The sequence below is a fragment of the Pleuronectes platessa genome, chromosome 10, assembly GCF_947347685.1.
Source record: "Pleuronectes platessa chromosome 10, fPlePla1.1, whole genome shotgun sequence".
Classification (NCBI taxonomy): domain Eukaryota; kingdom Metazoa; phylum Chordata; class Actinopteri; order Pleuronectiformes; family Pleuronectidae; genus Pleuronectes; species Pleuronectes platessa.
The window spans coordinates 2848559-2919333 of NC_070635.1; the positions used below are offsets into that span (position 1 = coordinate 2848559).

General features: G+C 43.0%; 4 protein-coding genes and 1 long non-coding RNA gene across 8 annotated transcripts in view; all 5 read right to left on the minus strand.

The window, feature by feature from the left end:
• Positions 1-15903: 15903 nt before the first annotated feature.
• nr1d2a (nuclear receptor subfamily 1, group D, member 2a) lies at positions 15904-43419 on the minus strand. 2 transcript variants are annotated; one of them, XM_053432693.1, is made up of 8 exons: positions 27448-27646; positions 24165-24319; positions 23486-23627; positions 19860-20026; positions 18412-18588; positions 17670-17874; positions 17430-17588; positions 15904-17306 (listed from the first exon to the last, which is right to left on the minus strand). In XM_053432693.1, exons 1-8 carry the CDS (start codon positions 27644-27646, stop codon positions 17182-17184), a joined length of 1329 nt encoding a protein of 442 aa, XP_053288668.1. In that variant the 3' UTR covers positions 15904-17181. The 2 variants fall into 2 exon arrangements, with proteins under 2 accessions (XP_053288668.1, XP_053288667.1); XM_053432692.1 differs by lacking the exons at positions 15904-17306; positions 17430-17588; positions 17670-17874; ... (3 more) ...; positions 24165-24319; positions 27448-27646 and adding exons at positions 37333-38516; positions 38633-38843; positions 39136-39321; ... (3 more) ...; positions 40695-40931; positions 43021-43419.
• Positions 32048-35168, minus strand: LOC128449492 (macrophage mannose receptor 1). Its single transcript, XM_053432694.1, has 5 exons — positions 35119-35168; positions 34139-34510; positions 33222-33575; positions 33030-33118; positions 32048-32950 (listed from the first exon to the last, which is right to left on the minus strand). Exons 1-5 carry the CDS (start codon positions 35153-35155, stop codon positions 32885-32887), a joined length of 918 nt encoding a protein of 305 aa, XP_053288669.1. The 5' UTR covers positions 35156-35168; the 3' UTR covers positions 32048-32884.
• Positions 43420-43710: 291 nt separating the features above from the next.
• Positions 43711-46412, minus strand: LOC128449449 (uncharacterized). Of its 3 annotated transcripts, none has more exons than XR_008339879.1 (3): positions 45704-46412; positions 45399-45586; positions 43711-45006 (listed from the first exon to the last, which is right to left on the minus strand). It is a non-coding gene; the product is annotated as an uncharacterized LOC128449449 (long non-coding RNA). The 3 variants fall into 3 exon arrangements; XR_008339880.1 differs by having other exon boundaries at positions 43711-44718; positions 44801-45586; XR_008339878.1 differs by having other exon boundaries at positions 43711-45586.
• A 931-nt stretch (positions 46413-47343) lies between these two features.
• Positions 47344-56746, minus strand: LOC128449450 (ubiquitin-conjugating enzyme E2 E1). The gene is made up of 6 exons (XM_053432625.1): positions 56595-56746; positions 54182-54365; positions 53522-53572; positions 49716-49848; positions 48471-48618; positions 47344-47615 (listed from the first exon to the last, which is right to left on the minus strand). Exons 2-6 carry the CDS (start codon positions 54334-54336, stop codon positions 47518-47520), a joined length of 585 nt encoding a protein of 194 aa, XP_053288600.1. The 5' UTR covers positions 54337-54365; positions 56595-56746; the 3' UTR covers positions 47344-47517.
• A 3215-nt stretch (positions 56747-59961) lies between these two features.
• ube2e2 (ubiquitin-conjugating enzyme E2E 2) overlaps positions 59962-70775 on the minus strand; it is a 24367-nt gene continuing 13553 nt past the window's right edge. Inside the window, exons 4-6 of the mRNA XM_053432626.1 lie at positions 67320-67452; positions 62810-62957; positions 59962-60797 (exon numbers count right to left, since the gene is read on the minus strand). Of these exons, the coding sequence (XP_053288601.1) occupies positions 60700-60797; positions 62810-62957; positions 67320-67452 (379 nt within the window). The 3' untranslated portion in view covers positions 59962-60699. The remainder of the gene's footprint in view (positions 60798-62809; positions 62958-67319; positions 67453-70775) is intronic.

Sequence of the window (70775 nt, forward strand, 5' to 3'; positions counted from 1 at the left end):
GTTTCTGAATGAAGGTCTGACAGTGATATCCGTTATTATTTCACCTTTCTGAAAGATGTCCAAACAGATATAACTTCAACCCTCGCTGATTTGATATTTTTTCTTCGGTTTTGACTGAAAGCAGTGACGCCCAGTTCCTGTGCTACACACGACCTAGTTCTACATACGTAAGTGAAAAAGCTCACATTATCTTTTTCTGCTTGATCTTGTGGTCAGATCAAGCCGAAAATTGAGTTTACTTTATCCATGCATGTAAAAAATGTGTCTTCTAAATAATGGCCAGTTGTTTCTGGGACAATAATCAAGACACAAACCAACATTTCTTTTCTCACATTGTTTATTGACATCTCCTTCCTCACTTTTCTGCCTTTTCTCCTCAGTAAGGATTATGCTGCAGCAAGAACAAGAGCGAGACCAGGTATGTGTTCAGGCTAAGGCCAAAACCTAGCCCTTTCTTTCAATATCTTGACTATATGAGGAGACGTCACAAATAAAACAACAGAAGTTCAGACAAACGTTTTAAAAGTTTGAAAGTTATAAACAATTATCTGTCCTGTGTTTGTTCTTGGGTCCTAACACAGTGTCAGCAGGGATCTGCGTCTCCCAGAAGAAGCTTCAACAGATTGTGGATCCCAGCCAGAGGCTCCTCGGGCAGCTGGTCTCTGTCTCTGTTCCACTATGGAAGCGATCCATTCAACCTCAAGGTGGAGCTAAGCAAGGTTTGTACTGTCAACTTCTAATTGCCTGAAATATCCAGGTGCCCCTACGTAAATTCAGTACCGTGGTCACTGAAGAGTTGAAAATAATGAATTTCCTGTAATCGTTTTCTCACTCGCAGGTTGGCACTGCTTGAATCCAGGCTTCACTGTCTCTTCTGGGTCCATAAATAGGTTTTGGTTCATAGTGAAATGTCCCAAAAAAGGTGTCGCAGATATCAACGTCCCCCACGAGATGGATTGAAAACAAATCAGTCCCGTTTCCAAACAAACAGCTCGTTCAGGACTTATTCATCCATTTCTAATTCTTGAAGTATTTTCTGAGCTGGTGAGTGGATGTTTGTATTTTCTTTATATTTTCACTCGTTCAAATGAATGGGGAAAATGCTCAATCTCCTTCATACTTTGACGCTTTATTCAGACGTTGCACAGCGGCTTCTTCAGCTCAGTTTGCCAGGTCTTGTTATTGAGGAACACCAGCCATGCCTCATGATGTGATATGATATGTTGATAGGTTGGAGTAGGGGTTGGGTTTTTAGGGCAGGGTTTAGGTTGAGGTTTAGCGAAGGGATAAGGGTTGGGGAGGGGTACAAATTAGTGATGTCCTCTCTGGGTTCGTCTGAGACTGACTGAATGGTGGGCGGGGCTTTCCTTTTGCAGAGCTGAGCAGCTCTTGGTTGTTCTGGAGGTGGGAGGTATACGCTGCTAATGGAAATTAGAATTAAATTCTTTATGCTTCCTCCCAAGATCTGTGTGTTGCCTCTGCAACTCAGAAATCATGTGTTGCTGCTCATTCAGCCTGAGCTCAACAGACTTTCGGAGATGAAAGTTTGTCTGCACTTTTTTCTGCTTCGTCAAAACTTCCTCGAGCCTAACAGGGTACTTATCGCATGTGGCCCATTCTATTTTAGGAGCAGAGGAAGATTGATAGGCTCTCCCCCGTTCGATTTCAAGAGCAGAGGAAGGTTTGAAGGCTCTCTCCCGTTCTCTTTCAAGAGCAGAGAAAGGTTTAAAGGCTCTCTCCTGTTCTGTTTCAAGAGCAGAGGAAGGTTTAAAGGCTCTCTCCCGTTCTCTTTCAAGAGAAGAGGAAGATTGATAGGCTCTCTCCGGTTCTCTTGGAAAAGCAGAGGAAGATTGATTGGCCCTCTCCCGTTCTCTTTCAAGAGAAGTGGAAGGTTTAAAGGCTCTCTCCTGTTCTCTTTCAAGAGCAGAGGAAGGTTTAAAGGCTCTCTCCCGATCTCTTTCAAGAGAAGAGGAAGCTTGATAGGCTCTCTCCTTTTCTCTTGCAAGAGCAGAGGAACATTGATTGGCTCTCTCCCGTTCTCTTTCAATAGCAGATACATTTTCCTTGGCTCTCTCCCGTTCTCTTTTGAGAGCAGAGAACGTTTCCTTGGCTCTCTCCCGTTCGATTTTAAGAGCAGAGAACATTTCATTGGCTCTCTCCCGTTCTCTTTCAAGAGCAGATGCAATCTCAATGGTTCTCTCCTCCAAGATTGACCTTTGTACTGTTTCCTTTTGCAGGGCATCTTCAAGTTGGGCCATGTCGTTCATCTTACTCTCTGTGGCTTTTGATGCTTTCTTTTGGTACTCGTTTTGTTTTATTTCTCTCAATAAACGGGTTTTGTACTTCCAGAGTTTCTCTTCAAGCATGTTGCAAGTGTCTTGGTCCTTCTTGAGCTGGTTTAGAGAAAGCTCTCTCTTGAGTTGGACATCTTGGAGTTCAACTTGTAGGCTCTTTTTATCCAAAGCCAGTTGTTGATTTGTACACGTCAGAAGCATCAGCTCTTCTTTGTCCTTGTGCTGCTGGGAGAGGGCAACTTCCAAATCGTTCTGGAGTTTATTATATTTGCCTTGCTCCTGTTCGAATTTTAAGATCCACTGGTTATCTTGAGCACGCTGTCTCTTGTGGTCATCCTTAGGTTCACCTTGGAGCCTCTTTAGCTCCAAAGCCAGTTTCTGATTTTTAGACGTCAGAAGCAGCAGCTCTTCTTTGTCTTTGTGCTGCTTGGAGAGGGCAACTTCCAAATCCTTTTGGAGTTTATCGTTTTTGCCTTGCTCCTGTTTGAATTTCGCAGTCAACTGGTTATATCGAGCACGCTGTCTCTTGTGGTCATCCTTAGGTTCACCTTGTGGCCTCTTTTGCTCCAAAGCCAGTTGCTGATTCTTACAAGTCAGATGGATCAGCTCTTCTTTGTCCCTCTGCTGTTGGGAGAGGGCAGCCTCATAATCCCTCTGGAGTTTGTAGTTTTTTGCCTGCTCCTCTTTGAGGCCAGAGGCCCACTGGTCAACTCTCTCTTGTAGCATGGAAATAGTATTGCTCTTGGCTTCGGACATGTTTTTAAGAGTTACGATACTGATGTGAAGGGATTGGGTTTCATTGTCTCGTTCAAGAAATTTCCGTTTCATCATCGAAAGATCCTCATATGCCTGTTTGAGTTCCTTAATTGTTTTCTGTCCTTGAAAGATTACCTCACAGTTCCCCTTCAACTCACATTTGAATTTCTTGACCAGCTCATCTTTCTCTTTGAGATCAGCCGTCATTTTGCTTATATGCTTTTGAAGCTTTGCATATCTGTGCTCCTGGTCTTTCTCTGATTGCCTAAGATGAGCTGTTTGATCTTTTTCAACCTGCTCCTTCTTCGAAAATTTTGAAAGGGCGTCGTTCTCTTTTCGCTTTCTCCTCTGGGCTTCTTTCCTTTTCGTTTCCGCTCTTGTTATTCTCAACTTCTCTTCAAGAGCAGCTTTGGCAGCTTTGTCCTTTTGGAGGTCTCTGTGCAGACCATCATAAGAACTTGATTCTTCAAACTGTGAAACATAGAACAATTATTGATTTGTTGTTCATTCATTTATCTACCTATTGACATGTTGTTTTATACTTATGTAGCCAAACAAAATTAATTATTCATTTATAATAATTAATGAATTGTAAAAAATTCAGTCAATTACTGAAAGGGAGTCAATAATAGTTAAAATATTAGATATTACACAAGATGTAATTATTATTACAAATATTTTGTGTATAGGTTGTGAACCTACATACGCACTTACCTCCTCATAATTGGAGCTGTCGAGCTTCTCCTCAATTACTTCCTGGATCTTCTGATCTGTCTCATCCACATCCTCCTCTTCTGTCTCCTCCTCCATCACCTCTTTGATCTTCTCCTCTGTCTCAGCCACAATCGACTCTTCTGTCTCCTCCTCCATTACCTCCTTGATCTTCTCCTCTGTCTCATCCACAATCTCCTCTTCTGTCTCCTCCTCCATCACCTCCTTGATCTTCTCCTCTGACTCATCCACAATCGACTCTTCTGTCTCCTCCTCAACCTCTTCAGCATAAATTGTTTTTGGCATCTTCTTTGAGACCCGCTGACAGCTGATCTTCTCCTTTCTCTCATCCACAATCGACTCTTCTGTTTCCTCCTCAATCTCCTCCTCAACCTCTTCAGCATAAATAGTTTTTGGCATCTTCTTTGAGACACGCTGAAAGCTGATGTTCTCCTCTGTCTCATCCTCTATCTCCTCCTGCATCCCATCCTTTATCCCCTCCTCTATCTCCTGGAGGTTGAAGCACTCAATCTCCTCCTCAACCTCACTCAGAGAGTCCAGATCCTCAATCATAAAAACGTTGCTCGTCTCCATCACTGTCAATTTCTCCGTCTTTTAAAAGACAAAAACTTGACTTGATTGAATTCGCTCTGATAAAACTTTGTATCCATCAACCGTGTGTATGGTTACTACTCTTCTTCTGTTCTTTGTTCGATGTTCCTTCAAAGACAAAGATTCAAGGACTGTTCTATTAAAGGCACAATGTGATGTCATCACTCTCAGATGTTTCTCTTTGAACCCTGCACACATACAAAATGTGGCTCTTGATCAGGGTTGCAAAATTCCGGGAATATTCAAGTTGGAAACTTTCCATGGGAATTAAGGGGAATATACGGGAATAAACTGGAAATTTGTTGGGTAATTTATACTAACTGTATTTACCTTGTCATATACAGACATAAATATAAACATTTTGTTTTGTCATAGGCTGATTTGAGCCCTGAGGAAACTTTGGGCACTTGACTATATGCTTCTGGATCTTTGTGTCATTCTTAACATAGGTCTTTGCACAGTATTTGCAAATGTACACAGCCTTTCCTTCTACATTGGCTGGGGTGAAATGTCTCCACACAATTCAACGTGCAGCGTGTGCTGCATTCCCTACATCTTTAAAATAGAGTTTTGAATGATGTTTTTATTGCTCATCGTTTAGTTTGCGTATAATTTTTTTTTCAAAATTCCCGAGCTCAATATTCTCACGTAAAGTTTCTGGAAAGTTTCCGGAAATTTACCGTAAAGTTTCCACCCCTTTGCAACCCTACTCTTGATCAAAGAAGAAGTCCAGTAGATGGCGGTAATACACCGTAGATTGGTTGCTAACTGCCTGCCAACCAAAGGGAATAAGAACAACAAAACTTGGCTCATTTTTCAGATACAGTTCTGCTCTTTTCTCTGGTGCTTACAGTTTGGCCTATTACCCTGACTGACTCACAGGAGTCTGACTTCCCCTCACAAGAGTTGAGAACATGTAGAAAATGATGAACTCCTATATGTATGGAAGCATCATCCTCAAGTCTTGTAGAGGAGTTTAAAGGTCCCAAGACAAGACTGGAGACCCTCTCAGAGTCCTGAGACACATCTATACAGGCTGTTTGACCATCACTGGCAACAGGAAGGTAATAAAATACTAAATAAGCAACACAAAAGGTAAAAGCTGTCGACCGACCCCCTGGGGGGGGCGGCCGGCAGCGGGGGCCTGTCGCTCCTGCAACGGAGGAGGAGCAGCGGGGGCCCCAGCGCTCGCAGTAGCATCAGGACCGGGCGGAGCCGGGTCACTCCGCTTCGGACAGGATCTCACCGTGTGTCCCTCCTCTCCGCACCCGAAACACTTCATCACCGATGAAGTGGCGAAAATCAGGTACTCGTAATCATCTACTTTGACATGGAAGCGGAGGTTGAGCTCCTCGTTCCGGTTCCGGAGAGAGGTGTCAGTGCGTGAGTGAATGTGATGGAAGATGTGTTCATATTAGTTATGAAATTAAGTAAAAATAAAGATTAAAAAACTGGTAAATTAAAACTTCAGATCTTAGTGAACTGAATATATATATATATTTTAAAAGCAGTTACACATTTTGGGGACTAGGTTTTTCTTTCTCGTCAAAAGCTCCAACTAAACCACCGGCTTTCAGTAGAATTACAAACAGACTTAGCATAAGGTATGGTTTTGTGTAAATTCACAGATGTTTATGTTTTGTGTGTTAGTCCAGAGGTGGTGAAGAATGAGCCTTACAGAGAGAAAGCTGATATCTGTTATTAGTGATGTGTCGGTCGTGAACGATTCGTTCGTTTTGAACGAATCGTTACAAGGACTCGGGAGTAACGAGTCCTCTCAAAGAGAGATTCGTTCATTTTCTCGTGGCCACGCATCGGGACTGTTGCATAGGCTGATGCAGGTCACGTGAAAAAGGATCCAAAGACTCGTATCCGGCAGATGAACGAATCACTGATCCGAAGACTCTGTTGGCAGAAGAACGAAACACTGATCTGAAGACACGGTCGGGAGGTGAACGATTCGTTCATCTGCCGGGTACGAGTCTTTGGATCATTTTCTACGTGACCTCCATAGGCTCAGAAGAGGAAACAGTTACCTCATCCCCTTTCGCGTGACCGCTGTTAAGAAGCAGCAATGACTGACAGCTTTTGTGTGGCAGATCATATATTTTTTAAGAAAACCTCCTCTATTAAATACAGTAAAACATGACAGTTTGTATGGTTTTAAATTGTCATTTATTGTCACACTGGCATTTAATTATCACGGGAAATAATTACACTGCACTAAACTGTAAGTGTAAATGTAAAGTGAAAATAACAAAACCAGTCAATATGACTTGTTAATAGGGCTGAACGATTAAGATTTAATATGCGATTCTTTTATTTTATCCTCTCTTTCCCCCCCCCCAAAAAAATAATGAATGATTTAAATATGACCAACACAATATTAGATACTGTACAATATTCTTTCCCACATTTTTATCTGAATGCGGTGTTGTTATAGTCAGTGGATCATGAGCAGTTTAAGCTGTGTGTCCGCGGATGCGGCGGGCCAGCTGGATGTGCTGGCAGTGTGCGAATCAGCAGCTCCATAGATTCCCGTTCATGTCCGGGTGGACGTGCAGCGGTATGGAGGTGCCGGGCGATTTTCCCGTGCGCAGCCCGCACCGCGGTCACCGGCGAGATGAGCTCGCTCTGTGTGAAGACTCTGTGGGCAGATGAACCCGATCATTGATCCAAACACACGGTCGGGAGTTGAACAATTCGTTCATCTGCCGGGTACGAGTCTTTGGATCGTTTGCACCCCCCCGCACCCCCCCCCTTGAAACGAACGAATGACTCAAAAAGAGATTCGTTCATTTTACTGAACGAGATTCAAAGAACCAACACGGTAAAAAGATCCGAACTTCCCATCACTATCTGTTATCCTCTGCCAGACGGACACTTTAAGTCCTCCGTTCTACAGCAGTAACATGCTGTCGCTGGCCAACAAGGCAAAACACACACACAAACACACACACACACACAACACACACACACACTCTGTCAGGGCTGGCAGAATGGCAGGCGTGAAACCAAAAGCAAACGACAATGAGGCAGAGTGGGAATAAGCAAAGTTCGTGGTTTATCGCAGTATTATTCAATAAATAAACAAGAGAGCTGATGTAAAAAAAACTCAGTCTTCTAAAAAGTGTGGAAAGGACAGCTCATTGTTCGTGACGGTGCAGAGAATGTCATTAAAACATCAAATTCTTTTAAAAGACTCGCGATCAGATACCATTGTGTAAAAACTGAACTATAGTCGGAGTCTGGCCCGGAGGTTTACCAGCCACACCTGCCCGTCTCTGTTCTCTACCCTGTTTTTTCGACTAATGTAAATGGCCATCATTGCCTCGCCTGAGAGGTGGTTCAGGAGCTGCCACTTATCTCTATTTGTTTTGTTGTAGGCAGCCCCCATGATAAAAACCTTCTCAGTAAAAGTGACGTTAAAATCACTAAAAACCGCAGTTAAAAGAGCGAAGAAACTAATGCTTAGTAAAAACGTGATAAATAGTTTCACGCAGGTCGCAAAATGGACACTTGTTAAAAAGTGGTGGGATTAAAGGCCTCTTTATGCTTCTCAGAGTCCGCTGCGGAAGGACGAACGGACGGAGCGGACGGACACTTTTTGATTTATAGTTCTACGAGCTTTTTTGTTCCGAAAACAATTCACCGCCAGAACAGTAGTTGGCGCCACGGAAGTCGAGCTTAGAGAAGCCTACCTCATGAGGTATATAGAAGAAGTCCACGCTGGTTTATTTACGTCCTTCCGGCTCCTCACACACAGTGAACGATGACAACAGAAAAAGGCTGTTGATGACGCGACAGTTTTGCTGAAATAAAGTGACACCCAGCGGGTCATAATGCTTATGTTATCGTGTCTTAGCGCAGCGGTTCCCCGGTCTTTTTTCCAAACTGCGTTGCTAATTCAACAGCTGCAACAGCTTGAAGCTACACGGAGGCAGCTAGCTTCCCCCCCAGCTTCCACACACAGTCAGCACGGACACCCGATACTAGCTACTACCAAGTGTTTGCTTCTAACCTGACGGTGTTTGAGAAACAGTGTCATGACAGCTGTGGGATTAAAGTCAGCGGGTTTTTGCGCTGTTCCCACTGCAGTTAGCATGGTGGCTAGCCCGCTATCCCCGTTATCAAAGTTCGTAGGCCCTCAGGAGGTCTTTTTCACATATGGAGAGCCTCTGGGTCAAGAGCTCCAGAATCTTCTGGGCCATCCGGGTAGACTGCAGCCCCAGCAGGGAGCCCATGCCTGGGTGTTGTTGAGTGCCGGCCCCACTGCATCCACCAGCTGCTGCAAGGTCACTGTTCCAGACCGGGTCAGTGCCACCATTAGGCCGGGTGTTGATGTGCTGCTGACGTCCAGTCTGGCTCCATTTATGAGTGGTTCTCTCAACAACCAGCACAGAGAGTCTGCTTTTTGGGACTTTTTTTTGTTAAAAAGGCCCCAAGATTTAAAAACACCTTGATAAAAAGGAGGCAACCCACTTAGTTTTAAGAATTTAGAATCTGTTAAAAACAGAGCATCATCCAACCCCAGGTTATTGGCACGCCTAAGGATGCTGCTGGCCACATCTCTCCACACCCGATCTGCTGGACCTGTGAGGTAATTTTGAATGAATTGGAGTCTAAAAGTGGCAGTCCGGCTGGCTTAGTGGACGAGGCCCTGTCCCTCCTCCTCCCTGGCTAAAAACAGCACCCCCTGTGGCACCCAGTGTAGTCCTCCAGTGTAATGTGGAAAGCAAGCCAGGGGGGGTTCCACACACATTAGGCGGTGCCACAGTTGGGATGCCACAAGGTTATTTAAGACCAGTACTCTCCCTCTAAGAGACATTTTTGGGAGCAGCCATTTCCATTTTAAAAGCCTGTTTTCAATTGTTTCTGTGACGTTCTCCCAGTTCTTCTTACGTATATCATAAAACCAGGATAAAACACACCTTGAATGCTAGACCTTATTCTGTGGAGGAGAGGTTCCGGGGAGAGTGCGTAGAGCATCCCTGACAGAGCACAGCCCTGCCTGACACCTCTACACACCCTGAAAGGAGCACTCAGACTGCCGTTGAACTTTAAAACACTCTCAACGTCACTGTACAGCACCTTCATCTTAGCTATGAAGCCGGCGCTGAACCACAGGTGTTCAACGCGGTCAAAAGCTTTTTCTTGGTCTGGAGACATCCAAAAGGTCTCGAATGAGGTGGACATTGTCCACATGGACCTGCCGGGCACGAAGTAGGTCTGGTCCCTGTGTATGACCTGCTCCATAGCCTCACTACGGTGAGTTCTCTGGAGTAATCAGAGTAATTTATTATTCAGCCAATGTTCACATTGAAAACATGGTATTATTTCACGATTAGGACGTTTTGATCCTTCACTTATTTGATTGTTGGATTTGTTTCTGAATGAAGGTCTGACAGTGATATCCGTTATTATTTCACCTTTCTGAAAGATGTCCAAACAGATATAACTTCAACCCTTGGCTATCAATGATACGCAACTCTGTTCCCCGCTGATTTGATATTTTTTCTTCGGTTTTGACTGAAAGCAGTGACGCCCAGTTCCTGTGCTACACCCGACCTAGTTCTACATACGTAAGTGAAAAAGCTCACATTATCTTTTTCTGCTTGATCTTGTGGTCAGATCAAGCCGAAAATTGAGTTTACTTTATCCATGCATGTAAAAAATGTGTCTTCTAAATAATGGCCAGTTGTTTCTGGGACAATAATCAAGACACAAACCAAGATTTCTTTTCTCACATTGTTTATTCACATCTCCTTCCTCACTTTTCTGCCTTTTCTCCTCAGTAAGGATTATGCTGCAGCAAGAACAAGAGCGAGACCAGGTATGTGTTCAGGCTAAGGCCAAAACCTAGCCCTTTCTTTCAATATCTTGACTATATGAGGAGACGTCACAAATAAAACAACAGAAGTTCAGACAAACGTTTTAAAAGTTTGAAAGTTATAAACAATTATCTGTCCTGTGTTTGTTCTTGGGTCCTAACCCAGTGTCAGCAGGGATCTGCGTCTCCCAGAAGAAGCTTCAACAGATTGTGGATCCCAGCCAGAGGCTCCTCGGGCAGCTGGTCTCTGTCTCTGTTCCACTATGGAAGCGATCCATTCAACCTCAAGGTGGAGCTAAGCAAGGTTTGTACTGTCAACTTCTAATTGCCTGAAATATCCAGGTGCCCCTACGTAAATTCAGTACCGTGGTCACTGAAGAGTTGAAAATAATGAATTTCCTGTAATCGTTTTCTCACTCGCAGGTTGGCACTGCTTGAATCCAGGCTTCACTGTCTCTTCTGGGTCCATAAATAGGTTTTGGTTCATAGTGAAATGTCCCAAAAAAGGTGTCGCAGATATCAACGTCCCCCACGAGATGGATTGAAAACAAATCAGTCCCGTTTCCAAACAAACAGCTCGTTCAGGACTTATTCATCCATTTCTAATTCTTGAAGTATTTTCTGAGCTGGTGAGTGGATGTTTGTATTTTCTTTATATTTTCACTCGTTCAAATGAATGGGGAAAATGCTCAATCTCCTTCATACTTTGACGCTTTATTCAGACGTTGCACAGCGGCTTCTTCAGCTCAGTTTGCCAGGTCTTGTTATTGAGGAACACCAGCCATGCCTCATGATGTGATATGATATGTTGATGGGTTGGAGTAGGGGTTGGGTTTTTAGGGCAGGGTTTAGGTTGAGGTTTAGCGAAGGGATAAGGGTTGGGGAGGGGTACAAATTAGTGATGTCCTCTCTGGGTTCGTCTGAGACCGACTGAATGGTGGGCGGGGCTTTCCTTTTGCAGAGCTGAGCAGCTCTTGGTTGTTCTGGAGGTGGGAGGTATACGCTGCTAATGGAAATTAGAATTAAATTCTTTATGCTTCCTCCCAAGATCTGTGTGTTGCCTCTGCAACTCAGAAATCATGTGTTGCTGCTCATTCAGCCTGAGCTCAACAGACTTTCGGAGATGAAAGTTTGTCTGCACTTTTTTCTGCTTCGTCAAAACTTCCTCGAGCCTAACAGGGTACTTATCGCATGTGGCCCATTCTATTTTAGGAGCAGAGGAAGATTGATAGGCTCTCCCCCGTTCGATTTCAAGAGCAGAGGAAGGTTTGAAGGCTCTCTCCCGTTCTCTTTCAAGAGAAGAGGAAGATTGATAGGCTCTCTCCGGTTCTCTTGGAAAAGCAGAGGAAGATTGATTGGCCCTCTCCCGTTCTCTTTCAAGAGAAGTGGAAGGTTTAAAGGCTCTCTCCTGTTCTCTTTCAAGAGCAGAGGAAGGTTTAAAGGCTCTCTCCCGATCTCTTTCAAGAGAAGAGGAAGCTTGATAGGCTCTCTCCTTTTCTCTTGCAAGAGCAGAGGAACATTGATTGGCTCTCTCCCGTTCTCTTTCAATAGCAGATACATTTTCCTTGGCTCTCTCCCGTTCTCTTTTGAGAGCAGAGAACGTTTCCTTGGCTCTCTCCCGTTCGATTTTAAGAGCAGAGAACATTTCATTGGCTCTCTCCCGTTCTCTTTCAAGAGCAGATGCAATCTCAATGGTTCTCTCCTCCAAGATTGACCTTTGTACTGTTTCCTTTTGCAGGGCATCTTCAAGTTGGGCCATGTCGTTCATCTTACTCTCTGTGGCTTTTGATGCTTTCTTTTGGTACTCGTTTTGTTTTATTTCTCTCAATAAGCGGGTTTTGTACTTCCAGAGTTTCTCTTCAAGCATGTTGCAAGTGTCTTGGTCCTTCTTGAGCTGGTTTAGAGAAAGCTCTCTCTTGAGTTGGACATCTTGGAGTTCAACTTGTAGGCTCTTTTTATCCAAAGCCAGTTGTTGATTTTTACACGTCAGAAGCATCAGCTCTTCTTTGTCCTTGTGCTGCTGGGAGAGGGCAACTTCCAAATCGTTCTGGAGTTTATTATATTTGCCTTGCTCCTGTTCGAATTTTAAGGTCCACTGGTTATCTAGAGCACGCTGTCTCTTGTGGTCATCCTTAGGTTCACCTTGGAGCCTCTTTAGCTCCAAAGCCAGTTTCTGATTTTTAGACGTCAGAAGCAGCAGCTCTTCTTTGTCTTTGTGCTGCTTGGAGAGGGCAACTTCCAAATCCTTTTGGAGTTTATCGTTTTTGCCTTGCTCCTGTTTGAATTTCGCAGTCAACTGGTTATATCGAGCACGCTGTCTCTTGTGGTCATCCTTAGGTTCACCTTGTGGCCTCTTTTGCTCCAAAGCCAGTTGCTGATTCTTACAAGTCAGATCGATCAGCTCTTCTTTGTCCCTCTGCTGTTGGGAGAGGGCAGCTTCATAATCCCTCTGGAGTTTGTAGTTTTTTGCCTGCTCCTCTTTGAGGCCAGAGGCCCACTGGTCAACTCTCTCTTGTAGCATGGAAATAGTATTGCTCTTGGCTTCGGACATGTTTTTAAGAGTTACGATACTGATGTGAAGGGATTGGGTTTCATTGTCTCGTTCAAGAAATTTCCGTTTCATCATCGAAAGATCCTCATATGCCTGTTTGAGTTCCTTAATTGTTTTCTGTCCTTGAAAGATTACCTCACAGTTCCCCTTCAACTCATATTTTAATTTCTTGACCAGCTCATCTTTCTCTTTGAGATCAGCCGTCATTTTGCTTATATGCTTTTGAAGCTTTGCATATCTGTGCTCCTGGTCTTTCTCTGATCGCCTAAGATGAGCTGTTTGATCTTTTTCAACCTGCTCCTTCTTCGAAAATTTTGAAAGGGCGTCGTTCTCTTTTCGCTTTCTCCTCTGGGCTTCTTTCCTTTTAGTTTCCGCTCTTGTTATTCTCAACTTCTCTTCAAGAGCAGCTTTGGCAGCTTTGTCCTTTTGGAGGTCTCTGTGCAGACCATCATAAGAACTTGATTCTTCAAACTGTGAAACATAGAACAATTATTGATTTGTTGTTCATTCATTTATCTACCTATTGACATGTTGTTTTATACTTATGTAGCCAAACAAAATTAATTATTCATTTATAATAATTAATGAATTGTAAAAAATGCAGTCAATTACTGAAAGGGAGTCAATAATAGTTAAAATATTAGATATTACACAAGATGTAATTATTATTACAAATATTTTGTGTATAGGTTGTGAACCTACATACGCACTTACCTCCTCATAATTGGAGCTGTCGAGCTTCTCCTCAATTACTTCCTGGATCTTCTGATCTGTCTCATCCACATCCTCCTCTTCTGTCTCCTCCTCCATCACCTCTTTGATCTTCTCCTCTGTCTCAGCCACAATCGACTCTTCTGTCTCCTCCTCCATTACCTCCTTGATCTTCTCCTCTGTCTCATCCACAATCTCCTCTTCTGTCTCCTCCTCCATCACCTCCTTGATCTTCTCCTCTGACTCATCCACAATCGACTCTTCTGTCTCCTCCTCAACCTCTTCAGCATAAATTGTTTTTGGCATCTTCTTTGAGACCCGCTGAAAGCTGATCTTCTCCTCTCTCTCATCCACAATCGACTCTTCTGTTTCCTCCTCAATCTCCTCCTCAACCTCTTCAGCATAAATCGTTTTTGGCATCTTCTTTGAGACACGCTGAAAGCTGATGTTCTCCTCTGTCTCATCCTCTATCTCCTCCTGCATCCCATCCTTTATCCCCTCCTCTATCTCCTGGAGGTTGAAGCACTCAATCTCCTCCTCAACCTCACTCAGAGAGTCCAGATCCTCAATCATAAAAACGTTGCTCGTCTCCATCACTGTCAATTTCTCCGTCTTTTAAAAGACAAAAACTTGACTTGATTGAATTCGCTCTGATAAAACTTTGTATCCATCAACCGTGTGTATGGTTATTACTCTTCTTCTGTTCTTTGTTCGATGTTCCTTCAAAGACAAAGATTCAAGGACTGTTCTATTAAAGGCACAATGTGATGTCATCACTCTCAGATGTTTCTCTTTGAACCCTGCACACATACAAAATGTGGCTCTTGATCAGGGTTGCAAAATTCCGGGAATATTCAAGTTGGAAACTTTCCATGGGAATTAAGGGGAATATACGGGAATAAACTGGAAATTTTTTGGGTAATTTATACTAACTGTATTTACCTTGTCATATACAGACATAAATATAAACATTTTGTTTTGTCATAGGCTGATTTGAGCCCTGAGGAAACTTTGGGCACTTGACTATATGCTTCTGGATCTTTGTGTCATTCTTAACATAGGTCTTTGCACAGTATTTGCAAATGTACACAGCCTTTCCTTCTACATTGGCTGGGGTGAAATGTCTCCACACAATTCAACGTGCAGCGTGTGCTGCATTCCCTACATCTTTAAAATAGAGTTTTGAATGATGTTTTTATTGCTCAGCGTTTAGTTTGCGTATAATTTTTTTTTCAAAATTCCCGAGCTCAATATTCTCACGTAAAGTTTCTGGAAAATTTCCGGAAATTTACCGTAAAGTTTCCACCCCTTTGCAACCCTACTCTTGATCAAAGAAGAAGTCCAGTAGATGGCGGTAATACACCGTAGATTGGTTGCTAACTGCCTGTCAACCAAAGGGAATAAGAACAACACAACTTGGCTCATTTTTCAGATACAGTTCTGCTCTTTTCTCTGGTGCTTACAGTTTGGCCTGTTACCCTGACTGACTCACAGAGGTCTGACTTCCCCTCACAAGAGTTGAGAACATATAGAAAATGATCAACTCCTATATGTATGGAAGCATCATCCTCAAGTCTTGTAGAGGAGTTTAAAGGTCCCAAGACAAGACTGGAGACCCTCTCAGAGTCCTGAGACACATCTATACAGGCTGTTTGACCATCACTGGCAACAGGAAGGTAATAAAATACTAAATAAGCAACACAACAGGTAAAAGCTGTCTACTCGTACAAATGTGATGTGACTGTGCTTATATTCAAGGAGAATTTATGATATTATGCTTGTAATCTACATGTATTTGGTTGTAAAGGTTGTTGTGAGAGAGAGAGAGAGAGAGTGAGAGAATGTGATGGAAGATGTGTTCATATTAGTTATTAAATTAAATAAAAGTTAAGATTAAAAAACTGTCAAGTTATAGCTGTCAAACTTTTACAGTACAGGCCCCCAAACTGTGTGTGTGTGTATTAAATATATTATTGTTTGATTTTTTTTACATTGTTTTACTCATTTATGAAACCCTATGTAACTTTGTAAAGAAAAATGCAGCGAAGGGATGCATTATGGGTCAGAAATGAACCTGTTCATTTGTATACACACTTATGGTTTTTTAGATCTCAGTGAACTGAATATATATATATTTTTAAAAGCAGTTATACGTTCAGTGGACTAAAACTCAATGTGGACACAATGTACCGCAGTGCAATGCCTGCCACTGGTCCACAGGGGGCAGTACGAGCCCTCTTCAGTGCAGCTGATATGACCTGAAACCTCCTCACATGAAACACGAGCCGCTGCATCAGCACAGAAGAAAAACCCTGAAGCATCAAGAGAACCGTGAATCTTCAAAGAAGCAAAATTACACAAGACTTTTAATTAATAGAGCGACAAAAAATGTGATCAAATCTGTTTAGTATTATAACAAATGAATGCGTCGTGAAAAATGATGATCGTAGATATAATATGTACACACAGTAGTTATACTATACAACAGTAGACAAGGTGGAGAAAAATGAAGACATTCACATTTCCAGGTGGATAAATTTGCAAAAAATGTAAAAATCATAGACATGTTTTTTGTAGTAGGCACAGATGAGGTGTTACAGTACATAAGATGCTGACTTTGTAATTTCTAAATGAATAATTCAGACACTACTATTTCATTCTTTTCCATAAAATGTACATATTTGAGGCACAAATTTCATTGAGTCCATTTTATATTTTACACCTGCTTTGCTAAAATCTATTAGATGATGATGCTGAATATGTAGATTTGTGTTTTCTCACACCTCAGAAAACCACATTACCCATAATCCTTTATCTCCTGTGATCAGGTACTTATAAAATAAAACTGCTGTTGTTCTTATAATCCTTTCACATTATTTTATTACAGCTCTCTGTGATGAGGCATCAAACACTGATGCGCTTCAGAAATTGGATTTTTTCTTAAATTAAAATTGTTTTTAAATGTAGAAAACATTCATTGTATTGAGTCAAAGACATTATTAGCCGAAGCCGTTTTTTTGTGTCCACCTGGTGTTTTTTCTCGATTTCTATTCTACAGCCTTTTTCTTACTTGAGACAGAGATTTCCAGCAAAATACACAATACTGTATTTTAAGTATTAATTCGTTGCATTTTCACTTTTCAGGGTTCTTTTGTGATTAAATTTGACGATTCAGGCGTCAACTCAGCTTCTTCTGCTTGTGAACTCTGTTGATGCCATTAATGAAAATTCACTCTTACGAGTAAAAACCTAAATTTCCCTTTTGTTTTTACAAACATGAAGAAAAAACATCAGGTACAAATATTCACAGTTTGTAAAAAGCTCAAATTCCATATGTTCACTATCTTTACGAGACTAATGCTAAAGACATTGTTACCTAATCAGACAAAAATGAATCCATGCAAATATAAATACAGAAAAAAAACAGATCAGTGGTTACGAGGTGTTAAAAATGAAACTGATTAAAAACATTACTGCATCGTTCTCTGTTGTTTCACATGACGTCTGCTGAGGAGGCTGTTCACGTTCACTGACCAAACCCTGAGGTCAAACCCTGAGGTCAAACCCTGAGGTCAGACTCTCACCTGCAGCTGCACCTTATCAAGTGAGTGGCTTCTCTCAGGAGGAAGACGACCTATTGTTCTTTGAGCAGCTTCGGAGCGTGTGTGTGTGTGTGTGTCTGTGTGTGTGTGTTTGTATGTGTGTTTGTGTTCTGCTCAGCTCTCCTCCGAGCCTTTCTTCTGGTGCTCCTCCAGGTTCTGCAGATCCTCCAGCATCTCCTCTATCAGAGGTGGCATTGAGCCTGGGATCTCCATCTTAAGTGTCACCACCCTCTCGGCCCCTGAGGAGATGCACACAGACACACACAGAAACACAACACACGTTAACGCCAAGTCCTGTCCTCATAAGATCAGGTGAAGAACTTTGTGAAGAACGTCCTCTCAGCGAGTCGCCGGTTTCTGACCTTTGGCACTGATGCTGCGCAGGTCGGTGATCTTCATGAGGGCCTTGGGGAACATGAGGGGCATGCTGGGTCGCCGCTTGCGGGAGTAGATCTTCAGCGCCTCCAGCAGCGGCTCCTGCAGCACCTCCACCTTCGACGGCTCCTCCAGGTCTTGTCGGTCTTAACAGATAAAGACACACAACGTTTTGCCTCCTGAGGTGAAACACATGCAGTGAATTGATGTGTGTGGGAGTTTCTTACCTCCAGAGACGAGGCAGATGGCGCTGAGGAGCCCGCTCTCCGTGTCGTCCATCTCCAGCGGCAGCAGCTGTCCGGCGAAAGTGAAAACCTGATCTGTGATCGGCCCGAACCCGGCGTTGTGGATCTGAGTGCGGGTCAGGGTCAAGCCGTCGGAGAAGGTCATGGTGTCCTGGTCGGGGGTGTAGCGAGTGCAAATCCTCAGGATCTGTGCGACGTGAGAAGAACAGAGACGGAAAACACAGGAGAAAAGAAAGACAGTGGAAACAAGGTTTAATTCATGGTGCTATTATTCATATTAATAACTTGTAGACACCAGGAAATAGAACATCCGGAAAGCCTTACATACATATATGGACATGTTGCAGTTGGAATGTGAAATAGTCGGGTGTGTCGGGTGAAGAATGTAAAATATGACGATCAACTGACGTAAAGAATTGTCACAGAACGCCCAAGTGAGGAAATGTGTGTTATGAGGAAACACATCCGAGCTTGTGATTGTGTGTGACGCCCCCCCGCTGCTGTCAGAGTTGATGTTCAGGCTCCTGTTACTCACTCTGCCTGAGGGCTGCTGCTCATCCGCCCGCCTGTCACTCACTTTGTGTTTCGGCTGAGTGCAGAAGGTGTGACTCATATTTGTGAAATGACAGTCGCTCAGTTCGAGATCACATCACATCCTGCAGACGCCACTTATTGCAGATGCATAAGTAAAGGAATGGATTTCCTGTGGAAGAGGGAAACGTACCAGGATGTCCAGACACGCGGCCTTGAGCAGAGTGATCTGGTCGGCGATGGTCAGGCCGGTGAAACCCGGCACTCGCTTGGCGAACTCCACGACCTTGATGATGCACTTGGTGGCAAGTTCGCTGAACTTGTCCCACAGGCCGAGGTCCAACTGGATCCTGTGGTCGGAGCTGGAGTTCTGGAGGAAGGAGACAAGATGGAGAATGTCTTTAACTCTTCAGAGTGGAAGTTCATGTTTCAGGGAGCAAGGATCCACAGAGACACATTTAAGATCTGTTGAAGACGCGATGTGATTAATATGTCAGTTAAAAAGTTCAAAATGATTTTAGAGCCTGAAAACTGGAAATAAACTTGACGTCTGAAACAAAACAGTGAAATTTATGATGTAAAAACCAAAATAATTAATTAAATAACACTGGATCCAAACATCAAGGGATCATCAGAACCTGATTGTGGACGTAAACCCACAAAAACATGTGTCATGTTATTAGAGTTTATACAATTTAAATATTTAATTTACAAAACCACACGTAGAAAACTACATAATGGATTTTTGGGGGACATTCAGGTTTTGAATACGACTTCTCCAGTTTGGTAAAAATCATTCAACTTAAATATTGAATCTTTTGGAATCTTTAAAATCTTCAAATTAATCAAAATATACTTTTTGAAGAATTAAATATACTTGGTTAAAGATCTGTCGTGATCTGAAACCAGGAAGTGTTCTGTGTTTATGCAGAAGCTGTTTATGTCATGACCTTCCTCATTATTCACGCGTCATGAGCTCATCTGACTCATTAAAACACAAACACCTGAGGTGAGGATTCCACACAAGGACGCGCCCTTGTGTGTTTTACCAGTTTAATATATTTCATAACAGTGGGAGGGCTCTGTTCTCTCATCGTGAAGTTTGAGGTTAATCCAATTAACGATATTTAATTGTTAGTTACCCTAAACACATTGATGTATTTTGATAATTATTGATTATAAGTTTGCAAACGTTGAAGGTTTTTCAACATGCGTGTGTGTTCAGCCGCTGTGACACCGAGCTCTGACCTTTCAGGCTCTAAGTATAAATCACCTGTTGAGCTTTAAATGCCCTCAGACATCTTAAATCCCTCTTTACTACGGATCACAGACGACACGCCTACATTTCCCATGAGGCTTTCAGACTCCAGTAATCCCATGAGTGGAAGAAACGCCACAGCTTTGTGGACGTTTCTGCAAAAATCTCACGTGTAGATCCTGTTGTTTTTTTGCGTTTGAGGTTTTTGAATTAACAACCAAACAAGAAACACGTGATCAAATCCATGATATCATTCACCTGTGATGCATAAAGCACATAAGAATCCACCGAATCACTGGCTGGAGTCGACGGCTTTGATGTTCTCTCCCCTCCGCAGATTATTTATTTACATATGAAGAGTCAGATCTGGTGTCACGACTCACTGTGGTGTATTTTCCCAGCTGGCCGAGGGCGGGGAAGGTCTCCGTGTGCGCTCTGCAGATCTTCTCCACGATCAGGCCGAGCTCCGACGTCAGCTCGTACGTCTCCATGATGGTCATCTTCACCGCCTCCTTCTTCCCCTTCCTCCTGATCCTGTCGTTTCTCACCGCTGCAGAACGAGGAGCACGACGCCGGTTACAAGACAATCAGGACAGAACTCAAAAGTACAGTTAAATAAGTGGTTTTAATTGTGTTTTCTGTTTATTTACAGTTACTTATCGTCATGTTTATGGTTAAACCGTCAAGTATCAAGCCTCAGTCACATTTCTGTGGCACAAGGGTTTGATCTCAGGAGATTCATCCTAATTCGATTATTCCCTAATATTTGCAATAACCCACAAACATCCTTTTGGGTCTGGCTGCAGAAATCTCAATACTAGAAGTAATATGGTTGAAGGAAGAAGGAGGAGAGAGAAAGAAAACTGTTGTTCAGGGACACGTCGCCTGAAGCTACGTTCAGGATGTAAAGCTCATAACTACACGCCCAACACTCCACATAAAGCTGCACCGCATCACACACACTCATAAATATCAGTGCCCTAAATAGAACTAAGCCATGAATAATTCCCTGAGAAAATTTGAATAAATATCCTGGATCCGCCTGCACATCAGGATCAGTGCGTGAGCAGCCACAGTTTCTTCTTAGTCGATATTTCCTGATATAAAAAGACAGAATTTAATCCAAACGCTTTTACTTTGACCTCTTTATGCTATTTGGTTGTTTTGTTGGAATGTTTTGTGTATTTTCTGGACTCATACATAGTAAATGAGTTGCTCTGCCTCAATGTTAAACTACAGGTTGAGTTATTTAATTTCATATGGTGCTTTTAGTCTTGTTTTCTGCTTAGTGCTCTACGTCAGAGGACAAACAAATCAAACAGTAAATCCACTAATCAAGTGCAAGTGGGCTTCAAGGTTCTTTTGTCCGCTCAGCTCGTTAAAAGCAGGTTAACTAGAACAGAACTGACTCTGAGTGAAGCAGCTGATCTGAGTGAATCCTCTGCTGCCGCGGCCGGGAGCACGTGGAGCCGGCGGCTGCAGCACAAACCAGGTTTCATAATGGCTTGGGTAACAGTGTCATCACATTACAGTGCGTTCCACTGACTTGGTTCAGGCGGCATCGCACATGTCCAGGGAGCCTTCAGGATTACGCATCACCACGGCCTCTGCCTTCCTCACTGCGAGTCTCCACCTCCTCCTCCTCCTCCTCCTCCTCCTCTGCGTGGAATGCCCTAATTCCCGGCCTCCTTGTGTAAACAGCGCGAGTCAGCTCGTATTGCAGAGCGACCGCAGCAGCCAGGAAGCAGTTACAGGGCATCCGTCTGCTCCATGTGATGTGCTGTATTTACGTAATGAGTGTGTGTGTGTGTTTGTGTGTCTGAGCGTGGAGGAGCAGCAACGGGAACATGTGTTTGGGTGGATCCTCCTCTGCCGCCCTATCACTGCCACCGGCTCCCTGTGCGTAACACCGACTCTGTTATCTGGGTCACTGCACTGCTGGGTTTGAACACCGTGTTTCTCGTGTGCAGCCGGGACGCTGCAGTGAAACCGAGGCAGCTCAGAACCGGGGGATGAGTTCGAAATGTGCAAATATGAGCAGAGAACTTCCCCAGTCTCCAGAGAGTGAAGAGGAATGATGTAAATTTCAAGGAAAACATTGATTAATACAAAATGTTTGAGTTTAAGAGGGAGGGGGACAAACTGTACGTCCGCCCTCTGAGGTGTTTTCAGGTCAACACTGTTCTGCACGTTGGGATCACAGTGTTCAGAGCTTCGTCCTCTATCTAGAACACTCATCCCGTCGCAGGGAGCCAATCACAGCTGACCGGCGACAGGCAGGTCACGCCCAGGACAGGTCGTCAGCGAATCACAGGGGCGGGCTCATGGAGAGGGCAGCTCACATTCACAGACACAACAGACGGTGTCTTTAAAGATGGCCGACGTTAAAGCTCACAATTAGTGAAGCCAGTGTCTCATTCTCCCCCCTGGTGGCTGGCTGCAGTACAGGCCATAAACCCTGCCTCCTCCATGTTAGCAGGTGGGACATATGGGACTTTTATGAGGAATATTAATAATTTCTTCCTTCAAGTTTTTTCTTCTTAACCTAAAAACAGGGCAGAGTGAGTTTACTCGGCTCTGAACGTCGTCTCTCTTCTGTCTCACTGCATTCAGCTTCAATAACCTGCACCAGAGAAGATAAGAGCGTCTGTGAGGAAACGTCCATAAACAGCTCGCTGGTCTGAAGACACACAAATAACTGAAGGATGATCAGATGACGGGGTCAACATCTGTGTCATAAGACGTTCTGTTGATGATGTAACGGATGATGAAGAGATTTGATAAAAACTAGATGTAACCTCTGAGACACAGATAACAGCTGCGATTCATCAAGTTTTCTAAAAGCGGTGACTTTGTGCTAATATCTGATAAATAAAGGTAATTTTTACTTTTAAACCTTTTTTTAAAAGTCTGCTGCATTAGCTACAACATCAATTGTCAGGCCGACTAAACAGCCACACGGTTCGATTCCCGGCCGGTCGAACCATTGACTGAATATCTCTGATATCCTGTCTGTCCTTAGGCATGTCACAAGAGAAGATGATGTTTTCAGATAAATACACAGCAGATATGTTGTTTTTCTTATTCACTAATTAAATTCTCTAATATTAGAACACAATAAATCTTTGTGTTCAGGTTTTTATTTGTCTTTGTTTCTCTCATTTCTCTGTGGTTTGATAAAATCAGTTATGAAACACTAAAGAAAAACCAGAGTCAATAATTCACAGCGAAGACCCTGACCTTTCATTCACCTGTCACACGTCACCCTCTCTGAAAATCACCTCAGAGGTCATGTTTACAGCCCTGTGAGTTTGTTTGTTAGTTTGTTTGTTTGTTTGTTTGTTTGTTTGTTTGTTTGTCAGCAAGATTACACAAAACCTCGTGAGAGGACAGGACACGGGCCAGCACAGAAATTATGAAAGTTCGGCTTCTGGGCAAAGGGGGCGGATCTGGGAAATCTTCTCACTATCTTTAACCTTGAGTTTTATGGCTTCTTCTTTTCCCGGGGAATCATTCATGAATCTAAAAGAACAATCTGGGATATTTACGGAACTGATATATGAGTTTGTGCAACTTGTTGTGATTTTGAATAAAAATCCACATCTAGCAGATTTAAAGTGGTTTCATTTGTAGTTCTCCAACCAATCTTCAGCAATAAATAGTGTTAGAGACCTTTATCTACCACCAACGTGTAGCTGAGATAAAGTGGATTCAATAGATAATCAACACTTTATATGAATCTTCAACAGTTGTATTGCTACATTCTTTAAAAAATAATACAGTAAATAAAAAGAAAAGAGCTATACAATACAGTTATTACTACTATGACTCCATATGTAAGGGGCTGATGTCTATGAGAGTGTAAATTAGCCTTAAAGCAAACAGCTGAACCTTGGTGGAGGAATCTGAGCTCTAACGAGGGTCGCTCTCGTTCCCTCGAGAGCGAACGCCTTGTTCCCTAAAGACGCCACGTGACCATCAGCAGAGTCAAAGAGTCTCAGACACTCACACTCCCTCGACATCCCGGCGGCGAAGCACCTCTGCAGCCGACAGTACTGGCAGCGGTTCCGGGTGATCTTGTTGATGATGCAGTTTCGGTCGCGGTGACACGTGTACACCATGTTTTTCTGCACGCTGCGGCGGAAGAAGCCCTGCGGAGGAAGAAGACCGGGGGGGGGGGGTGGGGAGAAGACGTTAATGATTTAAGTTACAAGAAGTCGTGGGAATAATGTTCAAAACATCCTGTATTAATGTGTAATGACTACAAATGTTTAATTCATGGATATTTTTATTATTTAACTAGAAAAGTGACATTTTTAGACCTGTTGGTGGCGCTAGGGGAATGGATTAATTATGTGGGAACAATGTTTGGCTGCAAGAAAGTGAGCAAATCCATCTAATAGATGGGATATTGATTATTGCTGTTTGTCAATGGCAGAAATCTAAAATCGACCAACATCATTTATGATAAAATATGGAAATTATTTACCTTTGATTACTTTTTAAAGCATCAGAAAACACTAATAGGTAATATTTTGTTTTCTTTCTTTAAAATGTGAGTCACAGCAAAGTCCGATCAGTTTCTACAAATAGGTCAGAGTTTGAATGATAAATTTATGAAGCAAAAAATAAATAAAAGAGAGAAAAACATGTAAAACAAATGTGAAACATTATCATCAACACGTTACCTTGCAGCCCTCGCAGGCGCTGACCCCGTAGTGGTACCCGGACGACTTGTCCTGACACACAAAACAGGGCTTGTACGTGCGGGGGGGCGGCGGCGGGGAGGTGGGGCTGGCGAAGAGGTCGTCCGAGCTGGAGCTGGAGCTCTGACTGCCCACTGCTGCAAACACACAACATCACACACACAAACACACATCACAACACTGGTGGTTCACAAGGGCAACGACAAAAAGTGACACAACTGCGACACTCGGGGAGAAGACGACATGGACCTGGATGAAGAAGCTGCTTCCTGTTTACCTCCTGCACATGTGACAGGGGTGTTGGAAGGGGGGGGGGGGGGGCTGGAAGGGGGGAGGGGTGCAACTGTTTCACATCATTAGACTCTGAACATTAGTGTCTCCAGGGAATCGACCCTATAAGGTTTCATTGAGGCCCCGATCTTCACAGCATCAGGCTGAACGACTGAAATATCTAAAGAGATGCATGAGACTGATGAGCCGGTGTAAACAGGAAGTAGATTGTCTCCACTGCAGTTGAGAAAGTAAAAGTAAGAACATGGATTTTCTAAAACATTTTAAAACTGAAACGTAGTCGTGTGGATGAAGCCGGAGGAACTAGTGAGAAGAAGTCTTCAGTTTCCTTGAAGCATCACAGATCTACTTGGTTTCTTCATTTACTTTTCTTTGGCCACATGTTGGCTCTGTTCTGAATTCTCCTCCCTCCTCTGCCACTCTATCACCGCTTTAGCTCTAACCTCCTTTCTTTACCCGGCTAAATGTAAAAACTTCCCTCCATCAATCCCAGCAGGCAGCGCTCTCCCACTTAAAACCCACTTCTGAAATGGGACTCGCCCGCCCGGCCTCCCGCCGCTGATGCTGGCGGATAAAAAACAAAGGGAGTCATTTTGAAAAAGAGAAAGAGAAATTGTTCATCTCCGTCCCCTTGAACCGGCGGCCCCTGGTTGAACCTGGAATCGGGGGGTCAAACGTGGACTCCCCCATCAGGCCGAGCGCTCTCCCAACACCAAACAATGCAGGAGCATGCCACAAGCCCCGGGTGAGTGATGAGAGGCAGCGAGAGGGAGGGAGGGAGGAGGTACAGAAAGTGTCTGTGGTGGTGGGGGGTGCTGGAAGTGATGAGAGGGACAGGGGAGGTGGGGGAGGGGGGGTGTTGCCCCAGCCCCAATTTAGTTGGTGTTGTTTGATGTGTGTCAAGGATTCAAACCTAGAAAGAATTTTTAGGGGGTGTAAAGCAATTCTCAAGGAAAGATAAAGTTTAAGAGACGACTGACAGGAAGCAGCTGCTAAAGGTTTTTGTCAATGTGTGTAAATCAATATAAAAGCTTTTTTCTGTGTTCATGAACTTTAAAATGATTCTGACTTCACAGACACATTCGTGCATATTTGTTGTAATCTGGTCATTTAACGTTTTTCTGTGTTTTATCACTAAAGAGTGAGAATATTTCATCTTAAAAACTCTGGGAAATGAACAACTTTCTCTTTTTTTAATGGATTTTTAAGTTATGGTGAATCATTTGTGGCATTATGTTCTGAAACATCTAAATTTATAAATAAAGTTTTATTGACAAACATACATTTTAAACTAAAAAACAAACAAAGACAAAGGTATTGGGGTCAAATCTCTGTCAAACGTTCCAATATTTTATAGAAACTAATTTTAAACATCATATTCAAGTTGGACGAATAGATTTTAGTAGAAGACATTTGTCGGCATAACCGTGCTATAAATAATATTGTATAACTTATAGGCCCATTTATTTGAAGTAGTACTATCTTTACTTCTGTACTTTTCAAAGTCGGGTCTTTAAAGTTTATTGTACTTCAACCGAGAACTTCTTCCTCCTGTGGAAGTGTCTGGCTCTCCTCTGACCTCCTGAGCTAGTGACCGTCCGGTGAACCCGCGGTGACCCCGACCTGACCGGCCCGTCCCGAGACACAGACCACCACCAGTCAACCAGTACACTGCACTGGTTTCCACTGCTTTCATCCACTTTCTATTAGTGAAGCATAAAAGATCCTGCAGCAGCAAAGTCAACGTGAAAACTGCCTCAAGGGAGAATTTAATACCTCTACTGACTCTATCTGGTTTTTATTGAAGAGGTTATAACACATTATAATGAAGCACATGCAGCTACAAGTCTCACTATTTTCGATTATTACAACTGTGCTTTACTGTATTGATATGAATTATCTGTTTGCACAGCAGCTTCCACTTGTGGATGTTCACAGGAGAAGTTCTACTTGTTGACAAATACATAAAAGTGTAAAAAGTAAAAAGTATTTTTTTCCCACTTTAAACTAAAGTTAAGTGTGTTGTAAACAATCTGCTCGTTAATGGGTTTGAATCAAATAACTCAGGGACTTTCATCTCCAAACTAGAATGAGATGATGTGTTGACTCCATCCAGATGTGTAAATAAGATTAACTGAAAAACAATCTGAGGTTTAGGCAAAGAAACACACGTTTGAACTGTGAATTTATTATATTACAGTGTAATTTTAAGGTTTCCTGAAGGTTTTGAATAGATTTTTATATTTTTCACTTTGTTTTTAAGCACAACAACTGATATTTCATACAGATGAGAGGGTTAAACATGTAATTTATGCTTTAAAATGTTTCATTCCGTCTTATCTCTTCTACTTGTTCTAATCTGCGTCTCTTTATCTCTGCTGTCGGTTTTATTGCATCATTTTCTATCTCAGATTGTTTAACTGTTTACATTTGCACTGTCAATCATATCTGATTTTCAACTAAACCTGCAGGAATGTTGCTCCTCAAATTATCATTGATTTATTGATTATTGACAAGACCCAACAGAATGAGTTTATCCTGCAAACTTCAGCCCTTCTCTCCAGAACATGGACATGTCCCTTTGGACCTGAATGTTAATCCTGAGGCTCAGTCTGATTCTGTCCAACACAACCAGGTTTTAATGTGAAACCAATGCTATTTACTCCAAAAGCAGTTTAAATGGAAAAATTCTAATGTTTTAATTATGTTTAGCAAAGATGTAAAGATTCAACAGACGTGTGGATCACGTCCTGCACTGATATTTTGACAATTTATAGTTTCTTATCCTGATTTGTGCCTAACATTGTTATAAACACAAACTTGAGATGGATTATTTTTCTCTTTAAAGATTATAAACTGTTATTTATCTTCATGCACGTCACATTTTTGAAGTCAAGTTTTATATTTCTGTGCAGGAAAGCGTTGCAGATTCTAGTGTTAACCAGAAAAACATCAGTTTCTATTTTCCACCTACACTGTGAGCACCGGTGCTGCTGCCAGTCCGACTCGATCAGCTCGGGGAAGAAGGCTGCCAGGTCCTGGTCCTGCTCCCGGTCCCGGTCCTGGTCCCGGTCCTGGTCCCGGTCCTGCAGTGCGCACACGGGGCTGGATGAGCGGTACAGGTCCATGATGACTCCGGGAGCGAACGACTGAAACTCCACATAATCGAACATGTTCTCGCGTGAGGAATCCTCCGCAGCTCCAGCTCCTTCTTCACCTCGGACGCAAACACAGTTCTATCGGTAAAACGTGAGCGTGGCGCGCGCTCAGGGGGCGTGTGCGCTCATCCTGACGATCCGCAGACGCAAAGTGTCGGCATGTGGACGCGCAGCAGCAGAATCCAGCGGTTTGACGCATCCACATCTGTTTTAGAACGACAAAGTTAGATCCAGGACTTTTCTCCTCCTTCTCGTTCTCCTCCTCTTTCTCCTTCTCTATCGCCTGAACGTCTCGACCTGCTCGATGCCGGTTATGTCACAGGCAGCGTTGTGTTACCTAATGTATGCGCCTGAACTCTGCGTGAACCTCCTCCGCTGGTGACCTTCACATGACCCAGCCCGGAACCGGCATCAGCGGCGGCTCAGCCCGCAGCTCCGACTCCAGCTCCACGCGGAGGTTCCGGGTTAAAACAAGTGAATCTGAGGGAAACGACTCGTTTGATCGTTCGGATTCTGAACCAGTATCAGATGCACTGGGAAAAAATAAAACACTGGGGAAAAGCACCACAGCTGGTAACAGACCAATTCAATAGATTTGCTCAAAATTCAAAGTTATATTCAGTTGAACTAACTGAGAACTTTGGTTTGAGCAACTTTATTCATACCAGTTGAAAAAGGAATAAAGTAAAAGTTGTATTTGTTGTTTTCTTAGACATCATAGCCACTGTAAAAAATAGAAGTCCTGTTGACGAATAACTTTATTCCTTAATGTTTCGCCGATTAAAAAACATATGAAACAACTATTCAATAAAAAAAATTCTTAAATTGACTCGACATCTGTTCTATATTTAGTTTTCTTGCAGAGATTAGAAGTTTGAGTTGTGATATGGAATCATACACTAACAGAAACAATATTCTATATACATACTTTTTAACATTGGTTACACACAAATTACATTTGTTGTATCACGTTTTATTGATGAATAACTTTATTCATTTATGTGTTACTGATCGAAGTATTTTTTTTAAACATATTTCTAACAATTCTTCAATAAAATATAGAACATGAAAGTGTTGAACTCAAAATCAAAAGTACTGTAAACACTCACTGCCAATCAAGGCTTTGTAGAAATATAATATGTATATAATCTGTTAAAGTTTCCATGGTTTTTGATCAAACTACATAATTTATGTGATGTTCAGTGTAAAGTCATAAACCTTTAATATGTGGCATCGAACCCACCGAGAGAACATTTAAAACCCCTTTTAGCCGTGCATTTATTTCACCCATTTATTAATTTATAAGTTGTATAACTAATTTATTCATCTGCAAGTAACAAACCTTAACGTTTGTTTTTACATATATTTCTACATTTCACATTTTATACCGTGTGTTTTAATCTTAGCAGAAAACGTTTGCTCTGATATCAGACCTGATATTTTCAACTGTGAACAATGGTGCTTCAACATTTTCTGTTTTAAAAGATACAGATGTTTTCACTTGTTGCTGGTGATATTCAAATGATTCCAAAACCTTGTTAAATCATTGATCGATGTTGGATTAACATTATTCTGGTGTGTGTGTTTTAAATAACGGGCGTCAGAGCAGAGCAGATAACGCTAATGTTCCACTATTGGCATTTCCTGATTGAAACCGTGTGGCCTTCTACACAATCAATACCTCAAGGCTCCGTTTCTCTTCATTCACGTCCACTTCAATTCTCGCTGCCTGACTTTAAGTGAGAAGTATTTGCAGTTAGGAGGAGGCGTGATTAAATCTGCTGGAAGACGAAGTAGGTCAGCTGCAAGACGGGCTGCTGGGTGAGGGGGAAGCAGATCTGCTCCACTTCCAAATAATGAATCTAATTTACAACATCAGTCAGCTGCAAACGACTGTAAAACAACCTGCCAGAAGAAAATATCCATATATATATATATATGAAGAAAAGGAATTTAATCCATGGTCTGAACGTGCACCGGTGGCGTGCTGCAGACAGGTGGTGCAGGAGAAGAATGTGAAAGCAGTTTTTGTTTGAAAATAAAAGAAATACACTTGATCTCCTTCAATGCCACTGCTGTAACCCCATTGAGGCGTAAGGGCAGCACAGCTCCAATGTTAAAGGAGGCTAATTACTCCCAGTATCTCCCACACTCCAGGGAGCCCAGGTCACAGAGAGGACAAGCATGTGAAACATTCCTGCAGCCTGCTGCTGCTCCACCTCCCTCCCTGCTCAGCCTGTCCTCCTTTCTCCTCCTTCATCCATCCCTCCTCTCTCATCTTCCTCCTCTTCCCTCGGCCCCACTTTGCATCGGTCACATTTTGTTCCTGCTCCCCATCATTCATTCATCAACCCTTTCCAATATTCATTCGGTCATTTGTTTTCGTTCCGTGGTGGGATCTGTCCAGGCTTTTCATGGAAAGACAGATTGAGGATATACTGGTTTTTATTAAGATAAAAAAAAAAAAGTTAAATCAGAAAGCTCACAATGACAACACCAACTGAAGACTGTGCATAAAGATCCTGTGTCTCCATGTCCACACCACAGGAGCTTTAAGAGCTGCTCAGACAGAAGTTTGGAAACTACTGTGACGTCCACACTCACAACCTCTTCACTCTGTTTTGATTGGTCCATGTCCCATCTGCTAACATGGAGGAGGAGAGGTTTATGACCTGTATTCCCCCGGCCACCAGGGGGCGAGCCAGATGATTGCGGTCGTCTCATCCATCTTTATATACAGTCAATGCTTCTAACTTGCTAATGTTAAGTAATGTAATGTTTAACAAGTGTCCACCGTCATAGTTTAGCATGTTAGCATTTTTACAATTGTTAGTTAAACACTAAACTAATTGGAACTAAAGTAATGAGAGAATATTTATTTACATGCAACAAATATAATGTAAAGAAAACTGCATATTACTTATTGTCCCTGTTTATTGACATTAGTTTGAATTCTGTGTTTGTCACTGAATAATAACAATCATATAAACCTAGTCAAATTTTAAACTTTATTTCAGAGAGTTTCATGGTGCTTCACAAAGTAAAATACAAGTGCAAAGTTATGAAAAGCCACAACAACAATAAAAGATTAAAACCAACTAAATAAAAGATCCCACAACAACAACTAAATACATGTTATATATCTGAAGGTGATGAGTGTCAGTGTCAGATCTGTGGATATAAGTACATGTGATATCTGTTGGAACAGTTGTATATTAAAGTACATTGATGTATCCTAAATGCTCAAATGTACGATTAAAATACATTAAGTTGCCAGTTTATTAGGTACGCCTGGTAATCCACTGTGATACAACAGTTGTATGATAAATGTTTGACTGTTCGGTTTGGGTTGATTCAAGAATGTGGTTTTCGACACCTGTAGTTTGTGTCGCTCTTCAACTAAAAGACATTCACATTCATTTTAACATGTTTCAAGTTGATATTAATGTTATCATAACTATTGAGTAAATTTAAAACTAAGTGTACAAAACAACACAAACACCCACACACCACATCTTGTCTTCCTGAGAACTGTAAAACTCTTTTTCCTCTGCTCCTCTTTTTGTCTAATGGCGTCGCAGCAAATGGTGAATTGGAACAAAATGACCAAACGATCCTCGTCGTCCTTTTGACTCTTTACAACCAGTTGTAAACCTTCAGTTTGCAGCCTGGCACCATTGATGGGTTATTTATTAGTGCAATATATCTCTGTACTTTCTCTGTCACAGCAGTGGCAGCAGGACGACGGCGACTGGACAGGTTTTAAAACGACTGTTTGAAGTCGTATTTGATTTTCTAAAGAGCCGGACCTGGACTGTTAAACGGCTGAAAAACAAACCCCTCCTGGTGATTGATGAACGGTTCCCACGAGAGTTGAACTCGGAGCATCTGGGGCGGATCACATATTTGGCACATGGCAGCCATTTTAAATGTCTGCTGTCCTGATCAAGAGTTTGGAATTGACGGCTGCTCTAACTTTAACAAACTGACGTGTGTATATACATCTATAAATAGATATATAGATCTATACATAGATATATATACACAGCAACGACATAGTCACACTCACTCATTTTTTATTAATCTTTATCATATCCAACCGAAATAAAGTTCAACAAATTGAATGAGCAGATTTCAATTAACTATCCACATTCTCTGATTGTGGTCATCAAAAATATATATGTACTGTATATATTAACGTTAACATTTAAATCCACACTGAGTAACAACTTCTACATACAAGCTATTTAAATCCCATAGAGTACTTTTTACTACTGTTTTTAAGTATTGGATGTTAGTTATATTAATTCAAGGGTTCCAGTGTCTATTAGTGTATAAGATCTGCTCTCAGATCTGAATCATGTTTCCGATGCTTTACCACTGAACCTCTGACAGAAAAACCCGACGCAGCTCAGATCCAAATGAAATGCAAACTGATTTTATTTCCCGGCAGGATTGTGTTTCTCACGGAGGACGTGTAAGATCATTTGAATTTGATTCAAATCTCAGATTTGCTTATATCAGTCATGTCTGGTTTGGTGGCCGGAGATAAACCACAAACACAGATTTGACTGGGATCTTCACAACTGCTCACGGACGACCTTGGGCCAACCTTCATCACACTCACTCTGCTCCTCTGTAAGAAATCACAGACAACTTTGTTGATGCAGTCAAATGTTTCCACTACTTTCTATATTTTGTAATGATTTATATTTATCTCTCTTGAACGTCTATTTTGATATGTTGCTACATTCAAATGTTAGAATTGTATTAGAAGATACAAATGTAGAGGAAGGTTTTAGTTTGAAAAGATTGCGGTATGGGTGTGGCTTTAATAGAATGAGCTGATTGGTGGTTTTCCTCCGAAAGGGAGTCATGTGATATGAGCCTGATGACTCAGCGAGGGCTGAAAGACCCAATCGACGGTCTGACATAAAGTTCCAGACTTTTTCTACAGAGTGGACGAGGGGAGAGTTTTAAATTACCAAGGATCAGGACGACTTGCTAAACAAATTCTAAAATTAGCACAGAGCTACGTGTTTATAGTTATGATGTAGAGATTGGTGGCTCCTTCTATATTACAACGCTATGAACTGTGGGTAATTTCCCCTTTAGCTAAGTCTGTAGAAGTGCCAACGTTTCCAAAGTGCGTCCGAAGGGTTAAGAAAGTTTGCCGGAGAGCGTTTAAAGGTCTGCGGGTCCGTTCCAGGTGGACGGTGGGACGGGGTCCGTCAGTCGGGTTGGCTCTGGTTTTCAGGGCTGAACCTTCCACCGCAGAGTGAAGTTGATCCCTGTCTGACTTGTGAGCGCTGCATTGAGCTGAGGAACAAAAGGAAACGTGCAGCTTCCTGTCATTTACTGTGTCCAAGTAATTCTACATCCTATGAGTGAAATGTACCTGCTGGAGGATCTGGGCATTAACAGCTGGATCCGTCAGGTCCGCCTCAGTCTCGACCTTCATCCTCAACACCGTCTTCTGTCTTGGAACTGAGAAAAAAAGTACAACAAAGCTATAAACGCACTTACAACACAAACAGACACAGGCTGTGACGTTTGATTTCAGAATTTCATTGCGTCACTGAACCCTCACCTTCTTGACAGATGAACGGGTACTTGTCCTCACAGGGTAAGTAGCTCCACTCGTGGAGATGATTCTCCACCGCGCAGGACCCGTTGCCAATGAAGTTTACTAAACTCATCGTCTTCCAGTTCCTAAAGGAGCTTTGAGACATGTCGGACCACGTCCACGGTCCTCGGTACAGTCCGATGAAGAACCCACTGGAAGAGGGCGGTGTCGTCATGGAGCTTATGACCTCAGAGATTTCCTCTTGGTTCTCGATTACGGCCAAGTCTGTGTAGTAATCTCTGCAGTATTCCATAGCAGCATACCAAGTTCTCGAAAGTTCGATGTAGTGGTATGTTCGAGGATGGTGTCCCCCCTCTGCTATGAACAGAACGGAGAAGTGGATGATTTCCTGGTGTTTTATCTACCAACAAAAATCAGCTAATTAAAATAAATTGAATTACAGCTGTGTGGCTGTACGCCTCCACCAATCAGTGCAGTTTCAGTCTGACCAGTAAAAACCTTACCAGTTCATCTTGGACATCATGTTTCAGACCAAGTCAGTTAACCCGGGAGTCACTTGTGAACAAAACAGTGAACACTTCTGAAGATGAAGACATCTCGAGGAAAAGAAGGGTTTTGGAAGGTCACTGTGACCTTTGACCACCAAAATCAAATCAATTCATCTTTGAGTCTGAGTGAAGATTTGCAGCAAAATTTAAGAAATCCCCTCGAGGAGTTCTTGAGATATCGTGTTCACAAACATGAGACTGACAGAAACCTCAGAAACATGATGCCTCCGGCCACTAGATGGCGGCGATGTGGAAACCGCTTCAGGCCAGCTCCTTGGACATTTTCAATTAAATTCAACCATAATCACATAAAGTCTCCCTCTATCCAACAGGCTAATACAGATAAAGTTGATAAGTTAAATGTTTACTTACCACTGTAACAGACAAAATATCTTTCTTCATTACAAGGCCCATCGTACCATTGTCCACTCCGGTACATCCTCACACAGTTCTCTACAGTTCTGTCACTCGGTTGACCGTTTCGCCAGGGTTGATAACCAGTTCTGCTGGTTTCACCGGTCGATGACCATCTCCAGGTGTCACTGGGCTCAGGGCCGTCCCTCAGGCCCAGCCACGCCCACTGATAGAGAAAATCGGCGTTCAGCGTCTGTATGTCAGCGGCGCTCATGAAGGTCGCCAGGTCGGAGTAATGCTCTCTGCAGTAGCTCTGAGCACTGGCCCAGTTCATCGGCAGCGGCACATAGTGGTAATGACGCAGTGGGAACCCGGAGCAGAGGAAGCATCCTGGGCATCGACAAAAGACGGGGTCGTTAGTATTTAATATATAGAAATTAATACAGTTATAAGAAACTATTTCAAGTCGTTCAAAGTGTTTTTCTCATGTTTCTGTTAACGACTCTGCAAAGAGAAAAGTCTAAATCTTAAATCCCTGAGATGCCCTGATGCCCAGTGGGTTGAGGCCCCAGCCACTGCCTGCCCCCAGTGGCCGATCATTCCCACTGGGTGCTGGTACCATCACCATAACGTCAACAACCAGTTTCCTGGCATAAACCTCCTCCATGTTAGCGGATGGCAGCGAGGACAAGGGGATAAACGCACTCGACCAATCACCTTCCGGTTCCAGCTGTCAATCATGACATTTCATCCCGTTTGTCATCGCATAAAATAACTAATTAAAACTAAACACACGGGAAGATCAAAGATTACAATAAATAATAAGACTGAGGTTGAATTAATTAATTAAACAAATAAATTCTGCCAAAACTCGTCAAATGTGTCTAATTATCAGGTAAAGAAACAAATATTTATCCCTTGATTTCATTGACATTTACACACATCATCGTTTTAGAGCGTGTGTGTGTGTGTGTGCGTGTGAGTGCGTGTGTACTCACCAAAGAAGAGGAGAAACAGAGTCGCACAAAAACCCATCTCTAGTTTTACTGCAAATGAAAAGAAAGTAGAAAAAGTGTAACTTTAAAGTTTCATTCCTGTGATCAACTTTATTTTACATTCCTCTGTTTTATCAACCGAGTCCCTCTCTTGTTTTATTTGTCATTTATTCTTATTTTCTTTCTGATAAGCACTTTAAGAAAAGTCCTTTCGAAAATAGAGTTTATTTTCCAATATGACCAAACGGGTGTTTGCATTTACTCTGGTAGATTTTAGATTTAGTAAAATAAAGGTATTTAAATGGGAGTGAAATTCTTAAAATTCTAATCTTTATTTCAATCAAAAATTTGACAATTATTCTCTGGATTATTCAATTATTTGTTTCGCTTAAAAAGGTAAATAGAGATTAGTTGTAGTGTTTTGTCAACAATCCAAAAACAGATTCATAAATGTTTAACTGTTATAAAAGAGAAAAACATCGACGACACATTTCAACAATTCAAACCAGCTTTAAACATTTTAAACAACCATTTTGTTTCAGCCATAAAATAAAGTGAGAGTTTTGTAGATATTTCTCACCTGGTTTCAGTTTCTCCGACCGTCTCACTCACTCTCTGCAGAGATCAAGATGTTCTGAGGTTTAACTTCCAGCTGGGAAAGTTTTTATAGAAAGTCGGGATCTGAACTTTTGGCACCGACGCCCTTGAAAACTATTTCGTGCGTGAGACCATTTTCCATATGCAAAGCACAACTTGATAAAACATCAGGCGGGTCATGAACATCCAGGCCTCCTCATCGTCGAGCTGCAGCCATTTACTGGAGATGATGAAGAGAATAGTTTCTTCTTTTCTTTATTTCACTGTTTTGTTCACAAACATGAGTTACTATCACCAACAGGGGTGTTGCAAGGGACTTTGAGGGTCCTGGGGGGGCGGGGGGGGGGATTTTTCACCTTGACGTTTGATGATGGTTGGATTCTTCAGGGCTGTTGGAGAAATGATTTTCTCCTCTTTACAGATTCATCTTCTGAGCTGCTCACTTTTCATCCTTCGGCTCTTAAGTGTGTGATTTCTGCAGCGTTACAGATCAGGACCTTCAGAGAGGTTTTCACCCTGTGCCTCCGTTAGTTCGTTTTTTTTAAAGCGAGATTAGAATTTAAGGGATTAACATTAAACTCACTGGATGGATGTGGGAGGAGCATAGACTGTATATATAGATGGACGGAGGGTCCGTGACGTCACCCATTGGTTTCTGCAGAGTGAGAATGAGGCTAGTAGGAGGCGTTCCCCCGGCGCCATCTTGCCGGTGCTTACTCCTCCTCGTTCCTGGCTAACGAATCAATGGGAAAGAGGAGGAGCGCGAGTGAAGACTGACAGCCGAGCGATGTTCGCGGAGCTCAGCGTTTCCAGGTTAGCTCAGGGCTAAGGAGCTAGGCTACATGCTACCCGACGCTGCTAACCGGTTAGCGCTGTGCTGTACCTGGTCCGGCTGGTAGCGATCTTTACGAACTCACTAGAGGTAAGTAACCTTGAAACTACAACAACAAAACCTATTGCTTTATCTATCATAATCATATGCTTACATGCCTCAAGTGGTTTTTAATATTAAATATTAATATTAATATTAAATTAAATATTAAATGCCTCAAGTGGTTTTTAATATGTAATTGTTATAAAAATTACCTTTTATTTAACTCATCTAATGAAAAGATTGAAGCAAGTTAACTACAGAGTTGTGTGTTTGGTTGTGACTTGATTTTAATTTTAATAAGTTAATATCAATACACTACATGTGATAGTAGATAGGAGTCAGAGAAAACCCCTTAAATATTTGTGCAGATCCAAAGCAGGATTTTATTTTTTCAACATTTTCTCAGTTTACCCAGAGATTAACAGAGAAGAACTTTGTAAGTGGTTTTTAAAAGTGTTATATAATTAATATTATTATTATGAACTCATTCTAAGCAGCTGAAGTTGCTCTGCAGGTTGATCACTCATCTGTAGGCTCTGTTCTCCATCTTTAATAAATGTGCTAAAACACACGTTTCTTACGTGAATGTTCTAAGTGCAAGTCAAACTGCTGTAAGGAAACAGCGCCACACAGTGGAGACCTGTGATTACTGCGACCCCATGGATCGAGCTTCATGTGCTAGTGATGCTCCCAATAAGTTCATTCACTTCAAGTCAGATGTCAATAAAAACACAACGAACACAGAGTACTCCTCATTTGAATTTATTCATACTATATCATTTTTATATTCTATGTTCATCAGATATTTATATATATATTTATATTTACATGTGGCAGTGTTGCCAGTAGAAGAAACAGATATTTCAACAAAATGGATGACAACAAAAAGAACAAAAAAAACAAGTGTTAAATTCAGTGCTATGCTGAACACACACAAAGTCTGATCCCAAAATAAAATGAAAACACTTGTGTGTGATTGAATGTCCACGGAACTCTACACGATGCTGCGTCACACTATCTGGTGGTTTGTGTTACTTGGGTTTTTCTGCGCCAGGAGTTTGTGCAAATCATCGACTCCCCCAGATAATCACCAGGCATGAACACAACAGACAACACTATACACACACACTGAAACAAAGAACTGATGCTTTCTGAGACCGGGGTGGGGGGGGGTTGCTCGCATTAAGTACAGCCATGCATTAGCAGCGATCGTCACACATTCTTCGATACATCGTCCGGTAGCTTTTCTTTCCTGTCAAAATACACTGGACCAAACAAACATGCAGGACACGAGTTCTGTTTCTCACATTCACCCGCTCATCAGAGAATACACTTTGGAATTAAATGGCTTTTGGAGGAAACGTAAACTCTAACAAACGCTCATATGGACTAATCAGCCTCTATTCTATCTGTTGTTAAAGCCAGTGAAGTTAGAAGCTAAGCACCTCGGACACACGTGCACTTGCGTGTGCAACAAGCGTGAGCTAGCTCCTCTAAATACAGTACGTTTTGTTTAAACTCTTCTCTCTTCAGACCCTACGTGGTCGATTTAACAAAAATAGAATATAAAATAATTTTCAATACATTCTAGAAACAAACACGCAACTGGGTTGGTCGAGTACAGAGGGCAGCGATGGGGGGTTGGGGGGGGGGGTGGAGAGAGGCAGGTCCTGGTGGAGGTGGAGGTGTGTGGAGGAGGTGGAGGAGGTGTTCGTCCCCTCCGGAAGAGTTCAAGGGTGCACCTTGAAGGAGAGCAGCTCCTCTGAGTGCATGTTGTTGAGTGACCGCAGCTCGGGAAGCTTGAGCAGCAGCTTGGTGAACGTGGTGGACGCCTCCTCGCCGCGGTTCTGAATCACCAGGTTGCGAAGAGCCCGGATCAGTTTGTCCTGCAGAACCTCCAGAGCGTTCACGTCTTGGACCCCTGAGCGATCTGACGAGGACCGAACACAAACTCGTTAAAGCTACGGGTCATTTTAACGTTACTCATTAATTAATTGAATTTGATTGATCTTATTAATCTGTATGTGATGAGGGAAGGGTTCTTACCGGCTGAGACGAGCACCACGGCGGTGAACAGACTCATCTCGTCGGCGTCGAGCCGCAGCGCCGCCAGCTTCTCACTGAACTCGCACATGGAGTTGAGCAGCTCGCCGGCGCCCAGCGAGCGCAGCGTGTCCAGGCTGTAGCGCTTCCCGCTCAGGAAGGTCACGGTCCGCTCCACCACGTTGAACAGGGAGGCGAATCGGACCATCAGCACCTGAGAGTCCACACGAGGAGGGAAGGGGGGTTTTAGGTTTGTGGTTGGATTTGTGCAGGTGGTTAAAAATCAAGTAACATCTCTCATGTTGGACTTTTGTCTTAGAAAAGGTTTTAATCCGTCTGTATTTTAATCTGAAATAAGTCACACTGATGTTTTGGATGCAGAATGTTCTGTGCGTGGATCCAGGATCCAGCTGAACGTGGGCCACACTGGATCCTGGATCTACGACTCAGAACCAGCGTGTTTGACAACATGAGGAGTTTCTGTTTCCGCCTGTTTGAGCATTTACCTCGAAGGTTCCCGCCTTCAGAAGGCTGACCTGGTCGCGCTCGGGAAGGTCACGGAAGTCTGGGATCTTCTTGGCGAAGTCGACCACCTCCCGCACGGCCGGGGTGAAGCTCAGGGAGAACTCCTCCCAGACCTCCTGGCTCGGCTTGAGGGGGTCCACGTAGGGGGAGCTGTTCATGGGACAGACCTGGAGGGACACATGGGAGCAAAGGGTGAGTTCAGGGACCTTCAGCTTTCACAGGTGAAAAAATCTAAAAGTGTGAATCATGAGTCACTCACCAGATGTGCTCTGTTGTCCACGCAGCTGGTTGGTCCTGTGTAACCACTTGAGGTGTTTTGTGTGTGAAATTCCAGCCGACTCTGCCTGTCTTCTGAGCGTTGGCAGCTAGGGGCGCTGCTGAGCTGCTGCTGCTGAGGCAGCTGCTGGTAAACTCCCCTGTCGTCCCTGAAAGCAGCGTTGGTGACGTGTTGGCTGTTACTGTAAGAGCTGTGCTGGAAACCTCCCACCGCTGCGTTGTTGTTCCACGTGTTCCAGTTCTCCTGCTGCCCCTCACACCTGCTCTCCGCCGAGGCCGACCCCTGACCTTGTCTCTGCGACCTCTGCTGGCTGAACTCTAAGGCGTGTTGGTGCTGCCGGCTCGTCATGACCAGGGACTCGTCCTCGCCACTGTCCGACGCGCAGGAGGAGGCGGAGCTGGAGTTAGTGTCCATGGACACCACAGACTCCGAGTCCTGCGGGCACTGCGGCGACGAGGGGTTGGAGCAGGACGGGGAGTCGGAAGCAGAGGAGGAGGAAGAGGAGGAAGAGGAGGAGGAGGAGGAAGAGGAGACCGGGGAGCTGGCGTCGCTGGTCATGGCCTCCATGGGCAGGGGGGGGCTCTGGCCGTGCAGCATGCTGTGCAGCTGGCTGTTGTTGCTCATCATGTTGTTCATGGCGTTCTGCATCTCCAGCAGCATCCTCTGCTTCTCCCGCTTTGGGATTCGACCAAATCGCACAGCTGAAGAAGGACACCACAAAGAAGAGACTCATCAGCCAATCAGCAGGTGAAGTTTGCTTTTAGGTTTAACAGAGTAAGAATAAAATACACAAACTAGTCTGTGAGAAACTGAACGCTCACCATCTCTGGACATGCCGACCGACAGACACTTCTTGAAGCGACACTGCTGGCAGCGGTTCCTGTTGATCCTCATGATGGTGCAGTTCTCCATCTTCAGACACTTCTTGTACTGGATGTTCTGCTGGATGCTTCTCCTGAAGAAGCCCTGAGGAACCACAGCACGCACCACATGAGTCTGAGCTCCAAGCCTCACAGGGAAAGTACAACTTAAACCTGCAGAGACACAGATGCTTCATTCCAGGGGCGGGGGGGGGCGTGTCTCACCTTGCAGCCCTCACAGGCGTGCACGCCGTAGTGGAAGCCCGAGGCCACGTCGCCGCACACTTTGCACAGCAGCACCATGCCGTTGATCTCTGCAGAGAACACAGAGCAGTGAGTCACGTGCACCAGGTCTCAGATATATGCTCCTGACTGGTGTGGTTGTCTCAATAGCTGCACTTACTGGTGATGCTGCTCTTGGCCGCGGTGGAGGAGCGGCCGGCCTTCTCCGTGCCGTGGCCGCGCAGCTGGCCACCCTTGGCCGGCGGAGCGATATCCAGGACCATGCCCACGGCCCGGCTGGGCAGCGAGGGGCGGGGCAGGGGCGGAGACGTGGACATGTAGCCGCGGCTCGGGCTGGTGCTCAGGAAGGACTCCGGGCTGGAGGAGGAGCCAGAGGAAATGTAGGCAATCACGCCCCCTGTGGAGAGGAGAGGGATGACGTGTTAAAGTGGCTGAATTAGCAGAACAAATAGCATTTAAAGGAGATATGCTGGATATGTAGTCTCGTCCTGCTGCCGTTGTTCTGATATGAAAATAATCCACAACATCGAAACAAGCGCACGTTGCAAATTGTGCTGTCGAGACACGACTTCCTGTTTTCGTGTAATCCTGTTTCTAAGAACTGTCAGACGCGCAACAACAATGGAATAAAGAGTTTTTGTGAGTCAGTGACGTGAAGGAATTTAACAGTGAATGAAAGGCGGCTTTGTTTGCCAGATGAAGAAACTCCCGACAGCCCAGGTGCCGCCGACACACCCAGACCGCACAGGAGTTGTGTTTCCTGGTCGGTTTGATTCCCATGACTCGCTTTATCACCTCCACTCCTCACTGGTTGAATAACAAAGTTACATAACTGGGTCTCTGTGTCATGGGAGACTTGAGGGCCGGGGGTCACTGAAGCAGTTTGCAGGAACAAAAACATCCACCGACGGGTGTTATGTCCCAACACAAACACAAGTCGTGACCTTTTTATCTCAAGAATGTGGAATTTAAAGTTTCGGTGGAGCCCTGGAGCCAAGTTACGAAACCGAGGGAATGTTAGAGATCTTTTCTTGTAAGACTTTGTAGAAGGAGTTGTCATTTCTGAGTCATTAATAACTTTGAATATATATGATTTACAGCAGTTTATAAGAGAAGGCATCAGGTATCGGCTGGATATCTTAACGTTTGGGACTGTGGCCTTTTTAATTTTTAAGTCCAAGGATTTGATGAAGGTAATGAATGAACCAAGCTTTAAAATACTCGAAGATTTACTCAATAATCAATCATCTATGTTTTTGTTTTTAATTTGGTATATTTGTGTTCTCAGGTGAAAAGGCTGGCGTGTTTTTCTCGGAGCAGACGATTACCTAAGCCCAACCATGACTGTTCTCTTTCACGGCCCACCCACACGTGGACCTGTCATGTACTTCTGTGAAAGCACACAGGAGGAGGAGGGAGGGGCGGAGGGAGGTGGAGAGGAGGAGGAGGAGGGGGGGAGGTGAAGAGGAGGAGAAAAACAAATCTAGGTCATCCGCTGCTCCCTCTCTCTCCGTCTCACGTGTACCCTGCAGTCCTGCCTCGCGCTCACAGCACACACCGCATTATGCAAGGCGGCGCGTCACAGGCTGCGCGCGGGCCAATGAGGGGCGGCTTCTGCAGAAACGTGTGCCCCGCACGGAACGCCCCTCGGCCAATCAGAGGAGTGTTCCAGAATCGCGTGTACACACAGGGCACATGGCCAGGCTGCGGCGCGCATGTGAGCGGCGAGCGGAACACTGTTGTTGTGTCAAATGTAAAGAGAGAGCGAGCGAGACGCGTCGCGACGTGCCGCGACGTGCCGCGACGTGACGCGCTGGCACCGCGTTCACCCCGGTTCTGTTCACGCACAGGAGCGGGGCGACACCCGCGTCCAGGTCGCGCTGCACCAACACCCCGACGCAACACAACAGTTCACGTGTAAACACGCGTCCGGACACATTGTTGAGAAGCGATGCGTTAATACACAAACATATGTGTGTTTATGTTCTGGATCAGCTCTGGAATGTGGTCGTTCATTCAGAAAAACACACAAATATGATAAAAATACACAATGCACCTTATTTTATCAGTAATATTATTATTATTATTATTATTATAGATGATCCAGTTTAATCAAGCTACTGATGTATTTAACATTTAAACCTATAAGACATAAATAGAATGGAATGAAGCTCCTGACCCAAGAATGTTTTTATATGACCAGGAAGCAGAATAACCGGTCCAGGATCAGCTCTCAGTCCAAAACTACAATAAACTCAACAATAAAACACGTTGTACTTTATCAGTAAAAACACGTCAATGTGTTAAAGTGGACATCCGGACCCTTGATGTTGGGTTTAAAGACTAAATACCGGAGCTCCAGGTTTGAATGAAGACATGTCCCCCGCTGGAGGTTCGAGTCCCTGCAGCCGGGGACATGCAAACAGAACCGGGACACCAGTCCCTGCTGGGTCCTGCACAGACCTTTAAACAACACGTCCTCTTACCAGGCTTCGCTGTCCCGACGTCCGAAGGCATCTCCGACCGACGGGTTGGTTTCAGGCTGGTCTCTGGACTGGGTCACTGGTTTCCAATGGTTCCACTGGTGCTACTGGTGCGTACAGGCGCCGATGAGGAGGAGCAGGAGGAGTAGTGGAGCTGTGTGGAGCAGGAGCAGGAGTCTGAAGAGGAGCTGCAGGTCCAGATGTGAGAGTCTGTGGAGCTGCTCGTCGTCCAGCAGCGTTTACCTTCTGAGCGAGAACAGGACGTCGACGAGGAACTCCCCCTCCCAGTGTGTGTCTGTCTGTGTGTGTCTGACTCCGTGTGTGTGTGTGTGTTGCCCTGAGTCGAGAGAACTGAATGTTCTCAGTAGTGGGACTCGCCCATGTGACCCACTTGTCGGCCCCGCCCCCCCACGGCCAGGCCGATGGAGCCACTTTAACCCAGTGACACAGTTTCAGAGCCGCGGGGGGGCGGGGCCAGGCGGCCTGACGCGTAACAGGGGGACGGGAACCGAGCAGGTCACGTTGCATCGCACAACGTGAAAGCGTGGGGCAGCAGTACAGTCATGCAGCGTGCACACAGACACACACATGCACAGACACACACATGCACAGACACACACAGGCACACACACACACACACATTGTGCTGGTGGAACATGGAGTCATTCAGGTTTTACTCCAGAAACAACAGGCTGCACCTCTACTCGCTTTATTTCACGTGTACATTGTACTTCACAACAAATACTACACATACTTTGTACTTGCATAGATGACACAAAAACAACAAGGCTACAAAACACCTTACCGCCCCACCCACCTCCCCAAACAAATCAAATAAATGAAGTGCACATCACACATAGCAAAGAATTTAAAGGTGCAGTGTGTAGGATTTAGAGAAATTGAATATGAAATAATTCTAGTGGTGTTTTCATCTAAAATGAAAACTGTTTTCTTTACCTTAAATGAACCCTTGTATTTAAGTACTTTGTATTTAAGTACTTTATATTAAAATACTTTATATTCACATCAGGAGAAGGTCCTCTCTACGGAGGCCGCCATGTTTTTTCACACTCGTCCAAACAGGACAAACTAAACCTTTTGAGTTTGTATGACAACTGAAGGTTACCACAGTTTCCATTACATGTTGGGAAGGGGAGGGGGGAGGTGAGGGGTGTTCAGCTGCAACGTGACTTTTCACCACTAGATGGCACTGAATCCAACACACTGAGAACTGAATCAAATAAAATAGGTTGTGACAGTGGATCAAACTTTGAGTGAAAGATAAATCAGAATCAAGTTGTTTATCTTTTTCATAAAATACTAAATGTGTATCAGTGTGTTTGCATGTGTAAGTATATGTGTTCAAGCATGTTTTTATGTATAAACACCTGTGTGCATATACACATGCATGTATGTAAAGTACATGTGATTGGATGCACGTGTTGTGTTAACCATAAACACAACCTCAAGTGAACAGACTCACAAAACAACACATTAGATTCAGAGCTTTAGTTTGAACTGTTCAAGTCGACACTTCCTGTGGTTTTCTATCATGCATTGTTCACACACTGCCGACACAGTTGTCAGGGACAATCTGGGGACAGGGACTGAACCACAGACCTTCTGGTTAGTGGTCGAACCACTTTACCTCGACCTACGGCCCACAACGATCCCCCCTGTGTCAGTAGTGTGTTAATACATCTGTCAAACAAGAAGAAAATGAAATAGATATACGAGTTTAACCCTATAACAAGGGCATGTCTGAAAAGCATCACTAACTAACCATCACTTGCATGAGTTGATTTGGGCGGGTTGATACACAATGGCGATGACATATTGTGTTATCTTTGGCTGCAGACATCAGCTCGACATGTTTATTTTTCCATCAGACTCTCGAGCTGACTTCATTGGTTGTTTGGATTCGTACATGTTGATCATCTCGGCTCTTGATGGAAACACACGACTTCCAGCGGAGAAGCTGACAATAATCTGCAAATCACACAAGTCCTCTTTCTACAATTCTGAGAGAAGTGAAATTTCTATATTGTCGTTTTCTCAAGAATCATGGAAATCCCCCCAAAACTTCCCTTCTCATCAAATAGTGCAGGTGAAAAGACACAAACGTTAAGTTAAGGGGAAAAAACAAACCTGGATTGAATTTTACTTAAATTGTAAACATACCTACTTGATCAATTGTTCAGTACTGTAATATGATGGACTAATAGCTGCCTAAAACCAATTGTACATATTCCAAAGGAAACATGATTGATTGAAACATATCTTTATATCAATGTTATCTATATTTTCTGAAATAAAGTGATTAAAACATCAGGTCTGAGGAAACTTGTCGTGTGGTCTTATCCACCTACTTAACAACTTACCTTCCCACCTCCTTCCAACCAACTCTGACCTATTTAAAGGAGAAGATGCAGATCATATCTCACGAGGGGAGAACACGATGTTCCTGGCACTCGCTCCTCCTGCTCGATGTAAGTTAGAGATACTTGTGACGCTCCCGGGCGATGACAGGTGGGGTTGGCCTGTGGCTCCGCGTCACGTTGTTTGACACCTTTTACACATTTGACAGGAACAAACAAAAAAAGAGTTGAACAAAAAGACAAAGGAACAAACGCTTGTAAAAGATGCAAAGTTTCATAATTATTCACAAAACCTACGACTCACTGACAGAATCAAACTGTTCTTTGGTTTGAAGCTCGTTTTTTTCTTGCAGCCTCTTTTGTTTCTTGTCAGTTTCCTGATCAGGTGAAATTCAGATGATACCGTGCTGACGGGTTTTTCCCTCCCTCTCTCTAAGTGTCTCGTTCATAGAAGGCTCCTTGCTCCTCACGTTGCTTCATCGGTTCCAACAAACCAAACCAACCAGGACATCCACAGATATTTCACAGTTAGACAATCAAATAAAAACGTGACACCTCTGCAACATGACACACGTGTCGCACAACGTGTTCCCATATTATTTGACACATGAAAAAAACGGTTGTGCAAGTTGTTTATCACATCGACTTGGCCTCACAGTTCAATAGTTAAAGAGGACACAGGATAAAAAACAAACAGCTTTCGTTGAATTATTAATGAGTGTGCTGAAGCAACAGGTGGGATGTTGTCCCAGTTTGGACCAGGACCAGTTCCAGGGTCAGAGTAGGAACTGGTATCGCTCTCAGGAAACTGGAAACCTGCGCCGAGGCCAAACCTTCGTGTTAATTTGTATCAAGTCGTGTCAAAGAAGGTGATAAAGAATTCCTTGATCCGTGGTTGGGCTCGTGTCCCATCGCCCCCCCGACAGATTACTAGAGCGTGACGTCCTCGACCTTTGATTTTTGGCGACTCCCTGCAGAGGTCACACGTTTACTCCTCTCTCTCTGTCGCTGTCTCATAAATCTCACTGATTAAACGACAGAGCTGTGATTTGAATGTGAATGATTCACATTGAAACCTGCTGACCTAAAAAAAAACTGATGAGTCAGGTGCTGCTGCACGTGTACGACACCAGCTGGGTTTTCATTAGTGGAGATTAGTGAACTCTTAACGCTGCTGTTTCCTTAAAGCTTGTTCGTTCATGAAGTGGATCGATTTGAAGGGAGATAAGTAAAGTTAAACAAGAGCCAGAAATACTTTTGTATAAAAAAATAGAAGTGTGTTCTACTAACATTGACCCAGAGTGAGAGAGAGTGTTTGTTTCCCAGACTCAGCCGGGCGGCCGGAGTTCAGGCCTCTGAGGGATCGTTGAGTCTTGGCAGAACAAAAGATCACCGGGACCTCGTCAGCCGTGATCTCACAAGTATTTAAAGAGCTGAACTCTAGAACACAGACTTCATGTTTCTGATCAGAGCCTGAAGATCCCAGAGGATGAATAACACAATCACTCGGTATATCTAGATTAAGAGAAACTCCCTGCGTGGGATTCAGCCTGTTTATTATTTTCCTGACGGTTTGTTGTTTCTTCCACCAACGGCATCATGTCTTCACCTTGTCTGGAGTTTTGTTGGTTTATCAGCAGGAAACCGTTTTATCATCGTGTCTCATTATCTGTTCACAGCTTCCACTCTGAGTTAACTCACACCTATAATCATAAAACTGTAAACTATACTGAATAGAAATAATGTGGATTAAAGTGTCATCGGATGATTAAATATACTCATAACCAACAACATATCAAAAACATTAGAGTAGTCATCAATTTGAAATGAGGTCCCGTGTTCCCAGCATGACATTTAGTGGTTATAGAGAATATGACCACATAACATGTAAATTTAGAATCCACCCTTTAATCAACAATGTAAAAACAAAAAAAGAAATGGACAAGACTTCCTTTCCATTGTGTTCCTTTATTACCATATTTGCGGAGATAACTTAATCAGGAAGCAAAAAATAGACCAGACAATAAAGTACTAAAAATCTGAGATAGAAATAACCCCCCCAACACAGACCACCCTTCCTCCTCCTCCTCCTCCTCCTCCTCCTCCTGCCGCTGCTGTGGGTTTATGTGGCGTATCGCTTTGTCCACTGTTTGGCTGTTCGGTCATGTTCCGCTCTGTTAGTCGTGTACTGGGTGGCGATGCTTCCCACCAGGGGATCCGCTGAATAGAGAAAGAATTCAATAAAATCACTTTTCATTTTTCCACGACGTTAAAATTGGAACAAAGACAAATGAACAAAAGGTCGAGTAAATGAATTCTCGTGAATTGACACTTTCCTCATCTGACATGTTTGGTTTTCTTGTGGAATTCCGTTGAATCTGGTGCTTCTCTCTGACACTTCTCTTTTATAGACATGCAATGACTTTAGAATAATTAATTTATAAAGCATCTTGCAGAGCAGCTGTTACAAAGTGCTTCACAAAGAACGTTAAAGAAAGGAAAATAACTTCACGTGCACAAGATGAGGATATTTTAGCCCCGGTGCCACGACCATAACTGAACAGTTCATGAGCAGAATCAGAAACACAATCACTGAGACGTTTAGCAAGATTAGTTCTACGTTTAGTTTTTGACCCTAAATGGCTCAAGAGATGCAGAAACTCCCCGCTGGCTTTCATTCATATGTTTTCAGAACATTTATAAACTACAGCAGGACATCGTCCCAATGACTTTGGATTTCCTGTCAAGGAGTTCACAGTGATCAAATATAGCCGCATAAACTTCTTCTATAAAATCCTGGACATGCTGTTTCCGTGCCATTTATAGAGAAAGATGATTCATATCAAATCCCTGGCACTGAAACTCAATCTCAACATTTAAATTCATCTATATTAATATTTCAGGCTGAGAAAAGGTGAGTTCTGAAGTGAGACAACTAAACAAACTCTGCTTTCTGAGTCTGAACTTCTGCAGAACACAAACTCTGTGTGGAAACTTAAATATAACACCTAGAACGATCAACAACTAAAGTGTCTCACTACCACTGCCGTGGCCGTCTGTGCGTTGTGTCCTCACCTGGGTTACAGTCTGTGAGCAGGGAGCAGATGGACAGCAGCACCTTGGAGATGGTGAGGGCGGGGCTCCAGTTGTCCTTCAGGATGTCCAGGCAGATCACCCCCTGACTGTTGATGTTGCAGTGATAGATCCTCGTGCGAAACGTCACCTGCAACATCGAGAAGTGTCTGTAAGTCTCACGTGTACAGATGATGCTCAAATTAACCTGTGTAGAAGCTAAAGAAGAGTTTTTAATATTTAAGTTTGTGTTTCATTAGGAATTAAGTGTTGACTCGTTAACATTGTAGAACCTTGTTATCTTCAGTATTAAACCTGAAGTCAATGATTTATTTCCCTTTGTCGTCTGCAGGAGGAAAACATGCCCTCTGGTGGCTGAACAGAGGAACTTCAACAGGCCAGGAAACCCCATCTTGTCAAAATAATTTCTTTCATGCTTCTCATTGAGACTTTGAAATAAAAATCACATAATGCTGTAAACGCAGTGATGAAACAGTGATTATGAAATTATTTCGACCAAACAACAGACCGGAAAACCTGCGTATGAGCGTTTTCTAAATCTCTTCTCTCCTCTTTTCACTTCACTGGGTTATTTCCTGCTGTGGTTTCCACCATAAACCAAACTTTCCATTCACACAAACACAAGAGCTGATACGAAACATGTTCAAGAGCAGAGAGTTTGTCTCAAAAACAAAACAAAAACAGCAGAGGGAAAAGCCACAATACAATAAATATTACTTTTATTTGCCAGATTGTTTGATATTTTTTACTTTATTACATTTGTTTTGTGATTCCAGTGGATAAACCACAGTTTTAACAATCTGGGTTTCATCGCCTCTGTCTCTTGATATTATTCAAACAGCCAAATTCTATTACTGATCAGCCAATTATATCACAGGCTTATTGGTACAGTTAATCAGGTTGACTGAGATGAGAACTTTTATTTGACAAAATACAATTTTTTTATTTATATTTAACCGTTAAAAAAAAGTCGATTTGGTTTATTTGAGTTTAATTTGATTGATATTTAAACTATAACATTTCTTTGTCATTAAGGTTTGATTGGGACGTCGTACGATTCATTGACGCGTTTTATTTTTTATTACGTTTCGGAGTCGGAAACTCTTACTCGTGAGAGAAACCTTCAAACTCGTGAATCTGTCCCTGGATCGGACACACACTGCACTTTGCCGTTGATTTGTTTGTGTGGGTTAAAGCCTCAGAGACGTGTGGTATCAGCGTGGGTACCTTGGGGGGTTTGAAGGGGTAGTCAGGTGTGAAGGCGATGTCCAGGAAGAAGACGCCTCCCTCGTACACGGAGCCCGGTGGTCCCAGGATGGTCGACCTCCACTCATAGATGTTGTCTCCTTTGGGGCCAGCACTGCAGAGAGTGAAACACAAAACACTCAACCACTGGGCGATTGTGAACATCTACACAGGATCATGATTGTTCCCCGAGGCTGAATCCACAACCTACACACGATATGAAGGAGATCACGGATTTAGATTTGATAGATTCTGTGTTTGTCGTCGTCTCCGCCACAAAAAAACAGAAACGCAACCTCATCATTTTCAGGTGAAAAGACAAGAATAGAAAAAGACGACAACTAAACAATGAGGAAACTGTGACAATATGTTAACGTAGATTATGAGCAGCTGTTTCTTTACATATATTCAACTGAATCTACATCAATGGCCAAATCAATGCAGTGAGCACAACAGTACAACAGTCTTCCATGTCCTCATGAGCTTAATGGTGTGTGTGTATGTGTGTGTTTCTTTCATCAGCAGCAGTTAAACTTAAGTGTCTATAAATACAACTTCCGTTCATCATCAGCCCGACGTGTCACTTCAGGGAAATACCACTAAAAGCAACACTTCATTCAGCAGCAGGAGGAGGAGGAGGAGATGCTGTTAGAAACATTTCCAACAAGACGTGTTGCAAGAAATACGGTCATGACCTCCTCCATTCCATTCCCTTGTCCTGGTGTTTAATGATAAACACAATATCAATATAGCCATTTTACAAAAACAGGTTTACAAAGTGCATCACAGACACAAATTGGAAAAAAATTGTGCAATTTAATTAAAGTTGTGGACAAAACATCGAATTGAAAGCTCGTTTATAAAAAAAGTGTTTTTAAAAAAGGAAACCCTGAGGTAGTGTGTGATTGACAAATGGAAGTTATTCCACAGTAGAAGTCTTTTCTCCAGTCTTGCCCCCGGGGACAGAGAACCACAGCTCCCGCAGATCAAAGTGTGTGAGCCGGGGGACAAGGGGGACGAGGAGGTAAAACCAGATTTAAGGAATAAAATGTTTAAATTGACTCTTAAGACCACGAGTAACTAGTGCAACGGGGTGAGAATGAACGTGATGTGCTCACACTTGTAAGAACCCTTGCGGATTGATTTCTGAAGGAGCTCTACGGATAGGAAGGTGCAGCTGATTATAAATATCACTTCAACAACTTCCAATTAGACATTTGTCTGGAAGTGAATCATAATCACAATGTTGTGGCTGGATTAGAATTAAAAAATATATATAATTTGGATATAAAATAGAGAAACGAGTGAATTCCCACTGAGCCGAAACAGCTTCAGTATATTTTGCTTCTAGATGTGAGGCGGTGAAAGTTGATTTTCCCTCGTGCATCATTCAGAAGATGCTCCAGTTCAAAGCCAATCCCCAGCGATGTGTCTGTGTGTCATGATCTGTAATCTGTATTGATTTTCCCTCAAAGCTGCCAGGCCTTTACCCCCCCCTCGCCCCCCTCACATGCAGTACATGTGGTCTTGAGCCCCTCGGGGGGGGGGGGGGGTCATGAGTACAAGATATAATAGTATTGATCCAAAACTCTTGGGGGGGGGGGGGGGGTTGCTCACTGCTGTGCATTTGTGATCCACGTTAACACACAGATCTCTGGCAGAGTTTCAGTTCCAGCTAAGACGCAGGAAATCCATCCTGAGAACTCAGAGCTCGAGTTGATGAAAGATACGAGTGGAAATGTGACAGATGAGAACTTTCACTTTATCTGCATTTACCATCAGACATTAAAAGATAAAGGAATCATTTAACTTTGATATCACGGGGGATGAAAGTTGTTTGATGTACATCAACGAGATGAAGAGCTCTCCTGAGGTTTAAACAGTTCTCGACGCAGACGGACATTATTATGCTTTTAACAGTGAAACAGCTGTAATGTTGAACTTTAAGAGTTTTGAGGAGAAGCACTTTTAAAGTTCAGTGTAGTTCAGAAAGCTCACACAAATGTTTAATTAAAGGGGATGGATTAATTTCATATAAAACTTAGTGACTTGGTGGATTAATTGTCTGTCGAGGATGTGGGCGTCGTTACAGGGACTTTCCATGATTCAAGCCATGAGACACAAATCCATTTCTCTCCATCACTGAAAATTCAGATCTTAAAATGTCTTATTCTGTATTCAGAGACATTTCACTGTTTTACTAGCTTATGTAAGATCTGTGCACAGGAAGTCATCAATAAATATATGTGTTGAATATATTTCTCAAATCTGAGCAGTGAAATTATAAAAATCATGGTTTGAAGTAACTCCTGAAACCCACATTTTAACAACTGTGCTTCCCTGCAGCAAAACTAACGCTTGATTTCAAACCAACTTTCAGATGTAGGCTGGTTTGCCTGTGGGGCTCTAAGTGGAGAGAACTAAATGAAATTCAACAGTTTTTGCGTGGTGATAGTTTCCCTGTTCTTTTTGTATACATGAGATGAAATGTAGAGAAAAGCAGCAGCAGTTAACAACCGAGTTTCAAAGCAGGAACAGTTTGGGTCTAAGGATTTGAGTAAACACCACTTTCTTTGTCTTTCAGCAGAAAACGTCCAGACGCTGTTCACTTGTGTAGCTGCTCTGTGGCCTGAGGTTGTTTGTTTGATCTACTGAGCCCTGATGAGAGAGAGACTCCTTTTTCTTTGGGAGGTCAGAGGTCAAACTCTGCTGCAGAACAGTCGCCTGAAGCAGAAAGGGCTTCAGTGATTTCCCCCTGGCCACTGCAGGAGGGAGCTTTGAGTCCAGACCATCCACTCTTAAAAGGAAAGTCGTGCACACACACACACACACACACACACACACAACACTAACGTGCAGCTGCAGAAAGGTCAATCCCACTAAATACTCAACTCTGTGTGTTAAACACCATATGAATACAGGGCAGCAGATATTTAATTACCTGATTAGGTTCCCAATTACTTGATTTTGTCTATAGATTTCAGAAACTAGTGAGAACTTCCCATTACAATTTCCCCTGAATCAAGATTGTTTCTTGTTTTGGCCTGAACATCAGATTAAAAAAAAAAAAAAAACATAACCCCAACCTTGTCCTGGTTGGGGTTTAAATGCTATTATAGGTTTTATTGTACTTGATAATTCACTCGCAGTGAACTGGTTAACTTGTGTACTATCAAAAGTTGACAGTACACAAGTGCTTTCATTGCACATGAATCCTGGACAAGTCCACCAAAATTAGTTTTTGTTTTTGTCAAGACAAAATTGTAACTGAACAATTTATACTTCATATTTTTGCTTAATATAATTTCAGTTCATGAACATCTGCGCCGAAAATGACAGAATAATGTGTAGTTGCATGACAACTGGTTTAGCAGCACGGCCCATATTAAAGTGGTTGATATTACGAGTTAATTTGAGTTTATCACAGAATCACTGGTGTCACAGAGTTCAACACAGAAAAATAAGAAAAGGACACTAATGACATGATAGTTGTCCACAAGAGCGCGATTAGAATTTTACTCTGGAAAAATGTCCTGTGCACACAACAAGTTTTTCGAGGATCTACAATATTTTAACAGGATAGTTTAGAAGTTCCTAATTTAGTAAATAGGAGATACTGCTATTTTTATTCACATGTCAGTTTATATGAATAGAAGAGAAAAATAATTTAGGATCCTAACTATCCAGTATATTAACACCTGAGTTTCGGTTTTATAGAAATTGATACCAGGGTTTTGCAGAGTACACCACTGGACAAGAACAGACTCAAAGCAGAGAATGGAACTCACCTGCAGTTCGGCGGAGGGTCCAGTGTAATGTCAGCCAGCTCTTTCTGAATCCTGCACAGAAACACAAAATCAAAATCAGTCTCTGGAGAATCACAATAATGAAACTTCAGGGGAGTTACCGAGAGAAAGTGATTAACAACTTGAATCACTTTGGTTTGTGGGCGTGTTTTCATCTCAGCCACCGTCTAAACCATGATTGTGACAGTGACTCACTGAAGGACCAGGATGGTGAGAAGTGATCTCTTGTTTTTTCCAGAAGACAGAAAAAGGGGAAGCCTCGTGTCATTTACTGCAAACACAGCACATCTTGTGACTAAGTACGTTATGGTCCATTTACGCTGCTTTCTACGAGCAAGTGGACACGTGCTCCTCATCTGGACTGATGTGTCCCTGTGTGACTCCTGCATGATGATGCAAGTGGGAGGAACTGGAACTATTACTGTAATTTCCTATTAAATTTACTATTTCCAGCTGCAATTTGCTTTATTTTATTGTTAAAAGTTGTTTATTAACATGTGCCGTTCTTCCCCAAGAGAAACGCCAACTTATCACCAGACGGTAACGAGATGAGATCAGTATCAGGGGAGTGATCGTGAGCTACATTAGAATAATAACTGATTTATCCACCTTTGCACAATCTGCTGGTTTCGTGTTTTGTACCTTTTGGCGCTGGTGGAAAGCAGCTTGGAGGTCTTGCTCATGCTGGCTTTGCTCTCCCGTTTCTTCTTACAAGGCGTGTCCCTCTGTCTGGTTTGGCTGGAGGAAGGTGGTGACGAGGAAGAGCTGGTGCTGGCACGGGAATCCTCATCCGACATACCGGTTTGGATTGAAGAAGAGCCGGAACCTGCGGCAGAAACCAACCGGGGCAGAAATCAGGGAACTGCGTCACTGTGCAGTGGAAAAGGAGGAGACGCTAACCTGTCCTCCAAGTGGTAAGGAGCTACTTTCACTATCCAGACAAATCTTCCTTTAAACGTTAATTCACTCTGACTCTTTATTTCATGAAAACATACAGATAGCATCAAACGTTAATTTTGCCGTGTACAATTCTGGGCATCCTACTGGCGAACACCCTCCCCTCCCTCTGTGGTCTTTCTATTCTTGAAGTAGGAATTTACACCCACTCTTCCCACAGATCACTTTAAATTCCGAGATACTCTGGATGTCTGGTTGCTCACTACAGTTGGTTATTTGTTTTCATTCTGTTAGTAAGGAGACAATCCAATATGTGGGGGATGAATGGGGGGGGGAGGTTTTGGGGGAAATCTCTGACATTTATTTTGGGGTTTATTCAATCAAACACTCGAAAGATCACAGACTAAAGATTAATAACAGGACAGCCCCCCCCCAAAAAACTGCGTTATCAGCATCTAACCCTCAGTGTAGGTCATCAACACTCCCTCCTCCATGTCAGTGGATGGGACATAGAGCAAATTTAAAAAGTAAACCTACACGTCTAACAAGTTTTTCGTAGTTTTGTTCAAATAAATTTGGTTTTAATGTGTTATTTGGTCCTATAACAACAGGGTTAAAGGTCATGATTGACAGCCGAGACTGACTTGTGATTGGTCGAGAGCATTACTCAATAACGCAGCTACAAACCACGATGACTAAATTTGATTTGACGATCCTTCTGCAGCTTGTTCGGCTCATGCTCGTTAATCAACGACTTCATTTGTTTGTTGTTGTTACGCAACTCTAGGCTGCCTTTTCCCTAATGGTTGATGATTATCTGTCAAACCTTGGTCAGTAAACAGGAAGTAAAGTTTAGTCTATGAGGTATTTAAAGTTTTAAAGGAAAGTTCACCCAAAAATGGAAAATTCTCAAACAGCTTCAGTTACTTGATGTTTTTTAGTCTGGACATTCAGGGTTATATCCTCGAGTTCACATGTGGACCACGGAGGACATTTAGTCCAACAACACGTTCAAGACGCCGTTTGGAGTCGGATTCGAACGCCGGGGCTGGCGGACGCTTGGATGACATCACAGGAGCAAAATCAAGGCTTTTTTAACATTTATTTTCAGTTTTTTTTTTTATACGTTCGAATCATTGGTCTCCATTGACTTCAGTTGTTTTGGTTCCAACGTCGTTTCACCCCCTGAAAGTCCAGAAGTGTTTTGTGGACTCAACCCCCCCCCATCCACCCATCATAGTGATGAGGTGATAATGACTGAATCATCTTATTTTGGGTCTTTTTAATGTTTATTATGATTTAAAGATAATTTAAAGGTCTCATTGTGAGACCAGCCTCAGACATCTGCTCTTTAACTCGTGTATATGAACCATGGATTTGTTGTTGTTTGACATATTTACACTTTAAGTCTTAATTGACAAATCTAACCTGGTAAATTAATCCCCTGGTTAACTGTAAATGAGTGGGGGGGGGCTAACAAAGCTGTTCTAGCTAACGATTGCGTGACGGTGAACGAGCAGCCTTTAGCCGACCAGCTAGCTAACAGCTCGGGTAACCTTAACTCAAGCTACCGCTGCCATGTTATTTATTAAAAACTAATAAACATAAGGGGTCAGTTTGAGCGTCATCGTGGCGGAGGAGCCCCGGGTACACGATGCTAATCCCCCCCCCTCACACACACACACGGGCCCGACGACTTCAGGGAGGTGGCTACTTCCTGGAGTAGCGCAGCTGGGGGAACCTGCTTTGCTAAGCATCCCCATCAAGTGGGGGCCGACGACGGGGTGACATGAGCGCGGCCGCCGGTCGTAGTGGTAGCGGGACTCGGTGCGGTGGTTGTGTGCGTTTAAAAATAAATGAGACATATTTAATGTGCGGGCGACAGGGAAACATTAAACCCGTCTCTCACGCTCACACACGGACACACACACAGAGAGCGGCCGGGGAACACTCCTCCAGCACATAGCCGGAGCCCGTTTTCCGTGCCACCAACTCAGCTCCGTGTTTGTTTGTTTCCTCGTTTTTTTTTAAACCCCACGAACGAACCGAGGAGTTCGGCCGGAGACACGCACCGAACCCCCCGGGAGAGCCCGCTCGTCCACCGCGACCCCAACCCCCAGCGAACCACCGCGTATCCCCCGTGTCTGGTGCAACTTACCCCGTCTATTGTGTCTGGAGCTCCGCCACAGTCTCGCTGGCTGCTGCCTGTCGCCCTCTGCGGAACGGAAGTAGCCTCCCGCGGCTGCAGCGGCGGAGCAGCCCCGGTCCCCGTCTGGAGGTGATAACCGGACCTGCTCGGTTTTAAAATGTCCAATAACGTCCTTTATGATTTTTAATCTTTTAATAACAAGACATTAAATTTAAAGGTTCTGTTGTGAGGATGCGTCGCAGCACGTGTTTGCAACAGGAGGTCAAACCTGCGAGTTTTGACTTATTGGACCATTAATCTGTATAAAGTGAAATAATGAATAACAGGAACATTTTCTTTATTATTATTATGAATTCTTCTATGTTATCAGCATAATTTCTTTAATAGTTATGAGTTGATCTGAGCTTATGAAGTATTTCTCACAACTTTCTGTTCAGATTTACAGTCAGATAATAAATACTAATCACATTTATACACAATATAAGAGTAGTTGCATTCCTATATAACACCAATTACAACTGGCTGCTAATATAAATAGTAATTTAACAATATATAACATTATAAAACCACATGATATATTACAGCACTTACTTCTTCAACCTTTATTACTTTCACTTCCTTCTTCATATACTAGGTTTGTATTCATACATTTGATGAAGTTCAATTAACAGTTGGTTGTTGATCAACTCCTTCAATGAGGGAAAGTGTGATTGTGTTGTTTACCATATTCAGGAGATTGAATTTAAACTTCAGCTATGACTCAGCTGCTGCCTCATTGGCCATCGATGGAAACTGAAAACCACCTGAACTGACCACAGCCTCGTGGTGACATGTCACAATTACTCATAACCAACCAGCTGTCATTGTTGCACCAGAGACATGAAAATAAGAATATTGAAAGTATCAGATATGAGCTTGTTAATGTGGGTCGTTTTTCCCATCTGTTAAATTAAAGGACATCACTCTGGCTGCATTTCAACACAGGCGTATCTGGACTGCCTCTGATTTAATGAGTGGTAAATAAGAGATGAAGAGATTTGCGAGGTGGAGACGTTGCCTCGCGGTGATTAAATGAGGCATGAAGAACATTATGCACAGGTACCCGCGATCTGAGAAGGTTAACAGGGTAATCTTGTTAGACTGAACACCGCTGTGTCAATATTTTGACAGGAGCAGGCTCTCAACTCTTGCTTTTATTCATTTCCCATCACGTTTCTTTACATTTTAAAGAAAGAAGAAACCTTTCAACACGTCACAGGAGCTGTTGAATGATTACACCCACAAAGCCATGATTCACCGTGGCATTACATGACGAAATCTATATCCCTTTAATCTCTGGCATAAAGGCCAGACACATTAACGAGTCAAAGCAGGCCCGCTTGATGTACAGTAGATTTAAGTCTTATTTATTGAGACACACTGTATAACTGCAACACGTCAACCTAATCCCTCCATCGGATCTTTGCCAAGTTTACTGTGCATCCACTGTTATTATCCCAGCATCCATCACTGCAGGTGTGGAGGCTGCAGCCAGTTTGGCAGACGTCCTGCTGCTGGCTCTGCCACCGGCTAATGGGCGGCTTATTATTTATGCACATCACCGGCCAATCAGAAAAGACTCTAAAGCCTCATTTATAATATAATATGTCAAAGCATGATCAGTGAAATCCATCTCAATACGTCCTGCTTTGTTTTTTACACATGTTTACTTCCCCCTGTTTTCTTATAACCCGTTAAAAAACCTATTTTTTAAAACCTTGTTCTCATTCAAACATTTAAACCCTTGTGAAATATCCAATAGTCTTTAGTACAAGAGAGAAAGTTAAAGATACCTACATTTTCACTGATTTTAGCAAATTGTATATTGAAAGAAAAGTCTAAAACCATTATACTGAATTACACGCAGACATATCTTGTCTTTTTCACTTGGTGCATATCGTCATCAAGGCAAATCGTCTCGTGTGCTTTGCAAAGTGGATTCAATCTAATATTGAAGGTGAGAGTATTCCTGCTCTCCCAGCTGACTTCTTTCTAAATGATCATTCTTTGCTTCATTTATCACAGTTACAACAAAGCAGTGAAAATAACTGCTCGCTGTTCCCTGAAGGAGGCGGCACTCTGCCTGTTCTCCCAAAGACATTTATTACTTCCTCAGTTGGATATGATTTATTCAGAACAAAGGGCAGAGAATTTTTTTTTTTTAATTTAGTCTGAAATGTCAGAAGAAGTTAGTTTTATTTTTTACGAGGTTTATGAATCTCTAGGTCTGTTTGTATATGTACAAATGGTATGTGCAGGTATGTTTAATGCATCAAGGCACTTTGCTGAAGCTCTTATCTCAAGATTCTTGTCTTTGTGTTTATCTGATGTTGCTTCTCGATAAATATTTAACAAGAATAAGAGTCTGGCTTTTTTTTTTCAAACCAAAAATTTGAACCAGAGCCTCAAATGGAGGTGGAGTTATTTCAGAAGGTTTCATTGTGCGTGTGAATCATGAATGTTTGTGCAAATATTTCATGGCAACACATGTGAGGGATTAGATATTTGTGTCAGGGCCAAAAACTGACTTTAGACCACAGACTCCGAGAAGTGAAGCCACAACATCTGTATGTAAAGCAAAAGTTAAGTTATCTATTTTCTCAAAGATGGTTTCTGTCATTTTAGGTCAATCTTATAATACTAATGTTTTCTCAAGTAGGGCTAATAAAACAAAATCAATAGCGATGTAACAAAAATCCAATATGTGTCAATATGCTTATGAATTGCACAGTGAGGAGGTAGAATACATTTTTATCGACCTTAGAAGAAAAAAATCAATCTTAATACTTAAAAGAAATAATATGACATTTATTATGATATATATTTTATGTGTCTCTTTCCCTGCAGACTGTGTGCTTGGCTAAATTAAAGAGTTTACAATTTGATTAAGATGACTTCAGTTTGTTAATTCTCACTCTCAAATCTGACTCTTTGGATCCAGATCATCGCCTGAGCACACAAATGAGCCATCTGGCCGATACCAGCACATTTACACAAATGTTAATTAGTGTGTGTTGACTTTATAAATTAATACAACTAAACAACAGGGGAGATCTGTCCATCTATGTCATTTTAAATGTTTATTTCCTTGTGACAGATTAAAAAAACCTTCTAGCTACAGGTAATAAAACTACAAGAATCAGCCGTAATGTGTCAATTACATCAGGAACACTGTATATTTGAGATGATGTTTCCAGCTGTAAAGTTTTATAAGCATGTGTTTGTGTGTGAGGCATCAAAGCAGTGGTGAGGAGAGACTGTCACAGAGGAGGATCACTGAGGAGGTGTTCATATTTGAGGAGCGTCATTGAACACAAATCGCAGACAGGAGCCGAGCGAGTGTTTTCTCACAAGCCAACCACAGTGTGTTTTATTGGGTGCTTCAGTAATACAAGTGCACAACAAACCACTCTGCGATCGCAGAAGGTGGCGGGTAGCCAGTAAATATACAAGTCCTGCCTCTTTCACAGGCAGACCTATACTTTTGTGGTCTGCCTCAAAAGCCTTTGAAAAAATACATACAGTACAAACAAAATCAGAGGAGGTTAAAAAGCATGAAGGATCCATCGACGCAAACCTTCCTGTTCCATGCAGATAACATATGGATGAGGAATACAGAGAAAAACAAGGAAAACAAAGTAAAAGCATATATTCTGCATGTTTGTTCCAGGTGCCACTAAGAAAATGAGAATACATACTGTAGAGCTGGAGGACGATGCGTATGATAATTATAATATTCTTTTTTTTTGTTTTTTCTCCAATACAATACTTCCAACATTCAGATATTGGAAAATAAAAATCCCAATCTACTCTTTGTATAAAAAAGAAGCTTTCAAGTCAGCAAGGAACAGAGGACTTTTTTTTTTGTTGTTTGATTTTTTTTTTTTGTTTTACACAGAAAAGGTAGATAAAATGTTGGGGGGGGGGGAGAGGGAGATGAGGGGAGGGGGGGATTTACCGTTGCACTTAGTGAGTGTGCTTTGACAGACTAAGGGTGAGAGAGAGAGAGAGAGAGGTAGAGAGAGGTTACACTGACGGGTGAGGGAGGGGGGGGGGTCGCTCGGTGGGAGGGACTCTATGTGGCGTATCTCTTCGTCCATTGTTTGGCTATTCTGTCATGCTCGGTTCTGTTGGTCAGGTACTGTGTGGCGATGCTTCCCACCAGGGGGTCGGCTGGAAGACACAAAGAGAGAGAGAGAGAGAGAGAGAGAGAGTTCAGTCAATGATCAAATCCCTGTTGGATCCAGTGAAAGATGTTTAAACATAACCAAACACTCAGAAGACATTTCTCATGTATTTGTACTGAAGTAGATCTTTTTCCCAGTTTCTTTTCACTTTTACTACACTTCATCATCAAATATCTGTACTCTCTACTCCAGTACAGTTTTATAACAGATTCACATGTTATCATTTAATAAAAATGTTTAAGAGTAGTCAATAACGATAAGGGAATTGATCCAATCACAGCGGCCAGGTGACATCAGACCCTGATTCCTGCAGCAGCATCATCACTGATGAAGAAACATCACCGAGCCATAATTATGAAGTAGAATAGGCTACACCTGAAAAGTGCTTTTACTTTTATTACTGTAAGTATATTCAAAAGCCAATACTTGATTATCTTCAAGTAGAAAAGTTAAGGTTGTACATTTTTTGTCTATGTAGTGTAACACGTTTGAGTATTTCTGCACAACACAGAATCTGTGAATAGCGATGATCGCAGGTGTAAACAGCCCGACTGGCAGAACTGGTGTTGTGATCACACCATTAACATGCAACCTGTGTCAGGAACCAGATGTTAGTGCAGGTGTTAATGAACCCACTGGGATCCGATCTGTGCATCATGACCACATCACTGGTACAGAAGCGGACGTGTTGCTTCACGTGTTGTTTGTTTGTCTGGTGTTGTGATAAGTACATTGTTTAAAATGCTGGAGTATTAATTTCTCTCCTTCCAGACACAGAGCTGCAGTGTTTCTTTTGGACATCAGCAGATTTAAAGTTCCTCAGGGGTGACCTCTGACCTCTGACCTTTGAATGTGCTGGAGCTGGACGTCACAGCACAAGAGGAAACGCTCACTTGAATTTGTCCCTCGTTTAAGTTTCAGTAGAAAGGAATGAAAGCCGGGGGGGAATATTCACAGAACGGAAAGGTTATGTGACCCAAACATTTAAGGGATAATGCTGCACTTTAAGTTAAGAGTTCATTTCTTAGACATCTCCTGGGATTGTGTGTGAAGGCAGCTCAATGTGCGGACAAATGTTTTCAGTTGTGTGTTTTCCCTTTTGACAGTTTCTTAAATCTCACATTCATCACCTACAAAATTATCTTTCACAGCTTCAAACCTTTTTCTGAAAAGCAGTTTGACCAGAATGAAACCTGACAACGGGTTCCTTCCGTTTTCAAAACCACCCTCTCTCAACTCGGCTGATTAAAACCATCCTGTGGATTCACTGCGATGCTGCTGCTGCTCGACTGTAGGCGTCTGCGCCCGGGGGACGGATGTAGCTTTCATTTTATTATGGTGACCTTCAGTAGACTTGATTACATGCTCTCAAATTCAGCTGAATCAATGACCAGTTTATCATATTAGAAGCAGAGAGGTCCCCTCAGGGGGCAGCGAGCGACTGGAGAGCGGGTGAGGGGGGGAGGGTGGAAGCGGTAACATGACTATAGGTTAATTCTCTGCTCTTGGCCGACCTCCATTAGACTCATATACATATTATATTGAACCTAAAAGACGACGAGTAAAGCAGCACAAAATATTCTTGTTCTCTCTTACCTGAATTCCCTCAACTGCTTTACGGCGGAGGAGTGATGTGGTACAATTTGTTCTAAAGCTAAGAAAGTATATTCATAATTGTGGTTTGTTATTTTTACGCCATCTTAATTGATGATATTAGCTGTATATTGAAGAATCATCCTGGGTTACTTGCTCTTTTCTGCAGTGAAAGTGTGGTTTTATTATTTATAAGTTCAAGCCCTAAACTGTGAGAGACACGTGTCAGTGCTCCTCGGTCTTGGGAAACAATGAGAGCTGGAAGTGCTTCCTGGCTTATTTAATACATCGTTTAACATTGTGGACCAGTGTGTCAACCTGAGGACTTGATTAGAAAACAAATTAAATTTAAAGCACATACAGAAGTCTCATATTACCACTGGTTCACGTGGATGTGGATCTCACCTGGGTTACAGTCTGTGAGCAGGGAGCAGATGGACAGCAGCACCTTGGAGATGGTGAGGGCGGGGCTCCAGTTGTCCTTCAGGATGTCCAGGCAGATCACCCCCTGACTGTTGATGTTGCAGTGATAGATCCTCGTGCGAAACGTCACCTGCACACACACACAAGAGGACGGAATGCAGATTAGCATTACTCACTGAATAAATAACAAGAAGGCAGAATTTGCATTCTGTGACACTGGTGGTGTAAATACAATCTCAGCAACATAGAAACTTGGTTAAAAGACAATCTGGACCCAGGGTTGTGTGGTTTAGACGCTCTGCAACAGTCACTAACAATTATTTACTGAATTAAGTGAAGCTTTTTGATTTATGATATGAGTAAATATGAATATTGTTCTAAATATCTCAGCAGCAATAAGGCCATTTGTTTGTTTGAGTGTAAACAAGCAAAAATGCTGTCTGTGTAAAAGTGGCTTCAGATTAATATTTAATGTATAAATATAACAATGATATTTACCTTCTTATTCAACTTTTTTGCAAGGAAAGACAAATTGTATTTATATAGACAAACAATATGGCTAAAAGACAGATTTACTACAGTAAGTCTGACATTAACTTAGCTTAATAACTGAACATATTTAGATTTTAAAAGATTCTAAAACAATAAAATGTTAAACCCCGTTAGGAATACAATAAATTGAGTAAAAACATCATCATAAAAATACATTTTGATCGGTTTCATTTTAAACGAGGGAGCATTAAGTGGGAGTTTGTTCCGAGTCTTTCATGCAGATTAATTCAGCTGCTTCTTCAACCAATCAACCGTTTGCTGATTGTCTTTTTCAGAACACAGTATTTAGAAGGCTTTAATGAGGCGGCCAAAACTGCCAGCGTTGAAAGAAACTAATGATAATGAGATTCACAGTCAGAGCCGCGGCTTTATGGAGACGATTCCCGTTACATTTGTGTGACCACAGAGTGAAAAGAGATCTGCAGGGACACGACAGAGTTAAGAGGATTTTTAAATGACCTGTGATAAGAGGGTGTTAAACAATAGATGAGATTAAAAAAATATGGACGGGATAAGATGTGACTCCGGATGACTCCAGGAGATGAGTTTTAAGGCCGTGAAGGAAGAAGATTTCCTGCCAGGGTTGAGAGGCTTGTTATACTTGAGAGTAATTACAGGCCAGACATGGACGACAGTTAAAAGCTGCAGTGAGCATTTCACTCCTTTATTCACATGATGGATCAGGAAACCAGGACAATGCTTCTGTTCTAATTCCTCCACAGAGGGACATTCAGCATTTTTCGGGAAATATATGTCTGAAGGGTCAGGATTTTATTTCATTCAGTGAATTATACTGTTTGGAATTGTCTCGAGATGTTTAATTTATGTTTATGTGTCCATGGAGCTGCAAGACACACATCTAATAAACAATAAGGGATTATCAATCAATCGATCAACACATTTTCTAAGTTTCTAGCTCCATCAACATTCAGTAAAACCTCCTGAACCAATTCTCATGTGTCTGAATCTAGATCCACCAACAGAGGGCAGCACGAAGCACCGCAACAATAATGGTGTTGTTGTCGTTGTAAATGAATTCCTCTACTTGTCACAGTGAACCCTGCTGTGTGGTTAGCCTCAAAATGTGACCTGTAGCATGGTACCTGGATTTGTTCTCTAGTAAAATACCCTTAACAAGCAATCACACCCCCCCATCACAGGGGTGTTTATGTGCTGCGCCCTGGCCTGGATTTGAGCTTGACATCTGTTTGGTCCTGACACTTGACACCTCTGTTTGCTCCAATCACCAACATCTGGCCCCTCCTGACCCTGACCCTCCAGAGGAAACCTCTAATGAGCCTTGGCATTCCCCCCCCCCCCCCCTCCCCTCCCCCCACACACTCAAAAAATTGCATGGGAGCAGGATGTTATAAATAACCGTCTGCAGACACAGTGCTCCTCCGCTGGCCCCGCTTCAGAAGCAGGAACTCTTCCACCTGGCGAACTTGTCAGGCCGAGTGTAGAGGGGCTTTTTGTTTTTTCTCTTTTTGGAGAGATTTTAAAAGCAAGTCAGGTTCTGGATTCCAAAATTCCCAAGTGCATTCAGCAACCCGGCTTCACTGGAGCGTTTCTTTAGTGAGGGAGTGCACGGCAGCTACAGGCCGAGGAGTCTCTGTGTGTGTGTGTGTGTGTATAGGGGGGGGGGGGGGGTGTTTGGCTGCAGATCATAGTGTGTCAGAGGGGCAGGAGGTATTGAAGGGGGCGGAAACACTCAAGCCCCTCTGGCTACAGAAAGCTGGGCCAGGGCCTGTGGATTTGTTTGAGTCTGCTGTCAAACACAGAGCTGGTGGTTACACAGCACAAAGAGGGAGAGCGAGGGAGAGGAGAGGGCAGCAAGCACCGGGAGGGGGTGTGCATAACAGAGAGCGAGGGAGAGAGAAAGAAGAGGGGGGGGGGAGAAAAGGAAGGCCAAGTGAAAGGGTAATTGGGTGCAGTGCAAACTAAAGAGGGAGATTGGCCCCGACAGTCTGTGTGTTCAATAATGACATCCACTCAACGTCTCTGGAGTGCTCTGCAGACAACACGGAGCGTAACACAAGAAAAGGAGTCGTTCACCGGCTGAGCAGCGAGCGGGTCAGGATGCAGAGCGACCCAGATCACAGCTCAGATCACAACGGCTCCTCAGACAAGAGCCGTGGAACAAAAACAACAAATCTGCAGGACTCACTCAACAACCGTGACACCAGGGCGACATTTAAAGCTCTATTCTCTCACTATGACAGTTCAATCTATTCCTCCTTTCTCTCATCAACATGCACACAAGTCACAGTGCATCGGTCCCTCCGTTAATCTACGAAGAACTGGGTCACAGAAAAGCAACAGGATATGACAACAACAAAAAGGCTAAATAATACAAACTGAATTTGATTTGGGGATTATAGGCTATTTTGTGACAGAGATTTCAACTTGGAGTGGGAAGCCTGTGCCCAGTTGTTCAAATTATAAAAACTAGACTTCTATGTTTTATTATCCAAGATCAAGTAATCTATCTTACTGGGACCAGAGTTTCAAAGCAGCATTGGACTGGATAACTCAGATCAGGATACAAACTTTTCTAAATCACTAAAGACGACACATCTCAATGTTGGCTTCTAGCAATGTGAAGAACAACCAGTGAAACCAGTGTGACACCTCTTTAAGTGTTTTTCTTTGACGACTACAACAACACAATCTTTCTCATTCTCCTCGTTTGACCTTTTCCCTGCAGCCAACACACCTGAGCAGACGTGCTCCAGCGCCGCTCTTTGAAAAACAAGATGAGTAGCTGAGGTGCTTTGCATAGCTTTACTACTTTCAAGAGGAAGCCCAGCGAGAGGGCAACAGAGAACGTGTTTGTATTGTCCTGCACAACATCGCCTGAAGTCTACGAGCCTGTTGAAGACCAACAACAGCCTCCAGCGTCCTCTCAGAGAGACGGACGGGCTCAACTCTGAGGACTGACTGTGTCATGGTGATACAGATACAGTGAGATACGAGCGACTCAAAGAAATATACTACTCACGTCCTTCGGCTATCAGGGGGATTATTCTTTTACTTTACTCAGGGAAAACTAATGTGTATTTCTTCTACTTAATCACAGTAACACAAATCTAAATACATGTTATCACACTACATGATACAGATGTTGTATTATTTGACCAATTTTCCATCACATTCTGCTCCTGTAATCCATCTAAATCCACAATTCTGAAGGGATCAGGATTATCCTGGTGTTTTGAATCATACTCAACCCGACTGGAACTTTTTTGAACAACACATCCTGAACATTAGATTCTGATCAATCAAGGCAACAGTGAATCCTTTTAGTCAGTTGTGTTTATTAAAGTCCTGTGAGAACCACAGTCACCAGCTTATTGACAGAGGACTTTATCTATTGACGGCTTTCGATGCGTGAAGAGGATTTCAACAAATATGATAAATCACTGAAACACTTTAAGAATTCAAGGTAATTAATGTGCATTGTCCCTTTTAAATGAGCAAACATAAAAAACCTAAATATGTGTTGACTGATGCTGGAGGTGATTTTCAGAGTAAAAGCATGGAGCATTACGGAACCTTAAGCTGCTCATGAGCTGCATATTTCTCTGGAAAGAGTAAATATTAGACTCATAATTAATCAGGTGACGAGAAACACGGCCCACAATGAACGCTAATGTTGCTCCGCATCTGCTTGGCAGTCCACAAGGTCATATTCATAACTGCTGATTATCCTGCACAACACATGCATAGTGTATGTGTGACAGAAAATATGTGTGACTATACTGTGTGTATCTCTACAGGCCAATCTTAATCTTTCCACATCATTAAATGACCCAGATACTTTCACCACAATTTCCCAGGCTTTCCAGATCCTGTGTAGAAAGTCACATAAATCTATATATGTATAAATATAATTCAGATATATCCTCATACAGATACTTTATCAGCATCATCTCCTGACCTTGGGGGGTTTGAAGGGGTAGTCTGGCGTGAAGGCGATGTCCAGGAAGAAGACGCCTCCCTCGTACACGGAGCCCGGGGGTCCCAGGATGGTCGACCTCCACTCATAGATGTTGTCTCCTTTGGGGCCAGCACTGCAGAGGGTGAAACACAAAAGATGTGTTAATATGATAATCAGCCGAGCTCAGTGGAATCTGCAGCCTGGTAAACTGCCCGATGGCCGACAGAGATTTTGGGGGGAAATCAGCCGCTGAGGTGGTAAATGCTGGTTTCTGATGAGTGAATGATGATGTGGGGAATGATGAAGCCATGGAGGTTTGAGGGATTTCTAGTCCAAAGCTATTATAGGTGAATTTAGATTATCTTTCAAATGTGTGATTGGAAAATCTGATTATCTGCAGCAGGGAGTTGAGTTACCAAAGCATTCCTGACACACTGACAAGCACCGGTGAGCCCGTGCAAGAGTGTGACTGGAACACCTTCTGCATAATAAGAAATCATCTTCTGCATAAAAAGATATCAAACACTGCAAAAAGGATTTGATACCTGAGCCAGTATTCTTTGTTCCAACATTTGAAAGGGCCGTCCTTGAATCCTCGGCTGACAAACGGTCACTATAGGGCTTTGCTGGATTTATACAATTACAACTTCCTACCTAATTGTCCCAATTCTTAATCCCTCATAGATTTGACTTAATCTGGATTTAACGGATCCCATTTAATTTCTAACGGCGCCGCACACACTCAGCCCTTTGCATCGTTTCATTTCACGGCTGCTGGACTGTTGCAACATAATATAATTGTTTAAAAGCTTTTGAATCATAACAGAAACCTCATCAGCGTAAAAGAAAGAGCAAACACAGCAAATATGATCTTATACTTGAGCCCGTGGTTTTTGTTGTTGTTCCATGAGATGAGTATTTATGCAGAGTGGGGGGGCTGAAGGTCACATCTGTTGTATGGGCCCAGTAATTAATGCCATTTCCATATTAAGGGTTCCCTCCCCCCCCCCCAACTGTTGTTAGTGGTAAGACCCTGAGTGGGCACGGAGCCAGGAGGAGACGGGGACAATGTCCAGATCACAAAGCTCGAGACAATGAACAATCCCTCCGATTTCATGTAATTACCAGGGATTGTGTTCAACACCAGCCCTTAGCTGCTGGCAGATGTGCTTACAAGTGTGTGTGTGTGTTTGTGTGTGTGTGTGTTTGTGTGTGTGTGTTTGAACTGCAGCAGCGCAGGCTTTGCTTTCACTCTGGGCTGGGATATCACTGCTCACTTCTACTGAGGGATAAACCAACAATGAGACGAAGAGTTTCTGAAAGCGACTTGTGAGAAACCCTCAAACAACAAACTGCTAAAGAAGCAGCATCTGGTTCCGAGCCTCGACAACAGATCATCCTCCACAAATAGAATTCAAACATCAGACATTTTCCTGCATTTTCAGTATCAGCACATGCAAATTTCCACTAATCTACTTTGCCACTCATTCACACTGGCCCTCGCTTAAGCCTTCTTTAATTAGCTAATTATGATTTCTTCTTCTCCAGGGAATTACTTCAGACTACATGCAAATCTGGACTCCTGTTGTTTCAGGCACAAAGAAGAGCTCGGATATTTCCTGTCAGATTGAAAATGAAATGACAAAGCAGACACGGGGACAATGCTGGACGTTGTGTCTGCGCTGGAATGAGACACGCACTCCACCATGCATTTCTGTAAAAGTAGTACTTAAAGTGGTACTGCAGTAATTGATAACTTCCGACACACAAATGGAGACTTCTTGTTGTACAAAGGACACAAATGTCAGACAAGGGGGTTGAAAGATAATGTGCTCATTAAACATATCACTAAGCTACATTAGAGGGTATTAACAGCACTGGTTGTGTTTGTTCTGGCAGACACACACGGATTCTGAAGCACACACACAGACAGATGTTGACATCTGATAGCCAGAAGCTTGTGCTTGGAAAGTCTGTCATAACAATATGAAGTGAGGGAGAGTCACATTATAAACTGCCGCTCGTATTCAGCTGCTCCAGCAATTTGCCTGTTGTGTTATTTAACAGAAGGTGAATTGGAGCCGAGGGTTCAGACTCTTTTCAGGCTCTGGTTTAACGGAAAGTGGCACAAGATGATCCGGCTGCCAAACCTCTGCCCCGTTAAATGACCAGATCGAGGGGCTGACCTTAACTGAAGAAACTCTCTGCTGACAAATAGTCACAAGGATTCTACTAACTGCTTAATTTGTCTAATTATGGCTTCAATAAATGTCTCGCTTCAGTGGCCAATCATATGCATTTAATGTAATAACTTACTTTTGACACTTTTTACCAGCAAATCAGAGGAACAAGCCTTTAAGGAAGAACCGTTTTCAAGTGTGCACTGTAATCCCCAGCATTTAAATAGTCATCCCTCTCTTTGACAGCAGGCTTTTCACTCCATCTTGGAATGAGGCTGCTCAACAGAACCATGAACACGTTTTGCCTTCAGCTTTGGTCTAATTACATGTCATACAAACTCATTTATGTTGTGTATAACCTGCCTCTACTCACGAGTCAATGTGCCTTTTGATTCCAACTCACTTCCTGGCTTGTAATTAGGTGTTGTGAGTCTGACTGATTGAGCGTTAGATTGATAGATGTGGCTGATGAATGGACCTGACCACTCTTTAGCTCCATTATCACTCCCTGCTGCTGACAGAGCCATACAGACGGCTTGTTTCCCTTGCTCCAGGCGATCTTTCCTGTGTGAAAACCTGTGCTTACATTTCACACATTGTATGTGCTACCCACACCTCAAGGTAACACTTCCATTATCGCTCGACTATCCATAAGCTTCCCTGACACCGTAGTGCAGGGGCGAGCCGGCGAGTCCCTTTTCAAAACATCTCGAACAGAAGCAGATGCTCACTTCCTTTGAGGCTGATGAGTTTGTAGCAGCGATAATAACTTGAGACATGAGGGAGAGATGGAGATAGAGATGAGCAGGCATGGCAGAGGTCCTCGCTCTGCACAGAGATGGCTGGAGGGGATCTGACAACCGCACAAGGGCTCCGAATAAAGGCTAAGTCAATAGCTGAATGTGCATGCCACCACTGGCTGTTGCTCGGAGACCTCCTCCTCCCCCCACTGGCTGGGGCGTTCCTGTGGTGCTTTGTTGCAGCTGGTTGAGGGCCAGCTCATTCAGGATCCGACAGTCTCTCACTCGGCCATTAATTTTGGAGAGAGGTGAGCGGTGTGACCATGGCGAGGAGCTGGCGTCGAGCCGCAGCGAGTCACATGTCGCTTCACAGTGTCAGTGAATGTGTGCACGAGATCCCAGTCACCAGGGTTTAATTAATGCATGTTTGATGTCAGGATTTAATGGCTCATGTTTCCTCGAGCCTGGTGAAATAGCGCTGCAGCATATGTTGCAGTAGAGCCCGACTGATAAGGATGTTTAGAAGCAAATGATTC

Coding starts and splice junctions, on each gene's coding strand:
- LOC128449492 (XM_053432694.1), bottom strand. CDS start 35,155: ATGGGTTTTTGTGCGACTCTGTTTCTCCTCTTCTTTG. Junction 34,511..35,118: donor TCTGTTTCTCCTCTTCTTTG/GTGAGTACACAC, acceptor GTCGATGCCCAG/GATGCTTCCTCTGCTCCGGG. Junction 33,119..33,221: donor CCCGTTCATCTGTCAAGAAG/GTGAGGGTTCAG, acceptor TTTTTTTCTCAG/TTCCAAGACAGAAGACGGTG.
- nr1d2a (XM_053432692.1), bottom strand. CDS start 43,051: ATGCCTTCGGACGTCGGGACAGCGAAGCCTG. Junction 40,932..43,020: donor CGTCGGGACAGCGAAGCCTG/GTAAGAGGACGT, acceptor TCCTCTCCACAG/GGGGCGTGATTGCCTACATT. Junction 40,398..40,516: donor ACGCCTGTGAGGGCTGCAAG/GTGAGACACGCC, acceptor GTGGTTCCTCAG/GGCTTCTTCAGGAGAAGCAT.
- LOC128449450 (XM_053432625.1), bottom strand. CDS start 54,336: ATGTCGGATGAGGATTCCCGTGCCAGCACCAGCTCTTCCTCGTCACCA. Junction 49,849..53,521: donor GACCCTCCGCCGAACTGCAG/GTGAGTTCCATT, acceptor CACTCTCTGCAG/TGCTGGCCCCAAAGGAGACA. Junction 48,619..49,715: donor ACCCCTTCAAACCCCCCAAG/GTACCCACGCTG, acceptor TCGATGTTGCAG/GTGACGTTTCGCACGAGGAT.